This window comes from Salminus brasiliensis, chromosome 13 (genome assembly GCF_030463535.1).
Source record: "Salminus brasiliensis chromosome 13, fSalBra1.hap2, whole genome shotgun sequence".
Classification (NCBI taxonomy): domain Eukaryota; kingdom Metazoa; phylum Chordata; class Actinopteri; order Characiformes; family Bryconidae; genus Salminus; species Salminus brasiliensis.
This window is the reverse complement of record NC_132890.1, coordinates 32,785,466-32,854,063: the sequence shown is the minus strand read 5'-3', so window position 1 is coordinate 32,854,063 and position 68,598 is coordinate 32,785,466. Positions and strand designations below refer to the sequence as shown.

The window sequence follows — 68,598 nt, the reverse complement described above, 5'->3', positions numbered from 1 at the left end:
CTCAATTTCACTCTGCCACTAAATGTGAGCTCTCTCTCAGTGCTTGTATAGTAGAGTCTAGCTTTTAAGTTTTCAGAATCTGTCTTTGATACCATTGCATATCTGTGTGAGAAGGCAAGCATTGTGTGACTACTGTACTACAAAACTCTTACATTGATTTACATTCCTTCACAGCCAGCAAGCTGAAGTCTACAGGGTGATATATCTCTAGGACCAGAATTGAGTAATAGAAATATGCTAAAGGTTTATGACAGTGCAGATTGAACTCTTACTCTGTTACATTTTCTACATCCCATGTGTAAAATCTTTATTTTGTTCACCTATTTGGCCATCATGTCCTTTTTTGTATTCCTCTCTGGCCTCAGTAAGATAATGAAACACTTTGGGGCAAAGATGCACAGTAGAAGGCCGTAACTAGAGGCCAGAATGGCAAAGACCTCCACAGCCACTGTGTACTTCCCTGGAGAGCTGACGTATGCCGGTACGAAGGCGATCCACACAGCACAGAAGATCAGCATGCTGAAAGTGATGAATTTGGCCTCGTTGAAATTGTCTGGAAGCTTCCGGGCAAAGAAGGCCAGCAGAAAGCAGATGGCTGCCAGTAGGCCGATGTAGCCCAGGACCAGGGAGAAACCCACGACTGAGCCCACCGCACAGAGCAGCACCACTCGTGCTCCGAGCTCACCACCTGCAGTTTCTGAGGGTAGAGGTGGTGCCAATGCCAGCCACAGCACACAGATCCCCACCTGCACCAGTGTACAGAAGAAGATACCTGCCCTCTGCTGAACAGGGCCAAAATACCTCATTAAGTTCGATCCAGGCAGAGTCGCTCTGAAGGCAACCAGAACCACCACCGTCTTACTGAGCACACAGGCCAGACACACCACAAAACTGATCCCGAACAGTGTGTGACGCAGCATGCAGGACCAAGGCGCTGGCCGGCCAATGAAAGCCAGTGCACACAGGAAGCAGAGTTTGAGTGACAGCAGCAGCAGGAAGCTCAGCTCTGAGTTATTGGCGCGGACCAGGGGTGTATCTCGATGATGGAAGAAGGCAGTGAGGACCGTTCCAGTAAGAGCCGCCCCAGCAACAGACAGCACAGAGAGGATGATGCCCATATCATCTTGAAAGGACAGGAACTCCACTAGCATTGGGACGCATTCTGTCCGATCAGTGTTGGACCAGAACTGCTCTGGACACTTGGTGCACTCTGTAGAATCTGGAGATACACATGGTAATAAATAATTGCATTAAATTAGTAAAGGACATTGATGTGTCATGCATGTGGCGAGAGTCATGTGTCAAGAAAGGTTGACCTGCAAACATTGCCTTATGTTTTATACATTAACTCTATACATTGAAAATTACAAAAAAAATATGTGCATAGTTCCACACTATGACATGAACACAGGTTAAGGATATGTAGTACAGAACAAACGTCTTAGCATAGAAAAATAAACAGATGTATTTAGGATGGCTATTTAGTACCAGTAGCGTTGCTGATCTCTCCTGCTGCACATGGTATACAGTCAAAGCAGCAGACAGGTTTTCCTTTCTGCACAGCCTTCCTGGTGCCCGGGGGACAGCTCTCACTGCACACAGACACCGGCACCTGTAAAGTAGAAAAAAATCCCTCAATTTCTCTACTTCTTAGGAACATTCTAGAGCCAAGAACAACATATAGCATTTTACAACTCAAAACTAGGCTTTGTCATGTAAACATTGTTAAATAATATTAGGATCAGCCATTGCATTTTTACCTTGTTACCCCGGCCTCCTCCCCAGACCACTTTACTGAGGTCTAAATGAAAGTCTTCCTCAGGTCCTCTTGCTGTGTCAAACTGCCCCACTTTGACAAACTCCATTTTATTTTCAGACCCTATGTGCCAGTTGATGATGTCGTATGAGGCAGTGGGGTCCCCGTTCTGGTCAAAGTGTACTGGCTCACCTACTGGTGTTGTGAACTTTACTGCCTTTAGATATTGCAGTAGCTGGAAAAGAAGGACATTTTAGACAACTGGTATTGTTACACAGTGTTGACTGATTGTCTTTTGATTTGATTTATAGATTTTCTATAAGGTTTGCAGATTAAGAAAAGGGTTTAGTTTTGTATTCTGTTTCTTGTAAAATGCAGTCTTTTATAGCTTTTTCATACCTCTTTGGGTCTTATTGGATTGATATCAGGACACTCTCCATTCTCTAATTGCCCTTGGCCGGGCTGACAGTCCAGCATGTCCTGAATTGCATTGGCAATAGCATATACAGCCTTATAAACATTATACATGATATCGAAATAGACATTTCCTTGTTTTTCTACTTTCTCCAAGCCTGTGCATCGTGGTCGTGGACGTCCAGAATGGGTTTCCTCTTCAAATCTGCAGCCAAACACCTCCTCCCAAACATTTCGTACAAGCTGCTCCTTTAAGTGCTCCACTGGGCTGAGCTGTGTCAGATAGGAGCCCAAACCCTGGATATCGACCCTCTGCAGAGCAAAGCCAAGAGTGCCCACCAAAAAGAGGCCGCTCCACGCAGAATAGTGACTGGAGGTGCTCCAGGCTTCAGTTGCAATCCACTGCTTGTCAGTCACATTCTGTCTCACTGCTTCTCTCAACAAAACCTCTGTATCTGGGCTGATGGCGAAGGTCACCACCACCTGGGCAGTGGAGCTCTGTATTCTTTCCACAATTCGACTAATTGTGCTCTGTGCATAGGATTTTGGAATTACCTCCATGTAATCTATGCAGACACTTGATCCTTCCAGCTCCTGTATCAACAGCTGCACACCACTTTTCCCGTAGGCATCATCTCCATATACAACCCCCACCCAGGACCATTCCATCAAGCGCAGGAGGCGGGCTATGGCTTTAGCCTGGAAAGCATCACTGGGAACAGTGCGCAGGAAAGTAGGGTACCTTGTGCGGTCACTGAGACATGCACAGGAAGCAAAGTAGCTGACCTGCATACAAGGGGCCATAGAAAATCACATTTCTTTAGTCAAAAAACACATATCATAACTTAAACAACAGAACTGAAGTAGACATCAAACTGTAAATCTTACCATGGGGATGCCAAAAACACCTAGTGTATCAGCCAGGACTATTGAAGCAGACGAGCGAGCATCACCAATAATGACAGGCACGGTGGGAGCCTTGGTACACTGTTCTCCAGACACTACCATCTCTCGCCCCGTCACTAGCGACAGTGCAGCACTCAGTGTGCTGCCCTCACTCAGGCAAGTGTCTGCAGCCAGGTAGCCCAGTGTAAAATTGGGTAACAGGGTTGGATCCCGGTTGATTTCCTCCACTGTGAAGATCATTGTCTGAAGCCAGCGGTATGAGCGCAGGTTAACACTGAAACAGAGTCAAACAGATGGTTTTTGAATGTTATTGGCTTTGGAAAGCTGACAATGCTGACCATTTTTAAATTGTTTATGTGAGATTCTGCTTATCAGAAATTTCGATACAATACAAAAATGTAAAGAATCATTACATTTATTGCAAGAAGAGAAGTCTTGCTATACTCACCTTTGACAACGGGCTGCTGGTTCTCTTCGCGTAAATGTATGATTAGCTTCAGGGGCTTTAATGTGAATGGGAAATAGGCCCCCAATAATCACATCTCCTTCTTTGAACAGGCTGTCTGAGATTGACGTGCTCCGCAGAGTACAGGTTAGTTCCAGAGAGTGCACCCAAACTTGCCCCACCAGGAGCCCCAGCGCCCATAACCATGTGTCCACTGCCATCCCCTACCAAGAAAGGAATAGAGAGAGTGAGTGAAATGAAAAGGGATTCAGGGCCGCACATATGCAGGGAGAGAGAAGGGTCCTGTTTAATAGAGGCAAATTTGCCCAGAGCAAAAATCATTTGGGATAATTGGGGCAATTCCAGGTGGACCTAAAATAATTCTCCAGCCTCTTCAGCCTAAAATAATAGCTAAAAAGTATGAAAACATTCTTTTTTTTTGTGATAATGTTATACAAGAGTGAATGGACATAAACAATCGATTACTAGTTTCTACAAAAGCATCTGTCTGTTTAATACCTGCGTGTATATACAGTCATATTCAATAGGTTTGATACCACTGGTTAAATTACATAAGAATGTCTCAGAAGTAGAGGCATAAAAGAATGGGAGAACATTCTGACACTAAGAACTTAAAGGATTTTAGCTGCCATAAAAGGGGAGTGGGAGTGTTTGCATTGTTGTGTATGGGTGGGTACAAGATCCAGATTCTGACAAGAACATGTAATAGCCGAACCTAGATGGTCATTGTTTGTATATCATTGCTGCCTAATGAAAAACATGTATGTCCATTTTTGTCCATTTTTAGTTTTATCCATGGTTTGAACAGCTGCTCTGTACACTGTGTGAATAGTTCTGGGTAAATATACTAATAGAAATTCAAATGTAATTCTAAATTACTTGAAATTAACTCTTATTTTCCATTGACTTCCATTCACAGTTAAGAACATTTTTGGCTTCTCCTGTAAATTCACCATTTTGGAGATTTGGATTGGATGAGAAGTTACAGGGAAGGCAGACACTCCTGCCTTCCTCTGTAAAACAAGTGTATGTGTGCAAACACACACACACACACACACACACACACACACACACACACACACACACACACCAGGGAAGACAGACACTCCTGCCTTCCTCTGGTACACGAGTGTATGAGTGCTACACGCACACACACACACACAGACACACACACTGCACAGACACAGGGAGACAGACTCGGGAGAGACATGAAGGGGAGTGACACACACTCAGCCTTCACCTCGAGACTACACAGACACACACACCACCAGAATCAAAAGATCCAGCACCGGGGCAACTGGATCTGTGTGCCTATATAGCCTACTGCCCAGGTGTAGGGAATTGGGCTCGATTACTGGCTGGGGTGACTCGGGGCCTCCCCCTGGTGGCAGGAGGAGACCTTGCCCTAGAGCCTCCCCTTACATCAGGCTACCTCTGGCGAGCACATGGAGGGCTGTGCGGCCCTCCAAAGAAATGCCACCCCACACCATTACTGACCCACTGCCAAACTGGTCGTGCTGAAGGATGTTGCAGGCAGCAGATCGCTCTCCACGGCATCTCCAGACTCTGTCACGTCTGTCACATGTGCTGTGTGCACCTGCTTTCATCTGTGAAGAGCACAGGGTGCCAGTGGCGAATGTGCCAATCCTGGTGTTCTCTGGCTAATGTCAAGCGTCCTGCACGGTGTTGGGCTGTGAGCACAATCCCCATATGTGGACGTCGGGCCCTTATACCATCCTCATGGAGTCAGTTTCTAACCGTTTGTGCAGACATATGCACATTTGTGGCCTGCTGGAAGTCATTTTGCAGGGCTCTAGCTGTGCTCCTCCTGTTCCTCCTTGCACAAAGGCGGATGTAGCGGTCCTGCTGCTGGTTTGTTGCCCTCCTACGGCCTCCGCCACGTCTCCTGGTGTACTGGCCTGTCTCCTGGTAGTACCTCCAGCCTCTGCTTTGATGTGCCATCCTGGATGAGCTGCACTACCTGAGCCACTTGTGTGGTTTGTAGAGTCCGTCTCATGCTACCACAAGTGTGAAAGCACCACAAACATTCAAAAGTGATCAAAACATCAGCCAGAAAGCATAGGTACTGAGATGTGGTCTGTGGTCCCCACCTGCAGAACCACTCCTTTATTGAGTGTGTCTTGCTATGTGCCAATAATTTCCACCTGTTGTCTATTCCATTTGCACAACAGCATGTGAAATGGATTGTCAATCAGTGTTGCTTCCTAAGTGGATAGTTTGATTTCACAGAAGTTTGATTTACTTGGAGTTATATTGTGTTGTTTAAGTGTTCCCTTTATTTTTTTGAGCAGTGCATATATATATATATATATATATATATATATATATATATATATATATATATATATATATATTCAATGCATCAAGAGGAAACAGTGGTTAAGAGGGAGTTTAGCATCACACTGTTGAGAACAGGACTGAAATGCTTGCATGTGCCTATGATTGGCCCAAAGAATTTGTTGGAGGCTGATTCAATTTCAATATGAGATTACTGGTCACTTGTCACTGTGTTACTTGTGACTGCATGGTAACTCCACAATCCTAAAACTTGATTCTTGATTTTTTCACATTTTAATTTCAAATGAATCACTTTTATATTCTGTAGTCGCTGAATACAATTAGTCTCATATGTTTAATTTGTGTTGTATTTGTTTACTGTCGACAGTTTCCTGACTCAAGACTGGACAGTCATTTCAAGTCCATATTCACACCAGAAAATACATTCAATAGGTATGTTTACTAGTGCCCATAAATAACAATTCTATAAAAACAACTTTAATGTTAGTTGTCTTGTTTCAAGGTATGTTAACTCATGCAATATTTCAATAAAGATATTAAATTAAATCTTAACCACAGAACTGAAAATTATATTGAACTTGATGATTATGTAATGCTGCATCAGTTTCAAAAAGATTAGCTTTTGGCTTCTCATGGAAGTCAACACATGTCCCAGTCTGTCCTGCAGATGGCAGTGCTAGATCTGGCTTTGAATATGCTGCTCACCCTCCTGAGGACTTTCATACTTAAACACACAGCCAACATCACTTATGCATACACTGTTTTTATACAATAATGTGTACAGGAGCACAAATACATTTTTGTAGGTTTTCCTATTCCTGTTCCCAGTGTATTGCTCTCTTATGATATTTACAGAAAGCTAGTTTTAGGATTAAGAGCATCAGTTAGTATGCAGAATTATATGAAACATATGGATTCTCTAAGGACAGCATTATGTATTGGAAGCCTTACTTCTTACATAGTTGCTTGCTTACAGCTTGCACACACTATAACAAAATGTAAAACACAGTATGCAGAGACATCTGCAAATATGCCCTTCATTTTTGTAACAGATGCTGAAAGTCAGTCAGATCTTTTCTAAACTTCATATATGACAAGGGTAGCAAAATGTTAACTGATAGTATTTATTATGGCATCATTACAAAACAGGGTGAATTTTCTGTCCAGAAATATATTTGTAGACACCTTTGTTGTGTATGTTTTAAATCAACCAATATATATAAATATGCAAAGTCATGTGAAAAAAATAGGACACCACATAAAGGTCTTTTTTGTCATGAACATGAACATATTCATACATTGACATATTGCATGTTTTTACATTATTGAAAGACAATATAAGATAATATAACTAAGAGAATTAAACTGAAGAACTGTATTTTAAGAATTTGTAAAATGTATTGAATAGGAATAGAATTTTCTTTTGGCTGAAGCAACCTCAATTACACATTTCCTATAACTGTCTACCAGTCTCGTTCCTGCTCCTCTAGGCCGAATTCTTTCAGCTGTGTTTTGGATGTTTTAGATTTAGTTTTTAAAAATATGGCCTCCCATTTTCCTAAGCACCCTCTGATATAAAGATCTATTTTGGAGATCTTGTCATGCCCTGCTTCACACCTGGTATGGGGTTTAAATATATGTTTAAAATGCAGTGGTTGGTTTGCAGCAAACGTGTGATTTATTTGTTACTGTGTCCAAATAATTCTAATTTGGATCGGGTCTCCTGAACATCAAGCTTGTGCAGTCACTTTCTGATGATAAATGTATGTACTTCAACTGTGGCAAGAGCTAATTGGTAGCTAAAAGGTTTTCTGAGGACGTCCTAAATTATGTTCACCTATTTGGCCATCATGTTCTTTTTTGTATTCCTCTCTGGCCTCAGTAAGATAATGTAACACTTTGGGGCAAAGATGCACAGTAGAAGGCCGTAGCTGGAGGCCAGAATGGCAAAGACCTCCACAGCCACTGTGTACTTCCCTGGAGAGCTGACGTATGCCGGTACGAAGGCGATCCACACAGCACAGAAGATCAGCATGCTGAAAGTGATGAATTTGGCCTCATTGAAATTGTCTGGAAGCTTCCGGGCAAGGAAGGCCAGCAGGAAGCAGACAGCTGCCAGCAGGCCGATGTAGCCCAGGACCAGGGAGAAACCCACGACTGAGCCCACCGCACAGAGCAGTACCACTCGTGCTCCGAGCTCACCACCTGCAGTTTCTGTAGGTAGAGGAGGTGCCAAAACAACCCACAGCACACAGATCCCCACCTGCACCAGAGTACAGAAGAAGATACCTGCCCTCTGCTGAACAGGGCCGAAATACCTCATTAAGTTTGATCCAGGCAGAGTCGCTCTGAAGGCAACCAGAACCACCACCGTCTTACTGAGCACACAGGCCAGACACACCACAAAACTGATCCCGAACAGTGTGTGACGCAGCATGCAGGACCAAGGTGCAGGCTGGCCAATGAAAGCCAGTGCACACAGGAAGCAGAGTTTGAGTGACAGCAGCAGCAGGAAGCTCAGCTCTGAGTTATTGGCGCGGACCAGGGGTGTATCTCGATGATGGAAGAAGGCAGCGAGGACCGTTCCAGTAAGAGCCGCTCCAGCAACAGACAGCACAGAGAGGGTGATGCCCATATCATCTTGAAAGGACAGGAACTCCACTAGCATTGGGACGCATTCTGTCCGATCAGTGTTGGACCAGAACCGCTGTGGGCACTTGATGCACTCTGTGGAATCTAAAGACATAAAAAATTAAAAGAATGAAGAACAATTATCAATTCAGCTGATCAGATGTTTGGATTAAGCTGATTCGCCTGTGTGAGGTGTTGAATGAACTGTTCACAGGGTTGCAATAGTTCTATCTTCAGGGTTGTTAAACAGTACCAGTAGCATTGCTGATCTCCCCTGCTGCACATGGTATACAGTCAAAGCAGCAGACAGGCTTTCCTTTCTGCACAGCCTTCCTGGTGCCCAGGGGACAGCTCTCACTGCACACAGACACTGGCACCTATATAATGATATTAGGGGTAAAAGGGCTGGTTACCCTAAAATATGAGCCATATCATTAACAATAAGATCTTTTATTCTCCTTGTATCTACACACATGCTTTTAACACAGGTCTGTATTGTAACTTTTCAGCACTTTTCACACAGTCGATGCAGTACTTTTATATGCTTTGGTTTCTCTAGAGAGAACGTTTGTAAGCAGTTTTTTTGTTCCTTTAATTACTGATATGTCCTAAGACGCATTACACATGAAAGAGTGAATAATCTTTAGAAGGAAATGTATTAGACAGATTCATCCAATGCATTCTTACCTTGTTACCCCAACCTCCTCCCCAGATCACATTCTGTACATCCAGCTGAAAATCCTGATCTGGTCCACTCGAGGAATTAAAATTACCAACTTTGACAAACTCCACCTTTCCTTCAGATGTTATTTGCCAATTAACAATGTCATATGAGCCAGTTGGATCCCCGTTGTTGTCAAAATAGACAATTTCACCCATTGATGTTGTGAAGTTTACTGCCTTTAGGTAGTGCAGGAGCTGTCAACAACATACAGTTAATTAGTTCACCATACAAATTTAAATTATGCATACAAGTGTATTTATTATTTATATATTTAAACTTATACTTGTATTTTAGTTGGAGAAAAGAGTAATTTATGTATTTGTTCCAGATGAATTTTCTTTGTACCTGTTCAGGTCTTACTGGTTTTATCTCGGGACATTCCCCATTCTTGAATGGTCCTTTGCCCGGCTGACAGTCCAGCATGTCTTGAATAGCATGTGCAACAGCATATACAGCCTTATAAACATTATACATGCCATCAAACTCAGCTGCCTGTATTCTATCATTTTCCAGGTTTGTGCACTGTGGTCTTGGAAGTCCTGACTGGTTGTCCATGACAAATCTGCACCCAAACGCCTCCTCCCAAACCTTCTGTTCCAGCTCTTCTGTTGGGTAGTTCTCTATGCTGAGTTTAGTCAAATAAGAGCTCAGACCTTGGATCTCAAGGCTTCGTATAGCTATTCCAATGACGCCTGATAATGAGATGCCGCTCCATGCAGTGTAGTAGCCTGCGGTGCTCCAGGATGTAGTGGCAATCCACTGCTTGTCTGTGACATTCCTCCTTACCACTTCTCTCAGTAAGACCTCTGTATCTGAACTAATGGCAATGATTACCACCACCTGAGCCTTGGAGCTCTGGATTGTCTCTACAATTTGCCTGATCTTGCTCGGTGTGTGGGATTTGGGGATAACCTCCAAGTAGCTCATACACACACCTGAACCCTCCAATTCATTCATCAAAAGCTGCATGCTACTTTCCCCATAGGCGTCATCTCCGTAGATAACTCCCACCCAGGACCAGCCCATCTGGTGCAGCAGGCGGGCTATGACTTTAGTCTGGAAAGAATTGCTGGGAACAGTGCGCAGGAAAGTGGGGAACCTTTTGCGGTCACTGAGACATGCACAGGAAGCATAGTAGCTAACCTGGGGACATGGAGCACAGAAAAACAAGAGAGCAGAGACCTAAAAATCCCAATTCATCAGTTAGTGCTTAAGCATTTTGATTTGCTGGATTTTACTGCAATTCTAATGAATATTCATTGCTATTATAATATTCATTAATGTAATCATGATGTACTGATAAATGTATTAAAACTTAATTAAAACAGTTGTTGCCATTGTAAAGCTGGATATTGGAACTGCTATTTACCATGGGGATGCCAAAAACCCCCACTGTATCAGCAACCACTACAGAGGCAGAAGAACGGGCATCACCAATAATGACAGGCACATTGGGAGCCTTGGTACACTGTTCTCCAGACACTACCTCCTTTTGCCCTGTTACTAGTGACAGTGCAGCACTCAGCGTGCTGCCCTCACTCAGGCAAGTGTCTGCTGCCAGGTAGCCCAGCGTGAGATTGGGCAACAGGGTTGGGTCGCGGTTGATTTTCTCCAATGTGAAGGTCATGGTCTGAAGCCAGCGGTATGAGCGCAGGTTAACACTGAAACAGGGAGAGAAATAAACTTGTGGTAGTATTTAAAGGAAAGCTTCAGTAAACTCTACAAATATAAATTTGGTAAAACATAAGAGTAAAGGAAATTCAAACACCAGCATGCTTTTATATGTTGGAATCTTTACATCAAGACATCCATGGCATACAAAAAAATCTTTACACTCTGCTTACCTTCGGCAACGACCTTCCTGTCTTTGTGTAAATGTATGGTCAGGTTCAGGGGCTTCTGAGTGAATAGGGAACAGACCCCCAATAATCACATCGCCCTCCTTGTACAGGCTGCCAGAGATAGACCTGCTCTGCAGAGTACAAGGCAGTCCCAGAGAGCAAACCCAGATCGGCCCAGCCAGGAGCTCCAGTACCCACAGCCATGTATTTACTGACATCACCTAACAGGAAAGGGAAAGAGATCGTGAGCAAAGGAAGGATAGAGCAAGGCCACACGTACGCAGATAGAGAAGCAGAGAAGGAGGCTTCTGTTTAGTAGAGGTAAATTCGCCCAGAGCAAATGTAAATTGGGGTAATTGGGGGAAGTCCTGGTGGACCTGGTGGAGTAATTTTCTGGCCCATGAAAAACAACAAGCGGTTATTTAATATGCTCTAACTGCATAAAGGAGAGAGTGGATATTTACAACAGATTAATGCTTATGTAATGTGCAATGTGCTGTTGGGTTAATGTATGAATTGCAATATTAAGAATATTCCACTTAGATATTTGGCTTGTGGACATGCATTACAGTGAAAAACAAGACAGTTAAAATAAGCTTTTTTGTGTCAGGCAGGCCAAGACTAGGGTTTCATTGCAATCATTGTGTCCCCCTGTGATATATATTTATTATACTTTCCCACTGGCATTGTGTAATAAAATAAATCTCATTTAATCCCATGTTTTTCCACTGGTTTGTCAGAGACAATAACTATTTTACGTAATAATTGTAAAAGAATTGCTTATGGTCTGCCAATGAAATTTCCCCAACCCAACTTACTTAAATTGTTATTTGGGTATAAATATTTTTAGCAATGTCTAAGCTTGGAGGTATCTTTTGAATTATTAGTCTATTCTAACTAGCTAAGGCTTTTCTTGAGTAAATAGCAAAGCACTTTCTAAGTCGCTCTGGATAAGAGCGTCTGCTAAATGCCGTAATAGTAAATGTAAATGTAATCGAGAAATGACAAATGACACATGACAATCTCCTAAAACTAATCAGAAGAATTTTTTTACTGATAGTGTACATGTCCATTCAATAGAAAAGACTGATAGGATAGTAAGAAAATAAATAAAACAGTATACTTATTATTTAGAAACACTGACCGTTAAAATAAACTCAACCTGAGACCAGTAAATATTGAGTGTAGATATACCCTTTGAGTATATAACACAGTGGATGCTATAGCACCAGTCTGCCTTTCATGGATGGGTAAAAATGTGAATACTTAAAGTAGAGATCTGCTGAAAGATGTCATTCCATGTGTGTCATTTTTACTGAATTGAAAAGCAATGATCTACAAAAAGCGATCTGTGATATTATTCTTTCTTGTTTGATACACTAAAGGTTAGTTTGAGAGACATGGATGAAGCTGTGCTCTAGACTACACCATAGTCTCAAGAAAATTTTAGTTCAGGACTAGGTTAGTCTGGGAAACTGACCCTACAAGTGCATCACTCTGGAAATCAAAAAGAATAGCTGAGATGCATGTATTTCATAAAATGATGTTTAGGGCCACATAATTTTGATCCATAACCTGATATTCCAACAAGACTGCTTATCAGACCATACTGCTCATTAATGATGAATGCATATCATCCCAACCGCTCCACGGACGATGCCATCACCACCACCCTTCATCTCTCCCTTACCCACCTGGAGAAGGACACCTACGTCAGAATGCTGTTCATAGACTTCAGTTCAGCATTCAACACCATCATCCCACAGAATCTCACCAGGAAGTTAAGCTTGCTGGGCCTCAACACCCCCCTCTGCAACTGGATCCTGAACTTCCTGACGGGGCCCTCTGCTGACTCATGACTGTGTTGCGAAACACAGTTCTAACAGCATCATAAAGTTCACCGATGATACAACTGTGCTGGGTCTTATCAGCAAAGGTGACAAGTCAGCATAAAGAGAGGAGGTGCAGCAGCTGACAGACTGGTGTACAGTCAACAACCTTCACTGGAATGTAGAGAAGACCAAGGAAATGGTTGTTGACTTCAGGAAAACAAGACATGACCACTCTCCGCTCAACATCAATGGCTCCTCTGTGGAGATCATTAAGAGCACCAAGTTCCTTGGTATCCACTTAGCGGAGAATCTCACCTGGTCCCTGAACACCAGCTCTACAGCCAAGAAAGCCCAGGAGCATCTCTACTTCCTCCGGAAGCTAAGAAAGGCCTGTCTCCCTCCACCCATCCTCACCCTCTTCTATTGAGGGACCATAGAGAACATCCTAAGCAGCTGCATCACTGCCTGGTTTGGGACCTGCATGGCCTCTAACCGCAAGACCCTCCAATGCATTGTGAGGACAGCTGAGAGGTTTGGACATTTGCATCCGCAAAGCAACCAGCATTGTGGATGACTCCACCCACCCTTCACACAGACTGTTCTCCCTCCTGCCATCAGGAAGAAGGTAATGCAGCATCCGGTCCAACACGACCAGACTCTGCAATAGCTTCTTCCCCCAAGCCATCAGACTTCTCAACACCAGAGACTGAACTGATGCCCTTCTGTTACATGTCTCTCTCTCTCTCTCTCTCTCTCTCTCTCCAACCATTTACCCCAGATAAAACGGGAAGCATTTTGCAGAAATAACTTTACTACCTCACTGGACTCAATATTTATTGCACACTGCATAATTTGCACACTCCACCTCCAATTATATATTATTCTCTGTCTGTATTGTGTTGTATTGTCTGTCTGAACTTGTATTGTGTTGCACTTGTGTTCTGTAAGCACTGTGTCTATGTTGCACCATGGTCCTGGAGGAACGTTGTTTTGTTTCACTGTGTACTCTGTATGTAGTTGAAATGACAATAAAACCCACTTGACTTGACGTGACTTGACTTGAATTGAGTTGAGGATTGAGGATGTTCAGGAGATGTCATAGACAACATAACCACCATTTTTGAGATGCCTTAGGACTGTGTTGGGACGTATATGGAGAAGACAACCCAGTCACTGTTGATCCCTGTCAGGTCGAAGTAGCAATGCCAATTGTGTTCCTGTAGAATGGCAGCTGATGGAGGAGGTGACCGAAGCCTTGCTGGAATTCCACTCTCTGCCAGTCAGTGTTTTAGAGGCATTAGCAACCACAAATATTATTCTGGTTGTGGGGGCTCAACAGAGCCCTCAGTATAGTCAGATGTTCAGCCCCCTGCCCTCTGGCAAACGCCAGATTCAACAAGTGCTTGATCAAAACATACACGAATAAACAAGTGTGATAATAACTGTAAATAAGTGCAATAATTTCTCTTTATTCTATTTTTTAAATACACACATGGACAAAATTGTTGGTACCAAATGGTTAATGAAAGAAAAACCCACAATGGTTACAGAAATAACTTGAATCTGACAAAAGTAATAATAAAAAAATGCTATGAAAATTAACCAATGAAAGTCAGACATTGCTTTTCAACCATGCTTCAGCAGAATTATTTAAAAAGATAAACTCATGAAACAGGCCTGGACAGAAATGATGGTACCCTTAATATTTTGGCATGTTTCAGCTCATTCCAAAGACACTCAATAGGATTTAGGTCAGGGCTCATAGAAGGCCACTTCAGAATAGTCCAATGTTTTCCTCTTATCCATTCTTGGGTGTTTTTGCTGTGTGTTTTGGGTCATTATCCTGTTACAAAATCCATTACCTGCGACTGAGACCAAGCTTTCTGACACTGGACAGCACATTTCTCTCTAGAATCCCTTGATATTCTTGAGGTTTCATTGTACCCTGCACAGATTCAAGACAACCTGTGCCAGATGCAGCAAAGCAGCCCCAGAACATAACAGAGCCTCCTCCATGTTTCACAGTAGGAACAGTGTTCTTTTCTTGATATGCTTCATTTTTCCGTCTGTGAACATAGAGCTGATGTGCCTTGGCAAAAAGTTTCATTTTTGTCTCATCTGTCCAAAGGACATTCTCCCAGAAGCTTTGGGGCTTGTCAACATGTAGTGCGATCTGACACTGATGTTCTTTGAGCTTGAAGTTCACCTTTAATCTCTTTAGAAGTTTTTCTGGGCTCTTTTGTTACCATTCGTATTATCTCTTTGATTTGTCATCAATTTTTCTACTGCGGCCACGTCCAGGGAGTTTGGCTACAGTCCCAAGGATCTTACATTTCTGAATAATATGTGCAACTGTAGTCACAGGAACATCAAGCTGACAATGGCCATAAAGTTCACTTTGACTTGACCACCATGACCCTTGTTGTGTCCTGGTAGGATCTGGGGTTTTAGAAATGTTGAGGAACTCCAGGTCATGCACAAATGTGGTATGCAACAGCCTCTCTGTGACTGTTCTTACGGGTTTGTGGGATGGTGGCTATTGTTTTATGTAGAAGATGTGGTCATGTGGGCTTCTGTACAGACCATAGCACTGTTTATGTTTTGTTGGCTTTTCTTTTTTATTGTTTTTTTTATAGTTTTGTAATTGTATGATCAATTGATAATTTTACAGGTAAACTAAACTATGTTAAATGAACTCTGATGAGACAATATTCGCAGTTATCATACAGATTAACTAGCATATTTGCTAATATGTCACATGCCTTTCAAGACTATTTGGGCTTCAGAGAGTTCAGAGTGGCTTCAGAGTGGTAGGTCCATGAATCAGAAAGCCCCTATGAAAAAAAAGGGGGGAGACAGGGAGGGTGGAGGGTGTGAAGTTTTTTGTCATGATGATGGAGTGAATGTGGGTTTATATAGGGCTGAGTGGGACGAGATTGGGACATGATCTCCCAAAATTAAGATGTCATAACTCCACTTATTAAATTGCTATGGCAGGTTAGGCAGGCTACAGCAGGCAGGCTACAGCAAGTACACATTAAACCTCTTAAACAATGACCTTACCTAAAAATAAGAAATTAAAACTATATAACATTAGCATGTGAGCTATCCTTACAGACCCCGGCTTTTGATTTTATTTACAGTCATTTTCTCATGTCTCTCTTGTTTTGAAGGTAAAGTTGACTTAAAGAAAAGGTTAGTTTGGTGAGTTTTTTTCTCTCTTCAGCACTGATGATTTGTCCTTAACAATTTATTTCTGTTTTTTGTATTATTAATGTTTTCTATTCCTGTTTAAAGTTAAAGTTTTTAAGCCTAGTTCAAGCCTACATTATACTTTCAATTGAGTATCTCCATTTGAGTACTGGTATGTCCTGCAGATGGCAGTGTAAGACTTAGATTTACCTCTGCTGGCACATTCTCTCTAAAATGCCCAGGCACAGTTCCTGAGACTCAATACACACACATGTATTCACACAATTACAGCCTCACCCATGCATCCCTGTTTTACCAACTAATTTCACTTTAGCACAACAGAAACAATCTACAAAATGTGCTGCTGCTAATTTTTAGACATGAGCAGATCATTACACACTTGAACACAGCCACCACCACCATGGTCTTGACCAGGACGCTTGAGTCACTCAGCACAAATCTAATCTCAGGTGCCTTAGCTAGCTTGTTCACAGCAATGGCTGGCCAATGAACAGTAAAACACATATGAAGTACAGTTGCACAGACTTGTTATAGACACATGAACAAGGCAGGTGCAATTTATCAGGAGTTTTTAGGGAGGATGGGCTTCAGGCATGTTTCTTCTCCTAAAATGTAGTTTTTAATAACTCTTTGAGTGACAGCAGCAGCAGAAAACTACTTCTGTACTACTGCCCTGCAACTGAAATTGACACTGAAATTGATTTCTTTAATTTGAAGACTTGTCATTTTGTGCTTTATAGTCATTTCATACAATTAGTTTTATATGTTAAATATGTGTTGCATTTGTTTACTGACAACGGTTTCCTGACTGGGCAGTCATTTCAAGCCTGTATTCCCACTGGAAAATGTGTTTGGTATGTACGTTTTGCAGAGATTGCGTATAGTCCTATATAAACAAGCTCAAGTAGAATAGGTTTTGTGTTTGTAGATATTTAAGATATGTTAGACATTTAATAAAACATTTGTATAATATTTAAATATTAAAAATAAACCTAACCACAGCATTGAAAATTATTTTAAACTTACTGAAGATGTAATGCCACACAGTTTAGTTTTAGAAAACTTACATGAACTTCTGCCTAATCACTGCATTAATGGGTTGGACTTGAGCGCTCATATCTCAGTGCATGTGTTTCATTCTGTCCTGCAGATGGCAGTGCTAGACTTGGCTTTGGATCGCTGCTGATTGCTGCATGACTCCACCATCCTCAAGACTTCCATACTTAACCATGCAGCTAACTTCACTTATGCATACATTTTATATCATGTATATAAACTGGTTTCTGTTCCCATAATAATCTTTACAGTAGACTATTTTTTAAAGATAAGTAATAATTCCTGCCACAGAATTCTATGGAACATACAGCTTCTCTAAGAACAACATTCTGTGTTGATGTAAAGTTAAGAAATGGCAAGAAAAGACCAAGAGTTGTAAGGAGTACTGTAATACAGAAGACTCGAGTTCATTTATACTACATAAAACATACTATGCATACTGTGACATCTGCAAAACTTGACATCACTTTAAAGCAGATGTTGAATGCATTTGACATGTTCCCCACCTGAATAAGTCAGAGACGAAACTGAAGGTAAGTTATTGAACAGTCTATTGTCTGAAAAACCTACAGGTGTTGACATTTGGTCAGGCTCATATTTTTTAAAGAATTTCCTGAAGCAATAAACTACACAGATATGCATAGTATGTATGTTTATGGGTCCCACAGACTTATTAATGTGACCCATGGAGGCCCCACCTCACAACTGAAATGACCTAAAACGTCTGCTGCTAATGTGTTGATGCCAGATTCCACAGTCAACTGTATTTGCTATGATTGCCCTTGAAATACAACCATTTGTGTGTGGTTTCTGAAGCTTTAACCATAGGCAACAGAGCAAACACTTTTCTGATTGCTGATCCCCAGATTATGCACTGATACCCAATGCATAATCCTCATGTCCTTCATTCCTCTCTATAATTTTCTTCAAGAGTTGGAAATAATAAAATAATAAAATATGAGCAGATAGGGTGAGATGAAAACAAAATATTTATTACATCATTTATTGTGGCATCATTAAAAATATTGTGAATGTTTTCTACAGAAATATATTTGTGTACACCTTGCTTGTGTGTATTTTTTACTGCATGTAGTAAGAATTCATTTTTTATTCTATTATTGTTAGGAAATAGTAAAAGTACTCGATAACACTGTGTCATTTTATCCTTTTCATTGTATCTTAATCATTTCACAAAATGGCTCTAATGCAGGGGTGCCTGTAATCTACCACCCTACAGACTTATGGGTGCATCTCTAACACAAATCTAACATATTTTAAGAGCCAGGTTGATTGGACCTAAACTCTAGGACCAGAACGGAGCTTCCCTGCACTAAAGGAACAAAACTAAACTACATTAAATATTAATGGACCTTTTTCTTGTGCACAGAAAGATTTGTGAGAGTAAGGAACACACACTAGCTGTGTAATGTACCTTAATTTTATATTTTTAAAATTTATATTCATATTTTTGTGTAAAATATTAATTATGTTCACCTATTTGGCCATCATGTTCTTTTTTGTATTCCTCTCTGGCCTCAGTAAGATAATGTAACACTTTGGGGCAAAGATGCACAGTAGAAGGCCATAACTGGAGGCCAGAATGGCAAAGACCTCCACAGCCACTGTGTACCTCCCTGGAGAGCTGACGTATGCCGGTACGAAGGTGATCCACACAGCACAGAAGATCAGCATGCTGAAAGTGATGAATTTGGCCTCATTAAAATTGTCTGGAAGCTTCCGGGCAAAGAAGGCCAGCAGGAAGCAGACGGCTGCCAGTAGACCGATGTAGCCCAGCACCAGAGAGAAGCCCACGATTGAGCCCACCGCACAGAGCAGCACCACTCGTGCTCCGAGCTCACCTCCTGCAGTTTCTGAGGGTAGAGGTGGTGCCAGTGCAAGCCACAGCACACAGATCCCCACCTGCACCAGAGTACAGAAGAAGATACCTGCCCTCTGCTGAACAGGGCCGAAATACCTCATTAAGTTTGATCCAGGCAGAGTCGCTCTGAAGGCAACCAGAACCACCACCGTCTTACTGAGCACACAGGCCAGACACACCACAAAACTGATCCCAAACAGTGTGTGACGTAGCATGCAGGACCAAGGCGCCGGCCGGCCAATGAAAGCCAGTGCACACAGGAAGCAGAGTTTGAGTGACAGCAGCAGCAGGAAGCTGAGCTCTGAGTTATTGGCGCGGACCAGGGGTGTATCTCGATGATGGAAGAAGGCAGCGAGGACCGTTCCAGTAAGAGCCGCCCCAGCAACAGACAGCACAGAAAGGATGATGCCCATATCATCTTGAAAGGACAGGAACTCCACTAGCATTGGGACACATTCTGTCCGATCAGTGTTGGACCAGAACCGCTGTGGACACTTGATGCACTCTGTGGAATCTAAAGACATAGACAAGAATGGGGGTTTGCCTCGTTCCTTAAACAGTGTTGAATGAACTATTCACAGGGTTGTATTAAGGGTAAATGATACCAGGCCAAACACTGGACATTCATTTAATTCTATCTTCAGGGTTGTTAAACAGTACCAGTAGCGTTGCTGATCTCTCCTGCTGCACATGGTATACAGTCAAAGCAGCAGACAGGCTTTCCTTTCTGCACAGCCTTCCTGGTGCCCGGGGGACAGCTCTCACTGCACACAGACACTGGCACCTGTACAACGATAAGAAAAGTCTCCACTTTAATGAACTGCATAGAAATCAAAAAGGGAAAGGGTCAAAAGGGAAGGGAAAGGGGCAAGTTGCCTTAAAATGAAATATTTTATTCATTTTTTATATATAAGAAAAATCAACATCCACAAATATGCTTTTTAAAACAGGTCTGTGGTATACCTTTTCAGCAGTCAGTCAATACTTTTCCAAGAGAGATATGTAAGCACTTATTTTAATCCTTTAGTTACTCATATGTCCTAAGATGCATTACACAAGAAAGAGTGAATACTCTTTAGAAGGAAATGTATTAGACATATTCATCCAATGCATTCTTACCTTGTTACCCCAACCTCCTCCCCAGATCACATTCTGTACATCCAGCTGAAAATCCTGATCTGGTCCTCTCGAGGAATCAAAATTACCAACTTTGACAAACTCCACCTTTCCTTCAGATGTTATTTGCCAATTAACAATGTCATATGAGCCAGTTGGATCCCCGTTGTTGTCAAAATAGACAATTTCACCCATTGATGTTGTGAAGTTTACTGCCTTTAGGTAGTGCAGGAGCTGTCAACAACATACAGTTAATTAGTTCACCATACAAATTTAAATTATGCATACAAGTGTATTTATTATTTATATATTTAAACTTATACTTGTATTTTAGTTGGAGAAAAGAGTAATTTATGTATTTGTTCCAGATGAATTTTCTTTGTACCTGTTCAGGTCTTACTGGTTTTATCTCGGGACATTCCCCATTCTTGAATGGTCCTTTGCCCGGCTGACAGTCCAGCATGTCTTGAATAGCATGTGCAACAGCGTACACAGCCTTATAAACATTATACATGCCATCAAACTCAGCTGCCTGTACTTGAATATTTTCCAGGTTTGTGCACTGTGGTCTTGGAAGTCCTGACTGGCTGTCCATGACAAATCTGCACCCAAACGCCTCCTCCCAAACCTTCTGTTCCAGCTCTTCTGTTGGGTAGTTCTCTATGCTGAGTTTAGTCAAATAAGAGCTCAGACCTTGGATCTCAAGGCTTCGTATAGCTATTCCAATGGTGCCAACTAATGAGATGCCGCTCCATGCTGTGTAGTAGCCTGCGGTGCTCCAGGCCGTAGGGGCAATCCACTGCTTGTCTGTGACATTCCTCCTTACTACTTCTCTTAGCAAGGCCTCAGTATCTGCAGTAATTGCAATGATTACCACCACCTGAGCCTTGGAGCTCTGGATTGTCTCTACAATTTGCCTGATCTTGCTCGGTGTGTGGGATTTGGGGATAACCTCCAAGTAGCTCATACACACACCTGAACCCTCCAATTCATTCATCAAAAGCTGCACGCTACTTTCCCCATAGGCGTCATCTCCGTAGATAACTCCCACCCAGGACCAGCCCATCTGATGCAGCAGGCGGGCTATGACTTTAGCCTGGAAAGAATTGCTGGGAACAGTGCGCAGAAAAGTGGGGAACCTTTTGCGGTCACTGAGACATGCACAGGAAGCATAGTAGCTAACCTGGGGACATGGAGCACAGAAAAACAAGAGAGCAGAGACCTAAAAATCCCAATTCCTCAGCAAGTGCTTATATTATGTTATGCAGTGCTATATTCAATACAGTAATATTTATAGACATCACAATATATTATAATTAAAGAAAATATATATTAGATTATACTGGAAAGTTAATTACAAATAAACTGAAACAGTGTTGCTATTGTAGAGGTGGTAATATTTAACATTTGCCATTTACCATGGGGATCCCAAAAACACCTAGTGTATCAGCTAGCACTATTGAAGCAGATGAGCGAGCATCACCAATAATAACAGGCACAGTGGGAGCTTCGGTGCATTTTTCTCCAGACACTTTCTCCTCTTGACCCGTCACTAGTGACAATGCGGCACTCAGGGTGCTGCCCTCACTCAAGCAAGTGTCTACAGCTAGGTAGCCCAGTGTAAAATTGGGTAACAAGGTTGGGTCTCGGTTGATTTCCTTCACTGTGAAGATCATTGTCTGAAGCCATCGGTATGAAAGCAGCTTAACACTGTAATAGAGACAGAGATATATCGAGTAATATTTATAGCTCTAGTCAACTTAACAAATAAAAAGTTGCAATCTATTCATGAAGGCATCCACAATTAAAGAACATATCTTACAACATTTTTTTCCTAAAAATATTTGAATTATTAAAACAGTTTCCATCTCATTTCTGTGACTTCTGCCCATTTTTGCTCATAAGAAAAGTCCTTTGCCATGAAGCAAGTACCTTAGACAGCGGCCTTCCTGTCTTTGTGTAAATGTTTGGTCAGGTACAGGGGCTTCCCAGTGAACAGGGAACAGACCCCCAATAATCACATCACCCTCCTTGTACAGGCTGCCAGAGATCGTCCTGCTCTGCAGGGTACAGGGCAGTCCCAGGGAATACACCCAGACCGGCCCAGCCAGGAATCCCAGCACCCACAGCCGTGCCTCCACTGACATCACCTGGCAGTAAAGTAAAATAGCTGATGAGTTAAAAGAAGAGGAGAGTAAGGCTGCCCTTATGCAGATAGAGAAAGAGAGAAGGAGGCTTCTGTTTAGTAGAGGTAAATTCGCCCAGAGCAAAAGTAATTTGGGGTAATTGGGGGAAGTCCTGGTGGATCTAGAGTAATTTTCTGCCCCATGAAAAACAACTTAGCAGGGTGTTATTTAATATGCTCTAACTGCATACAGGAGAGAGAGCATATGCTCAACAGACACTTCTAATACATATATGTGTGTGCATGTATTACACAATCTTGGTTTCATGTATGAATTGCAATATTCCACTTAGTTATAAGATATAAGGCATGTATCACAGTGTAAAAACAGGACATTTCAATTACAATTAATCAGGGTATATATACTGTATGTTTTTTGCATACAATACAATGGATGCCATAGGACCAGTTTGCCTATCAGCAAAATTGTGGATACTTTTTTAACTTGACGTAGAGGTCAGCTAAAAGCTGTCCTTGTAAACCTGTTGCCACAAGCCACATCCATAGACACAGGTAACACCACAAAGGCAGCACCAGTCGGTATCAATTTATTGCTCTTCCTCTACTGGCTGCTGCTTACTGCTAGCTTGAGTTCTGCACCACTGTATTATGGCCTGTATACACCTAGAAAACTGAGTATCAATCAAATGAATTAACTAAGTTGATTATACATAACTGTCTACTGAATGTAACCTTGCACCTAACCCTGTCCCTTACTTTAACTTAAACCTTTTAAAATCTGACCCTTAACCAAACTCAGAAGATAAGGTTAGGGTTATGATTAGGTGTAGGGTTTACATTTAATAGACAATAATTAACATTTAATTTAGAGTTCAGTTGCATTTAAGATATATTTAGTTGAACATCTACATAGCATCTATATGCACTATTACAAGTAAATTATTACTGTAAACTGTTGGATGATTTTAAAGATCTGATCTATTGGAAGCTGTTGTTACAGTTTGTATGCATCCCTAAAAGACCTATAGGGACTTAGCTTACTCATTTTTGAAAATACCACCTGACACAGTAACAGGTCACAATAACTTATATTGATTTGCCTTTTGTAGCCTGAACTTAACTCATGGTTACATTACAAAGAAATAGAGTGTGGATTTATGTGGGAAATTGAGTGTTGCTGCCGCCAAAGCATCTTACTACAGGGGGGAATTGGAATCCTCTGCATCTGACCCACGCAAACTATTCACCATCTTCTCCTCTCTCCTCAACCCTCCTACTCCCCCACCTCCCACTACCCTGTCTGCAGATGATTTTGTCTCCTTCTTTGAAGAAAAGGTTGACAAGATCCGCCGATCCTTCCCCCCTGCCTCTACCCCCCTCTCTAGACACTGCCCTCCTCCTCCCTCTTCTCTGACTTGCTTCTCTCCTCTTTCCACAGATGACCTCCTACATCTTCTCACCTCAGTAACAGGTTACATTACAAAGAAATCCTACCACCTGTCCACTAGACCCTATTCCATCCCCTCTGTTCCAAACAATCGCTCCAAACCTCCTCCCCTTCATCTCCTCTATCATAAACAGCTCTTTGTCATCAGGTCAGGTACCATCGGCCTTCAAGTCTGCCAGAGTCGTGCCCATCCTAAAGAAACCAACTCTAGACAGCTTGGACATCGGCAACTACAGACCTATCTCTCTTCTCTCTTTCCTCTCAAAGATTCTCGAACGTTCCGTCTACAACCAACTGTCTCTCTTTCTCACTCTGAACAATCTTCAGGACCCCCACCAGTCTGGCTTCAAAGCTGCACACTCTACTGAAACTGCTCTCATTGCAGTTACAGAGAAGCTCCATGCAGCTAAAGCTGCCAGACTGTCCTCGGTTCTGATCCTTCTTGACCTCTCCGCAGCTTTTGACACAGTGGACCACAAGATCCTTCTGTCTATCCTTGCCGGTCTTGGAATTACCGGCTCTGCATGGCAATGGTTCGCATCATACCTGCAGGGACGCTCATACCAGGTAACGTGGCAGGGCGACACGTCCGCTCCTTGTAGTCTCTCCACTGGCGTTCCACAAGGCTCAGTTCTTGGTCCTCTTCTTTTCTCACTGTACACTCACTCTCTTGGTAAAGTGATATCCTCCCATGGATTCTCTTACCACTGCTACGCCGACGACACTCAACTCATGCTCTCTTTCCCACCGTCTGACACACAGGTTTCTGCCCGTATCTCAGCATGCCTCGCCGACATCTTGTCTTGGATGGCGGCTCACCACCTCAAACTCAACCCCAGCAAGACGGAGCTGCTGTACATCCCGGGAACTGCTGGACCAAGAAACGATCTTGCCATCACCTTCGAGAACTCACTGGTCACTCCCTCTACTGAAGCCCGCAGCCTTGGTGTAGTGATGGATGATCAGTTATCGTTCTCAAGTCATGTTGCAAACGTAACTCGGTCCTGCAGATTTCTTCTGTACAACATCTGGAGAATTCGACCCTTCCTCTCTAGAGAGGCCACCCAGGTGCTTGTTCAGTCTCTCGTCACTTCCAGACTTGACTACTGCAACTCTCTTCTGGCTGGTCTCCCTCTGCGCACCATCAGGCCCCTGCAACTCATCCAGAATGCAGCGGCACGGGTCGTCTTCAATGTCCCAAAATTTAGCCATGTCACTCCACTGCTGCGTTCTCTCTCCACTGGCTTCCTGTAGCTGCCCGCATCAGATTTAAAACCCTGACGCTGGCCTACAAAGCCAAGAACGGACCAGCCCCTCCGTATCTGATGGCAATGGTCAAAAGCCGATCCGCACCAAGAGCCCTTCGAGCTTCAAGTACGGCTCGGCTTGACCCACCATCCCTCAAAATCCGCGGAAGACAAGCGTCCAGGCTTTTTTCTGTCCTGGCACCAAAGTGGTACGAGCTGCCCCTGGATGTCCGAACGGCCGAGTCGCTCGCTGTCTTCAAACGCAGACTGAAGACCCACCTCTTCAGAGAGTACTTGGACGAATAGTTCTATGGTTGCCTTATTGTATTGTGTTTAGTAATGTCTAAGATTAGAGGTATCTTTTGTATTAGTCTATTCTAACTAGCGAAGGTTTTCTTGGGTAAATAGCAAAGCACTTTGTAAGTCGCTCTGGATAAGAGCGTCTGCTAAATGCCGTAAATGTAATGTAATGTAAATGTAAATGTAAATATGGGAAAATTATGCAAAATTAGTTAATAACTTGGCAAAATATTCACTGGTTATAGCAAAATACTGCAACTCTCTAACAATGGTGATACTGTTGTGGCACTGTGAACATTTGGAGAAATTGAAATAAATGAACTAGCAATTCAGAATTGAATTTTAAAAATGGATATAGTGAAATTTCCCCAAACTTGCATGGATGATCTCAAATCAAATCAAATGTATTTGTATAGTGCTTTTTACAACTTTAGTTGTCACTAAATAGCTTTACACAATCAGTAATTAGTAAAAAGACAACAAAAGAAAATCAACAACATAATGTAATTATGCTGGCCTCAGTGGGGAGTCCATACACAAGGGCTGAGCTCTGCCTCTCACCTGAGGATCAGCTCTAAGCACACAGGTGTAGATTGTCACCTTAAGCTCCTTTGTTTGGTGTGAAGTCTTCATAACACTACCTAAGCTTGTACTTGTAATGCTTTTTGGTTTACTTGGTTTTTGACACACTGCTTGTTTTTACTACTGGAGAATAGATTTGCCTTTGATGTACCTGCCTGCCCATGTTATGACCCCTGAGTTTTGCCTTAGCCCTAATAAAGTCCTTTTGTGCATGCAGCCTGCCTCAACCACTTCATCACAGAAGACTCAGCCATTGAACATTGCAGCAAGAGACATACTTCCCATGACCTGTATACCCTCGCTTTTTACATGGGGACCCTGAGCAGTGGGGAGTGTTTAGAGGTTAGTGCTTGAGCTATCTGGCCCACTTTTATGAGTCATTCGAGTCAGAGGAAGGCAAAGTAGTTTTCGTGGTTCTACTTCTTCAAGGGCCTACCTTGGACTGGGTTCAAATATATGGCCACCATAGCAAGGGACACAGGGAATAGGGAGTCCACAGCCCCAATGCAGGCAGCCCCATCCACATAAGAAGACATGAAGACCAGTGAGCAAGCCAAAGGCAAAAAAAAAAAAAACTCTGTCTGAGCTGGAGGAAGAAACCTTGTGAGGAACCAAGACTCACAAAGGGTGACCCATTCATCCTCCTCTAGTCTGAACTATTTATAAATTATTAATTAAAGTCACCGAACCACCAAGACTGTTGTACTGCTCAGGTCTGCAACATATTCTTAATCATAATATAATAATCATGGTGTAGTATAGCTTAATATAGTCATTGCAGTTATGGTAAGAGTAATGAGGTTAATGATGGGTTATGGTGGTAATATTAGTAGTGGCAGATAGTTAAGAGTCTTAACATAAGTTAAGGCTTTAACATGTGCCTTGGCAACATTTTTGTCTCATCTGTTCATAGGACATTCTCCCAAAAGCTTTGGGGCTTGTCAACATGCTTCTAAAAACATTTGTAAAAGAATCAGTCGCTCTCAAGAGCTCAGTGAATTCCAGCGTGGTACAGTGATAGGATGCCACCTGTGCAACAAGTCCAGTCATGAAATGTCCTTGCTACTAATTATTCCACAGTCAATTGTCAGTGATATTATACCAAAGTTGAAGGGATTGGGAACGACAGCAACTCAGCCACTAACTGGTAGGCAATGTAAAATGACAGAGCGGGGTCAAAGGATGCTGAAGCTCATTGTGGCAACTTTCTGCCTCTTTAAGTCTCTACAGATCTTCAAACTTCATGTGGCCAAAGAACAGTGTGTAGAGAACTTAATGTGTCGGATGCAGTGGTGTAAAGCATGCCACCACTGGACTGTGGAGATGTGTTCTCTGGAGCGATGAATCACGCCTCTTTGTCTGCTAATTCGATAAAAAAGTCTGGGTTTGGCAGTTGCTAGGAGAACAGAAAGAATTATATTATCTTATTATGGATTCCTGGGACATACCTGCCCACTTATTTTCTGACCTCTGCCTGTCCTGATGTTGAGTTTTGCCTTAGTCTAAACAAAATCTCTTTGCACATGCAGCCTTCCTCAACCAGTGTGTTACAATACCCCTTTCAATGATGATGGAACTGTTGTTGCATTATGGGAAAATGTCAAATATTCATGAATTACAAAGGAATTATATAGTGCACTATAGTGAACTTGCACTGATAATAGTGAATGACTATCTGCTTCCAATAATCATCAAACTGTTGTGGCATTATAAATAAATTATGAGAAATTAAAATAATTAAATACCACTTATTATGGGTAGTATGGGACAGTATGGGTTTTTAATGGATTTTCAGGTATACAGTGAAATTTTAACAAATTCTCACTGATTATAGCTGAATACTGCCTCTCTTTAATAATCATCAAACTGTCGTGGCATTATGGGACAATAAGGAGAAATTTTAAGAGCGCTTTAGTATGGATATAAAAATAGACTAACTATACAACATTATCATCAAGTGAGCTGTCCTCAAAGACCTGTGCTTTTTAAAGTCTTTTTCTCATCTATCTTTTTATTTTCTGTTTTTGGAATTTTACGCTAAAGTTGAAAATGGTTAAGGCGCAAAACCAAAGACGAATTAAATGGTTGAGATGAGCTTTTTTAGATTTTTCTCTTAAGCACTGATGATTTGTCCTTAATAATTTCTTTCTTATTAGTGTGAGTGTTATTTATGTTCTGTATTTGATCTCAAATCATTTCTGTACATACTATAACATGTTCTGTATGTACTTTCAAATGTAGTTTTTTTATTTTGTGGAAAGGGAGGACTTTAACACACAGTTTTCCTAAAAGGGATTAGGTCTAGATCTAGCCTACGTTTTACTTTCAATCAGGTCTCCATTCTTAATTTAGTGCAGTCTGAAACTAAGCCAAACCTGCGTGGCCCTAAAATAATGAATTTAGGGTATGTGAGTTCTGGGGTGTCCTGTAGATGGCAGTGTTAGACTTTAAAATGATAACAGCTCTTTAGAATCCGTGACACAAATGTCCTTACGCAATTGCAACCTTTTTCATCTATATATATTTAAACCTGCTACTTTTACTTTACTAACCTGAAAAAAAAAAACATAACATGCTACAGCTTATTTGCAACACATTTAAAGAGATCTCATCTGTCTACATTTGACTTTGTAAATCCTTGACCAAATAAAAAAAGGAATAAATCTTTATTCTGTTCTCAGAAGAATTATTTAATAGACACCATGAAAAAATTAAGTTGCTTGCTGTATTTCCTTCTTTGTATGCACATTAAACTACCCCAAATTTAGATGATTATAATAATAATAATATCAAAATAATTATAAAAATAATTTGGAACATACATGATTATATAATGCAGATATTCTTGTCTTAATATGTGTTTTAGAGGAGCAGTGATTTCCCTTTATTTTTTATTTCAAATGTAAATTTTTTCATGTCTCACAGAAGATAAGCTAAACTTTTAGTCAAGACAGCAAGAAAGTCAGGTACGCAGGGAAAATCTGCAAGTTTAAACAACTAATATTTGTTCCATTATATATTTGTGTGAAATGTTAAATATTTAAATAGTTCATTTCAGAATGCGGTAAAAGTGGTTATAAAAGTCATAATCAATATGATGGATGTTGCAAATACATAATGTTACAAGTAACAAACATTCATCATCTTTTCATCTGTAGTTCTATAGTTAACCATGCACAGTGTTTTCCCTGTTCTCTTGTTGTTACCTCAACTCATCTACTTGTCGATGACAAGCATCATAAAATAAATACCAACAATTCATTTGAAAAAAAATAAAAAAAATAAAATAAATCTAGTTTATGCGTTCTTGTCCTTATATGACATTAATTCTCTTCACAAAGTGTAAATGTCTTCTTAGATTAAGTGATTTTTTTGTCTTTTTTTACTAATTACTGATTGTGTAAAGCTGCTTTGTGACAACACCCATTAACAAAGTGATATACAAATACATTTGATTTGATTTGATAAATAGCTTATAACATAGAATTCCATGAGAGTTAGGTTTATAAATAATGGTGCTTGCAACTCTCACAGATAAACTGTATTAATTATTCTTAAAAAAAAAAAGTTTACAATATGTTAATCATCAAAATGGGCAAATATTTATAATAATATATAGTTTGAAAACCATATTTTATTTTTAAGTTGTTTAAAGAAAATGAGAATATTTACAAAATGTCTGAGACAAAGAGATTTCTTTGCACAAGGTGTTCAATTACTTTCTAAAAAATACCCCACAGTTATTTTTTTTGTGTTGTTCGGCCCATGATGGCCTTTTTGGTGTTCCTCTCAGGGTGCAAGAGGATAATGTAGCACTTCGGGGCAAATATGGCCATCAGCAGACCAAAACTAGAGGCCAAAATAGCAAAGACCTCTACAGCCACTGAATATTTTCCAGGAGAGCTGATGTAAGCAGGCACAAAAGTGATCCACACAGCACAGAAGATCAGCATGCTGAATGTGATGAATTTGGCCTCATTGAAGTTATCTGGAAGGTTTCTCGCCAAGAAAGCCAGTAGAAAACTCACAGCAGCCAACAGACCAATATAGCCTAAGAGAGTCGCGAACCAGAGCACTGACCCCACAGCACACTCAAACACTATCTTGGAACTAACATAGCGAGTGTTTTTATGGGGTGCAGGAGATGCCGTAGCTAGCCAGACTGTGCATATAGCCACTTGGAGGGCTGTGAGGACCAGCACTGTGCCTCTCTGTTGTGCCACTCCAAACCACTTTATGGCACTTTGGCCTTCTGGCCGAGAGGACTTGAATACAGCCACCACCACCATGGTCTTGACCAGGATGCTGGATACGCTCAGCACAAAGCTGATGCCAAATGCCACGTGTCTCAGCTGGCATGTCCACAGCTGCGGCTGGCCAATGAACAGTAGCACGCACATGAAGCACAGTTTGAGAGACAGAAGCAGCAGAAAACTCAGCTCTGAGTTGTTGGCTCGAACAACAGGGGTATGACGGTGACGTGCAAACACAGCCAAAACCCCAGCACAGAAGCAGGAGCCAAATAGGGAGGCTGTGGTCAGGGAGATGCCAAGCGGCTCCTCGTAGGACAGGAACTCCACCTCTTTAGGGACACAGTGATCCTTCTCAGGGCTAGACCAGAACTCTTCAAGGCATGCTGTACACTCAATGGAATCTGAGAGAAAAAGGCAGAGGTAAATTGACATGCGAAGGCATACAGACATCAAGAGAAAGGATGGACCAAAATTTTCTTTGCCCAGGAAAGGACAATGGTTTCACCTGATGCATTGCTGATCTCTCCATCTGCACAGGGCAGACAGTCAAAGCAGCAAATGGGTAGGCCTTTTCTTACGGCCCTTCTAGTGCCTGGGGGGCAGCTTTCACTGCACACAGACCTGGGTGCCTAAGGAGAGGAAAAAATGCTTATGTGCTATGTGCGAGCAGGGGTGCTACCAGGGATTTGAGCCCCATGAAAAGATATTACACTGGGCTCCACTTTCTATAAAATACTAAATAATACATTTTTAGGGCCCCTGTCAGTCACAGGCCTTTAGAATGACTTTAAAGTGCACCCTTATGGCTCACCTGTGTGTAAGTATACCAATATAACTAAGGACTACATTTTGAAGAAGATTCCTAATGGTAATTAACACGCTTATGAGCCTGCCCTGGGCACAGTAGCATGCTGTATTAGAGTATGTGCTCTACACCTACATTTGGGATGTATTTGTATGCTAGAAAGTGATTTACTTTCTTTGTTTCGAAGTTCCAGAACAGTGCATCCTCATCTAGTGTGAGGACATGATCTGCCTGGGCAGCCTCATCCACCACGCCGACTGTGTGAACCCTGATTGACCCATCTGGGTTTGGCTGCCAGTTCATGACATCATAGATTGCCAGGGCATTGCCATTGTTGTCAAAGGATACATGATCCCCGAAACCAGTAGTAAAGTTCACTCTCTGGAGGTAATAGACAACCTGTACAAGAAAACAGTCAGGTAAGATGGGCAGAAGGCACAGATGTGTAACGGACCTGCTTTTTTTGTTTCATTTAAGGTCTCATTTAAGCTATACATAACTGTTTCTCCTCACTGGAGCATCCAAAACGATTTGTGTATGTATGTACCTGTGAGTCTCACCTGCCAGGGCTGAAGTGTGTGTATGCTGGCACAGCTTTGGCCGTTGAAAGGCCCTTTGCCTTCTTCACACTGTGTCAGATCATGCAGAGCATGCGCCAGGGCATAAACGGCCTTATACACATTATAGGAAGCCCTCAACTCAGACATGTCGGTGTATGCTGTGTCTGTGCTGCCCAGATCTTCTTCTCCTGTGCATACTTTTCTCTCCCCTTCTCCATCACCCTGCATGCCACGAGAACTAAACGTACACCCGAACATCTCCTCCCAGAAATTCCGCACCATATTGTTTTTTGGATCTCTGTCAGGGCGAAGATGAAGCAGGAACTCTCGGAGTCCACGGATCTCCCCACGGCGAATGGCGATACCAAGCGTGCCCCCAAGGAAGGGCAGCAGTCGTGAGGTAAGGAAGACAGGTGAGGTGGCCCAGGCCTCGCTTGCAATCCACTGCTTGCCTGTCACATTCCTCAAAGCCACTTCATCCATAAGTGGCAGCAGGTAGGCCTCAGTGGAGATTACCACCACCACCTTGGCAGTGGAGTCTCTAATCACACTGACAATGCGCTCTATGTCCCTGCGGTTGTTGTCCCTTGGCAACATTTCTGAGTAGGCCACACAGCCACTGAACTGGCCCTGTACGTCCTGGTGGAAGGCATGGGCAGCGTGGATACCATAGTCATCATCGCTGTACACCAGGCCCACCCAGGTCCAGCCAAATTGTTTCAGGATCTGAACAATGGCACGCACTTGGAAGTCATCGCTGGGGATGGTCCTAAAGAAGGAGGGGAACTGATGCCTGTTGCTGAGACAGGAGCAAGTGGCAAAGTAGCTCACCTGATGAACGGGCAGAGAGAAGAAAAGTGATGAATGAATGAACCTGAGAAACATTCGATTAGAGAGGATGTGAAAAAGAAATGATGAATGTGAGAGAACATGACAATAGGGGAGAAATAAACTAGTACTAATCATCAGAATAATCTCTTCTTACAAAAGGCCACGTTGTAAGATTAGCATTTCCTACACATGGAAAGCAAATCAAACTTCCCCTGCATATGTACCATGGGAACTCGAAACAGCCCAAGCACACTAGAGATGGCAATAGAGTGAGTGGATCCCGGGTCCCCCACTATCCCAATCACTGGGGGAGAGCCAGTGCAGTCCAGGTTGTAAATGGATTCATCTGTCCCACTGAGCAGGGCCGTGGCTGCCCGGAATGCAACCGCCAGCTTTACACAGTTATCATACAGGTGGTAGCCTAGAGTGATATTAGGCAGTAGGTTGGGATTTCTATTGATCTCATCAATGGCAAAAGCCATAGTCTGTGCCTGCTGGAAACTTGCCATGTCAAACCTGAAGCAGTACAAGAGAGAGAAAGACAGACTGCATTAGCAAAATTACAAGTGAGTGTGCATTCATTGCTTTACACAGTTCAGTGGACTGTTTAATGCTTTCTTTAATGTAAAGCAAATATGCTATATTGTCAATGTCACACAAAACCCTTATATCTCCAAAATCACAATTTTACAGGAGAAGAAAAAGATCTTCAATGAAAGTCAGTGGAAAAAGATTTGATTCCAAGTAATTTTAGACGATTTCCATTGGTCCATTTAGGATAAAATTTTGACACAATGTAAAGGACCACTGCCAGATTTAAAGTCAAAATGTGAACAGCAGAAAATGTTTTTGCTTGACAGTGATTTTATATATATATATATATATATATATATATATATATATATATATATATATATATATATATACATATATATATATATACACACATGACATTTGTTGTATTGCAGTGGATGTAAATGCAGAATGGTGGACTCTCAGTGACTATTGTACTATTGTACAATTTTACACAGTTATATAAGTTACATCAGTTTTGCATATCACAGATATCATAACAACTGAAAATCACATCAACATGTTTGCAGTTATAATAGTAAACAAACCAACTGTCTGTTCTCAGTAGCACCCCTCTATCAATCTCAGTGGCCACTCACTGTTCACAGTAGGGCTGTTCTGGTTCCCTGGTGAAGCTAAGCTCTGGGAACACAGTGAGAAAGTGGACCTCAAACAAGCCCCCCAGAATCAGGTCTCCATCCTGATGCATCCCGTTTAGCCTGAAGTGCCCCTGTAGTTCACAGGAGCCTGAGCCTGATGCTTTGCCTGGGGTAGGGGATGTAGAGAGGGACAGGGAGGCTGAAGAACTCCAGACCATGTATATATATAGGTATGAGATGAGACACATCTCTCTCTCTCCCTTCTGCCTCTCTTACACACCCTGTCTTCTTTCCCGGTTTGTGGTAAACATGGGAGTGAAAGCTATATACAGCAGGTGGGGTCATGTGGGCCTCTGTGGAGATGATGGCATCGGTTCGATTTGTTTTTATGCTATCTCGTGTCATTTGTGGCACTTACTTATTTACTTATGTGCTAACTTACTTGTTTACTTATGTGCTAATATGTTGGTATATTTTCATTGCATATTCTATTTATTTTAGTATAGTGTCCTGAATTATTTAATTAATTATTCTTATAATTGTAACTGGCAAAAAAAACAAATAAACAAATAAACAAATAAGTAAATAAGTAAACAATTTTATTTCATTAAGTTTTCTTTTGAGACTATGATGTATTTGTATTACAGTGGGATCCACACCAGGTCTTGCTTTTCTGCCCGTTTCTCAATCTCTCTATCTATATCTCACCCAGTCTGTCCTCTGGTGGACAATAGTAAATATATGCTAAAGGGAAAGCATCTGTAATCAGCAATTATTCATATTTATATACTTATTTATTTATTTACAGGGGACAATATTCATCAACATTTCAGTTTCCACCTCAATGTAGGTAATAAGCTCATTTTCATGTGTAGTCACTGGGCAGGTTATTACTATTGTTATTATAGTAATTATTATTATTAATAGTAGGTTATTATTATTGTAAAGGCCTAATGTCATCAGCTCAACAATCACTACAACAACAACAACAACAACAAAACATAATTGATTAACAATATCCCTACTTTTAATTAGTTGCATGTTTTATCTAAAATACATTTGTATAAAGTAATATTAAAAAATATATATTAAATGGCACTAGATAAGAGGTGAATATTCAACTAAAAAAACTGTACTACTGAACTACAAGAAGGCCATTGAAAAGCCAGTACTTGTTCTGTGTCCTGCAGATGGCAGTGTTAGACCTGGCTTTGCAAAGTCTAATTCAGAGACTTGAATGTTTGCCCTAATGTTCTCTACTCAAAATATAATATTTCTTCTGAAATGTATGTACACTTCTACACACCTAAATATACATACATGTATACACTACCTTCAATAAGTTTAAGTCATCATTTAAAAGTATGGAATCACCTTTTCCAATAAAACAAAACAAACAAACTGTTAAAGAGACTCCAGTAACATCATTTTGTTAAGATGGTGCTTCTCCACATGTCCACAACTAATTTTCTGGAAGCTTATGAAGAATTTGTGTGTATCCAGAATAATAAACAGAGCTGCAGATGATGATTGATAAAGCTTATGTACGAAATAAGTTATTATAAAAATAACATCCATAATATTGTGTATTTGAAAAGCTTTACTATATAATTATAGTATATAATTTATTATTTACTAACTTCTTAGTTTTTCAATATAAATAAACCATCATGAAATACCTTCTGTTTTACAGTATCTCAGTATTACACTCTTTAAGCTACTTAAAAAAAATTATTGTTCAAATGAGTCCAAGCTTTTGAATAATTTGATTTAAGTTTACATAAGAATCATAGTTTTGTTTTATTATTTGTATTTTTATTTGCTTAATTTAATTGTTCAGATGTTTATTTGTATTGTTATTGATGTGCATTGTAAGACCTTTTTCTTTGGGCCTAAACTGATCAAATATGCAAACATAGATTCTAATGTATATTCCCGGGATGTTCAGTGTTCAACTCACTGCAGGTTCCCTTTTCTCCTCTAGGCCTTCTTTTGCTCTTATTGGCTTCTCTCAACATCAATCAACTGTGTCACAAGATGATAAATCATGAGTCTTTTATAAAGAGCCGTTCAGTTTTCCGTATGCAGGGTCATGAGCGTTCATGATCTTAGTCTCTTTGACACCTTAAAAGATGCCAGTCTGTGAACTGGTTCTGCTGGCCTTCTTTTTGTTGCTCTTGCCCTCGGTTGAGTCTGTTAGTGCATGTCAGAGACTAGGGGAATTTCTACCTCAGGTGCTGGAGGTAGATGGTGATGTTATTCTTGGAGGGCTTTTTCCTTTGCACTACATAGCTTCTGAACCTGATCATGTTTTTACTGCCCAGGCACAGAGTACGAGGTGTATGGGGTGAGTGAGACTGCATGCATTGACACTGAACAAGCTTCAGAAGCCTGCATCTAATAGACAGCATGTCTTCAGTATGAAAGGGCTGGAAGTTACACTTTCTGGTTGAAGGACAGCACCTGCTTTTGTCTATTGCCTAGGTTGAACACATGGCTGTACTTTCTGTGAATCAATTAAACCCTTAGTTTTTCTGTTGTGATATTCTGTGATAGTCCACGTTGACTTGATGTCCTGATGTCCTTGATGAATTATCAACTTATACTTTAGTCCAGGCTTTCTCTTCTAGAACTCTCTCTCTCCCCAGGTTTGACCTGAGGGCCTTCCGCTGGGTCCAGACAATGGTTTTTGCCATTGAGGAGATAAACAGGAACCCTACCCTTTTGCCTGGGATTACGCTTGGGTATCGGATTCTGGACAGCTGTGATCATGTCCACACCAGTCTCCAGAGTGTACTCTCTCTAGTCAATGGTTCCTCTGTCTTTCAAACAGAGCAGTCCGCAGCAAGCGGCTCTCATTGCCTTTCCAGAGCTCCAGTTCCTGCTGTCATAGGACTGGCTTCATCTACACCAACTCGAGCAGTAGCCCACATTTTAGGACCCTTTGAGATCCCACTGGTGAGCTTGAAATAGTCGTTAATATGGTTGTTAAAAAAGGTGGATAACAGTAAATAGAGTAAAACGGTTAAAAAAAGCTTAAATGACCTAACATATAAATGTTCAATGTTTACTGAGGTCCTGTGAGTTACAGCGCAGGTATTCTGCCTCTTCCATAGTTAATCTTTTGCTGGTAGTGAGTACAACTGTTGAAGTCACAGCAGGTTTGGACAATGTATTATTTTGCCTTGCAAAAGACTAAGACTTTTACAGTCTAAGAATGTTTTTTTACTCTAGATGTGGAATTTTTTTGTTGCAAAAGTTGCAAAAGTTGCAAAAAAGCATTCATATTGATGTGTTTGTGTGATCAACACTTTCCAATTTTATTTGTTAATATATTCACAAAAAAAGGTTAAATAATGGATATTGATCAAGTGGTGACTTCATTTCAAATCACCCTCTCCTTCTCAATGCTGACCCATACATTCTTTTATTAGATTCCATGGGTATTTAAGTTTATAATATACTGGAATATTCAATATCATTGGTTGCAGAGGTCAAATATCTCTACTGTGTGATTAAAAAAATGTTCAGTTTATATCAATTTGTGGCAAAAGAGGGAATAGAAAAGGGTAGAAAAGCAGTTTTATTATAGGACACTTTTATTGACATTATTATTACATTTTAAAAGCCACTTCAGAAATTTGCTTTTCTGCAGGGCCTTTAAATGCCAGACAATATACTGTTTTTGTGCCCATACATATACTGTATAGATCTTTTTCTGGTTTTCCAAATTGTCCATTACATAGAATACATAAGGACTCAGTGTAACTGAATTATGTTTTTCTCTTACATCTTATCAGGTGCTGCTGTAATGCAATGCTACAAATCATAGAGTATTATTCCTAATGTTAACCATTTTATTTTACTACCAGTACCATTTTATGTATATGGATCTCAGGCCTTTTTACAGAAAAAAACAAGGCACTTGTTAAGCTAAACTTGCTCTTCCTTTGCTCTTTCACTCCTTCTCTGCTCTTAGATCAGCTACTTTGCAACCTGCACATGTTTGACCGATAAGCGGGTCTACCCCTCTTTCTTGAGGACTGTTCCTAGTGACATTTTCCAGGTGCGAGCTCTTGTGCAGCTGATGGCCCATTTTGACTGGCGCTGGGTGGGCACATTGGGCACAGATGAAGACTATAGCCGCTATGGTATCCAGGCCTTCACTGAGCAGCTGGAGGAATGGGGTGGTTGCGTGGCTTTCCACCACACCATCCCCAAGGTACCTACCGTAGCGCAGATCAGGTCCATCGCTGATTCCCTGGAAGCCTCCACAGCTCGGGTTGTTGTGGTGTTTGCCACAGAGGGCCAGTTGCTGGAGCTGCTTTCTGAGGTGGCACACAGGAACCTGACAGGCTGGCAGTGGGTGGCAAGTGAGGCCTGGGTGACTGCTGGAATGCTCACAGCACCAGAGCTCCAGCATGTGCTGGCCGGGACACTTGGGTTTTCCTTTAGGGGTGCCAACATCTCTGGGCTGGCTGAATTCCTCCTGACGGTGCGACCCTCACCTGGCCCCGGGTCTGCTTTCACTAATCAGTTCTGGGAAGAACAATTTGGCTGCAGGCTGACGTATGGAGACAGTGAGGTTTTGGATAGGCCGTTCTGCACAGGCCTGGAGAGTCTGAAGCAGGTTGACAGCAGCTACACGAATGCTTCTCCAGTGCGGGTTTCCTATAATGTTTATAAGGCAGTATATGCCATTGCTCATGCTCTGCACAGCCTTTTACAGTGCACACCTGTGAACTCAGATCAGAGAGGCTGTAACAATAGATCTGAGTTTACACCTGGCCAGGTAAAAGGACTTCTGCTGAGATCAATTTTGTATGTTATGAATAAACATTACATCATTAATTTGTTTATGTTATTGTATTTACAATACAAAATATATTTGTATATTGTATATATGATTCAACATTCAGACTCACACAATTTGAACTCTGTTAGTTGCTTGACCATCTAAAGAGAGTGAACTTCACCAACCAATATGAAGAAAAAGTGTATTTTGACCATAATGGTGAGCCAGTTCCCCTGTATGACATGATCAACTGGCAGAGAGATGGCAGAGGTGGGATCCGGTTCCAGAGAGTAGGTGGATATGATGGCTCAGCCCCTCGTGGGCAGCAGCTCAAAATGGATAGTAATTCAATAGAGTGGACAGGAAGGCAGAACCAAGTGAGTTTGTTTGGTGTGGCACACAGTAGGTTCAGTGCAATTTAGTATGAACACTTTTTGCTAAGCTGTATTTCGTACAAGCTTGTGTTAATTGGTGATGAATAATGATTTCCCACATAACTGCTGTGTATTTATCTCTTTAGGTGCCTGTGTCTCTGTGCACGTCCCCATGCCCCCCTGGTACAAGGAAGGCCACAAGGCCAGGTCAGCCTGTCTGCTGTTTTGACTGTCTGCCTTGTGCTGAAGGGGAGTACAGCAACACATCAGGTAGACAGGAATCAATACTGTTCATAATTCTGAAGGAAGAGTGTTAAATCTTCAGGGAGAACATTTTACCCATATGACATGTTTTTGTGTTTCATTTATCTTAAGAAAAAATTTATAACTTTTTGTCATTTTTTCTTATTTAAATTATTTTTATATATTTGTTATTTGTACTTGTATTTTGAAGTTCTCTCAAATTGTCAATGTCAACATTTATAAAAGAAAGATCATCCAGCAATGTATGTTTATGATTTCTCAGGAGCCACAGAGTGCATCAGATGCCCTATGTACTATTGGTCCAATGCTGAACGGGTGTCATGTGTGGCTGGCATAGAGGAGTTTCTTTCCTTTCAGGAGATCATGGGCATCGTCCTTGTTACTCTGTCCCTCCTCGGAGTTGCAGCAGCTACTGCCGTCTCAGTAATCTTCTTCCTCTTTCGGACCACGCCTATAGTCAAAGCCAACAACTCAGAGTTGAGTTTCCTGCTCTTGCTGTCGCTCAAGCTCTGTTTCCTGTGTTCACTGGTGTTCATGGGTCGGCCTTCACTGTGGTCCTGCCAGGCCCGGCAGGCAGCTTTCGGCATCAGCTTCGTCCTCTGTATCTCCTGTATCCTGGTCAAGACTATTGTAGTACTGCTGGCCTTTCGCTCCACCATGCCTGGGTCTACCTCCCTCAAGCGCTTTGGGCCTCCTCAGCAGAGAGCCTTCATTGTGGGTTGCACTGCAGGCCAGGCAATCCTCTGTATGGGCTGGCTGGCCCTAGCGCCTCCTTATCCCTACAAGAACACCTCCTACCAGGGTGGGAAGATTGTGCTGGAGTGTAAGGATGTCTGGCCTTTGGGCTTCTACATGGTTCTGGGTTATATTGGTCTCCTTTCTTGTGTTTGCTTTGTATTGGCCTTTTTGGGGCGGAAGCTGCCAGGTACATTCAATGAGGCCAAATTTATCACTTTCAGTATGCTGATATTTTTTGCTGTCTGGATCTCTTTTATACCGGCATACAACAGCACACCGGGAAAGTACACAGTAGCAGTGGAGATATTTGCCATCCTAGCTTCGGCTTTTGGACTGCTGTTCTGTATTTTTGCTCCAAAATGTTACATTATTTTGCTGAGACCTGAACTCAACACCAAAAAAGGAATGACTGGGAAAACAGTGAAATGAACTTTAAGACTCAAGAATTGTTCCTACTTCATAGATGGGTATAACTACAGAACATCTGCAGGCAGAAGCTCTATTTCTATTATTTTACTGAATTGGTTTTACTATAAATATTAATAGTGATGACCTTTATGTAATATCTGTATGCAATAAAGTTTATTTTGTAAACAATAATGTTGGACTCTCAGCCTGAATATTTGCTTAATGTTTCATTTTTCTGGTTTGATAATCAATAACATTAAATAAATCATATTTAAAAAAGTTTTTATTCACCATATTGCCATGTTTTATATATAAACAAGACAAAATATTACAGCAACATTTCATAAAATTATGTATGCACATGCAGTTGACATGTACTTAATATGAGAAAAGATTTCTAGGTGCACAAACATTTTCATACATAGTTTTATGGTGAAACATAAATAGTTTTGTAGAGTAGAAGTGAGTAGAAGGCAAGGGGAAACTACAATAACTAAAAGGCAAATTACTTGCTTTTCATTTTAATAATGAAAGATTGAATAACATTTTTTACATTTTGTCAAAACATATTTTACTAATTCTTTTCACATAAATATTTAGCAATAAAATGTTGTCAGTAATGCTGGAAATGAAGGTGAAAACATTTGACAAAGTTTGACAAAACATATTTTCAGCATTACAATACAAAAACATACTTTGCACAATCTAATATGAGTATATAAGCATTGTCATTTCTTGCCATATTTTAAGACAATCCATCTTAAAGCTATTAAATAATTTGTGTGTGGTTCTCACAGAGCCTTTATTGGTTCTTTACCCATAAGGTGTTTCTTTGTATTCTTCTCTGGTCGAAAAACAATTATGAAACATTTTGGAGCAAAAATGCAAATAATCAAACCAAAACTTGAGGCCAGAATAGCAAATATTTCCACAGCTACAGTGAACTTTCCAGGAGAGCTGACATAAGCTGGGATGAAGGTGATCCAGACTGCACAGAATATGAGCATGCTGAATGTGATGAATTTGGCTTCATTAAAGTTATCAGGAAGTTTCCGGGCAAAGAAGGCCAAAACAAAACACAAAAGAGCCAAAAATCCTATATAACCCAAAACAGCCCAGAAACCTATCACTGAACCTAAACGGCATTCAAGGATAATTCTTTCCTTGTAGTGCTTAAAATTTTTGAATGGGAATGGGGGGGATATTGTTAACCAAAGCACACAGATGAGGACCTGAACAAGAGTGAAAGCAAGAACACTGAGTCTCTGCTGTGGAGGCCCAAACCATTTCATGACATTACTGCCTGGAAGTGTCGCCCTGAAGGCCATTAACACCACTATTGTTTTCCCCAGAACACAGGAGATGCAGAGGACGAAGGTAATGCCAAAAGCTGTGTGGCGCAGCATACAGGACCAATCAGAGGGCTGACCGATGAAAGTAAGTGAACAGAGGAAACACAGAGTCAGTGAGAAGAGCAGCAGGAAGCTCAGCTCTGAGTTGTTGGCTCGGACGATGGGGGAAGTTCTGTGTTTGTAGAAGATAGCAGCCACAGATACAGCCACAAAGGCCCCAGTGAGGGAAAAAGCTGTTAGGATGATGCTCAGAGTGTCGTCCCAAGACAGGAACTCCACAGGCTTGGGGAGGCAGCTGTCTCGCCTTTCATTGGGCCAGAACTCAGGAGGGCAATGCACACAATCTAAAGAATCTGAGATATTACAAAATAATGTTAGAACCACATAATTACATGACAGAAAACAGGATTTACAGGATCATAGGCTTGGTGAGTAAGGGCAAGGTGAGTAACTAAATGACATCAGTAACATAAGAACTGGTTTCTACATTTTAAACATATACATATAAAGTGAGAGCAGAAAAGTGGCTTCTCCAGTGATGTATTTTATCATGCATTCACAATGTTGTATTGTATAGATACAAAATTATATAAGATTGAGATTACACAACCTGTCATATTGCTGATCTCTCCTTCTGCACATGGTATACAGTCATAGCAGCAGATGGGCTTTCCTTTCTGTACAGCCTTTCTTGTACCCAGGGGACAGCTCTTGCTGCACACAGACACCGGCACCTGTTGGAAAAACATTGAAGAAATCCATTGTAATATTTGTCAATTAAATTAGTGCAGTGATTAACAGTAACTGCTTTGTGCTTTGTATTGAGTGACTATTTTTTATGATGCACCTCAGACTGTCCTCCCATCCAAGTGATAGTTTTGCTCATACTGAACTCTTGACCTTTCGGTTTGGACGAGTCGTAGTGGCCCACTGTCATAAAATCCAAAGCACCGTCTTTCTTAAACTGCCAGTTTATGAGCTCATAAGCAGCCACTGGATCTCCTCTGGAATCAAAAGTTACCTGAAAACCGTTCATCATAGTGAAGTTCACTCTCTTGAGCTGGTCGAGTATCTGCAGTAGCACAAATAATTTCCTTTTAAGGCCATGCTGAATGACCACGCTGAAAGACTTGCTAAACCATGTCTAGACTATCAAATCAGTTCTGGATTTTTTCTATTGTATAAACTGAACTGGTATTAAATGAAGCAGTTTTATACCTGCAGTGGTGAAAGTTTAATGGTTCGGTCGCATTGTGTTTCATTACAGATGACACAGTGGATGGCATGCGCTATAGCATACGTGGCTTTGTACACCATGTTACTGATGCGCAGCTGCGACGTGTCTGTGTACGGGTTCTGCAGAGCACGAATATCTTCTCTGCCATCACATTCCCGCGCGCCCGCAGTGGAGCCAGTCTGACCTTTTAGGGTACAGCTGAACGAGCGCTCCCAAAACTCCGTTAACCAGGGCGATTTCAGAGCTTGGGCTGGAGTTAGGTCTAGAAGAAACTCACGAAAACCTGGAATCTCTGACCGGGGGACACCAAAACCCACTGCCCCAGCGCACATGTTAAAGCGCAGAAATTCTGGATCGGTAATCCAAGTTTCACTGCCTATCCACTGAAGAGGAGGCGGTGGGTTTCGTACCAGTTCCTCCAGGAGGATTCTCATGTCTCCCGAAGCAAGAAACGCTACTATTACCCGAGCTGTTGATCTGCGGATGACATTAGCCACTCTCTCCAGTTTGCTGCGCGGTTGTGTCCTGTAGTAGGCCTCCGAGTACTCCACGCAGATCCCCTCCTCTTGCGCAGCCTTTAGAAACGTAGCCATTCCATTATTCCCATAGTCTGAGTCACTGCGCACTGCCCCAATCCACGTCCAGCCAAAGTATTTCACCATTCTTGCTAGGGCAGCCGCTTGGTGGTGGTCACTAGGTATGGTCCTGAAGAAGGCAGGATACTGACGCTTATCACTGAGACACGCGCAGGTTGCGTAAGGACTCACCTGTTATTCAGTCAGTAAACAAAAGAGAAAGAACCGTGAGAATCGTAGTATTTAACAGTTTTGGGATATGAATATAGATATAGATGGAAACCATGTAGTAGCCTAATATTCACCTGTGGAATTCCAAAAAGACCAAGTATTCTGGCCATACTAATTGACGGGGTGGAACCAGACTCCCCAACCAGAGCTGGTACAGCCGCAGCACCATGTATTGAACAGGAATCAGAGTCATTGAACATTGGCTCAATGCCATTAGCAAACTGAAATGCAACTTTGATGGCCATCGGCACGGCAGCGCACGAGTCGTGTATCTGGTATCCTAACGTGATTCCTGGCAGGAGATCTGTACTGTTGTTAATCTCGTGGATGGCGAACTCCATGGCTCGGGCTAAGCGCAGTTCTCTAAGGACCATACTGTTAAGAGACAATTACAAATGTAAGAAAAAAAATCTGTAAAAACAGAAGTTTTCGGGTGTCATTAATACAATATATATTATTTCTGAAAAATAATCATGCAAACAATCAAATAGACAAGCAAACAAAGAACATGGTTATATAATTCCTCAATAGTTCACTCCCATCCACACAGACAGACCTCCCAGAACACTGTAGCTGCAGTGGCTGTTTGGTGTAGGTGTTCTGCTCTAATCTCAAATAGCTATGAATAGAGAAAATTCCTCCAATCACAAAATCCCCATTCATAGAAAGACCAGGTGATTGAGGCTCAGACAGCAGCCTGCAGTTCACCAGGTTAGTTTTACATGCTGCTGGGCTGATCCCAGTCATGCACAGCATTGATACAACTATCATCAGACTTGAAGTGAGCTGCATGGCGTGATCACTTGATCTTTGAAGGCCAGTATGACTGTGCTGTGCTTTAAATATCCTCCCTGCTATCATGTCCTGAAAGTGGGTGTGGATGTGTATTGGGAACTAGAGGTTTGGTTTGGTTGTGTATTTTTGTTAATCACAACGGTCACAAGTGTTTCCTCTACAGCTTTTCTTTATCCTTACATGTCCTCTTTTATTCTAAGACATATCAGAACATGAATCAGTATTTTTTGTGTGTTTTAAAAACAATATTTATAACTCAAAACTTATTTGTGACATAGATCTACATACACTGTACAAATAGTAGAATTGCTTTTATAATTGTTCGGTCATGTGAAAAAAGTACATAAACACAGAAAGAATGTATTAAATATTTTAATAAAAGATAGAAGATTAAAAAGATTAAAATACAATGAACATTGAAATGTAATACAAACATCAAATTATGTAGATGTAATATGATAAAATAGTAATTGATAATATAATATTGGAATGACAATGAATATACAAATCAATAAATTCACTATGATAAAAAATGAAAATAGAAGAATGCAATGTAAGGGATGGGAATATAAAATGCATCATACAAAATGTGTGAAGAGCAACATAAGGCTGTGCAGTAATTAGGAGATAAATATAATAATTCTGTTTATCTTCCCAGGATCTCCAGGTGTAGAGTAGGTCCACCGGGGTCTGGGGGTCAACCCAGTCTCAGCCTTCTCACTGCATTATAATGTGTAACAAAACAAGTAATTGCATTCCAAAGTTTCTACCTTTGTTTAGCCCAGATTACTATCTAGTTTGATCTGAAAGCAAGAATGTCAGAGGTGTGTATCATAGCCTGCTCGGTCATTAAACAGGCTTAGACAAAAAAGAAAAATGAAAATAATGTGACCAAAGGTTAAATCAAAGTGTGTCCCCTAATTAGCATCACAGGTGTCTACAATCTTGTAATCAGTCAGTGGGCCTATATATAGGGCTACAGGTAGTCACTGGGCTGTTTGGTGACATGTGTACCACACTCAACATGGACCAGAGGAAGCGAAGGAAAGAGTTGTCTCAGGAGATTAGAAAGAAAATTATAGACAAGCATGTTAAAGGTAAAGGTTATAAGACCATCTCCAAGCAGGTTGATGTTCCTGTGACTACAGTTGCACATATTATTAAAATAAAAAAAGATCTTTGGGACTGTAGCCAACCTCCTGGATGTGGCCACAGGAGGAAAATTGATGACAAATCAAAGAGATAATGCAAGCCCAGAAAAACTTAGATTAAAGATTAAAGGTAATATCTACACAGGTAGAAAAATTAAGCATATCAAGAAAAGAACACTGTCCCTACTGTGAAACATGGAGGAGGCTCTGTTATGTTCTGGGGCTGCTTTGCTGCAAAGTTTGTCTTGAATCTGTGCAGGGTACAATAAAATCTCAAGCTTATCAAGACGTGACCTGGCCAATAAGAAAGCAAGGTGTATTTTAACTTCCTTATCTTCTGAACACAGGTATGCCACGGATCAATATGCCTTCTCAGAAGCATTGCTTAAGATGTGGATGTTGTGGAGTACCTCTGCATGGTCCATGTCCGGAGGAGTACCTAGGTAAGGCTAAGAGAGGTGAGTACTGAAGTTCATCTTCCCAGGATCTCCAGGTGTAAAGTAGGTCCACCGGGGTCTGGGGATCTTCCCAGTCTCTATGTCTTTCCCACAGTTCCAGTACAATCAGCTTGGCTCGTGTGGTGCATGGGAGAATAACTCCTACACATTTACATGTTCCTCATGGTCAGCACATCATAGGCAACATGTCTGTGCTTGAAGCCTAATTGGTCTGTTTCACAGTGCCAGCTGAGACCAAGGGGCTGCCTTGTTTTGAGTAAGCCACAGTTCAAATTCACCTGACCTGACTTGTGGAGGTCTGTTTGCAGCCTGTGAAGGAGACATTGTGCTTCTTGGATTGTATGCAGATTTTCACATCTTTCTTCTATGAGGCTGGGAAACAGGCATGCCTTTGGACTGTGAAGGATGCACAGTAAGGACTACAGGTCATCCTAAAAGGTAGGACTTGTCATTCGTTAATGTCTGGTCCCTCATCAATCCTGATGTTCCACCAAATGAATCTCAGGAGTGGTCTATTCCTGAATAAAAGTTGATGGAACATCACTCCGATGTTGCCACTCATCGCAACTCGTTGTTCTCTAAAGTAAAGAACACCTATGAGGGAGGTGCTCAGGATTGGGCCTGGCAGTAAGGTCTTACTGAGGGAAAGGCCTTTGAATGTGAAGAAACAATTGAATACAATGCAACCCTTTTCATTATTGGTCACCATATGGTAAGGAACATAAAAAGTTGTATATATTTCTGTAGCCAATAGTTTCCTTATGGCACCGGTATGCTCCAGCTTTTCTATTTATATGCAGAAATACATTCACAGCGGACCCACAGAGCCGTATGAACATACAGTAATTACATCCAACCAGATAATTTCAATAGTGCAGTTTACACACAACAACCACAACAGTGTTGTGAGCAAACTTGACAAAGTAGAAAAAGTTAGAAGTGGCCATGCAGTCATAGGTTTACAGTGAGTACAGCAGGTGGCTCAAGACACAACTCTGGGGGGCTCCAGTGCTAAGGGTGAGGGTGGGTGAAACATGTTTGCCTACTGCTTGTTGTTTGTCCACCAGGAAGTTGGGGATCCAGTGATTCAAGGATGGTTAAGGTAGAAGATCTTGCAAATGTGGTTGTGAGCTTTTAGGGGTAATTTGGAGGTCTGCACCATTAGCACTGGTAGAACTGTTAGCACTGTTAGTGCTGTTAGTACTGTTAGCATTGCTAGCACTATTAGCACTGTTGAGTGTAGCTATGAAGAGAATGTAGAAGGTGTTCAGCTTGTTCATCAGAGACGTGTCTACAATTATCAATCTAAAGGGTGGGCTTTTAGTAGTCTGAAGTCATCTGCAGCCCCTGTCAATGTAATTTCTTCCCATTGCATCACTTCACATTCCTCAGTGCCTTATGCAATCTGTATGTTGGCTAGAGAAGTTTAACCTATTGTCAGGCTTTGGGCTATAGGGGTATAAAGCCACCATCATTGACCTGTGGAGCAGTTGAACTGTGTTCTCTGGAGTGATGGTGCTCTATCCAGTATTTTTGGGATGAGTTAGGGAGTCGGGACGAGATGGGGTGTCAATCAATCAACATCCTGCCCTTACTTACTTGTTGCTGAATGCAATCAAATCCTTAACATAATGCTCTATAACCTAGTAGGTTATCATTCTCTGGACAGTGGAGGCAGTCACTCCTAAAAGTAGGACAACTATTTTTAATACTCTTGAATTTGTAAGAAACCATGAATGAGCAGGTGTCACAATACCTTTGTCCATATAGTGTATTGTGTTTAACATACATGTGGGCTCATTAGTGAACATATCTTTAAAGTGTTCTCTAGAAAAATGTTCCACAGCATTTTACCTGCAGCACTGTGGAACATTAAGAGGGTCTTGGGCAAGCTTGAGATGGGCTGCAATGTTCTATTTGGACAGCAGAGGTTTCCCTTGGGTCTTTCCATGAACACTCTTGTTCAGTGTTTTTCTAACAGCAAACACATGAACAAAAGTTGTTGCAATTTGTAGAGTGCTCTGTCCTACAAAAGATATCGAGTTTTCTGATGGCACACTCAAAGAGCAAAACACAGTCTTCATTAATTCAGTGTTGCAGTTGCAGGTTTCGGGGTAGCACTGAAAAGAGACTTCTACCTGTTATCCAACACCACAGCCAGGGGTCAGTAAAGCTCTAACCAAGTAATTAAATTAAAGATATGTCATTCCATGTGGGATTGTGGGAAATATGGGATTAATGTGTTCTTATAAAACAAAGGAAAATGAGAAAAATATTATTTGTGGTTTGTGTAATTTATAGTTTTTGTCATTGTTAAGTGTTTGTCACAGTTTCTGTGTTGTTTGGCACTTGATTGGTTATAAGTAAGTGAAAGGATTTGCAAATATTACTGGATTCATATACATTTACACATTGGACCTTAAAAAAGAGTTTATTTCAAAAATCAATTTGGAATAAATTATGAATAAGCAATTAATCAGCAGGTGTTAAACCTCAAAGGTTTACATTTAGATGGTTTAGGTGGCTTTAGATGGTTCTTTTTTCATAAGGTGTTTCTTGGTGTTCTTCTCTGGTCGAAAAACAATTATGAAACATTTTGGAGCAAAAATGCAAATAATCAAACCAAAGCTTGAGGCCAGGATAGCAAATATCTCTACAGCTACAGTGAACTTTCCAGGAGAGCTGACATAAGCTGGGATGAAGGTGATCCAGACTGCACAGAATATGAGCATGCTGAATGTGATGAATTTAGCTTCATTGAAGTTATCAGGAAGCTTCCGAGCCAGAAAAGCTAAAACAAAGCACAAAAAGGCTAAAAATCCTATGTAACCAAGCACAACCCAGAAACCCACCGCTGACCCCAAACGACACTCCAGGATTATTCTTTCCTTGTAGTGTTTAAAATTCTTGAAAGGGAATGGAGGGGATATTGTTAACCAGAGAATACAAATGAGGACCTGAACAAGAGTGAAAGCAAGAACACTGAGTCTCTGCTGTGGAGGCCCAAACCATTTCATGACATTACTGCCTGGAAGTGTCGCCCTGAAGGCCATTAACACCACTATTGTTTTCCCCAGAACACAGGAGATGCAGAGGACGAAGGTAATGCCAAAAGCTGTGTGGCGGAGCATACAGGACCAATCAGAGGGCTGACCAATGAAAGTAAGTGAACAGAGGAAACACAGAGCCAGTGAGAAGAGCAGCAGAAAGCTCAGCTCAGAGTTATTTGCTCGGACGATGGGAGATGTTCGGTGTTTGTAGAAGATAGCAGCCACAGATACAGCCACAAAGGCCCCAGTGATGGAAAATGCTGTTAGGATGATGCTCAGAGTGTCGTCCCAAGACAGGAACTCCACAGGCTTGGGAAGACAGCTGTCCTGCCTTTCGTTAGGCCAGAGTTCAGGAGGGCAGAGCACACAATCCAAAGAGTCTAAGATTTTACAAAATAATATTAGAACCACATAATTAGGATATAAGGCCATCTGTTATGTTAGAACTGGTTGCTACACTAGGATGTGTAAATGAAGAGCAATTTGTGGCACCTCCAGTGAGGCATTCTACTGTACATAATGCATAGACATATTTATTGTGTAGATTAGGAGTTAGTGGTGGTTACTGTACTGTGATACACAACCTGTCTTGTTACTGATCTCTCCTTCTGCACATGGTATACAGTCATAACAGCAGATGGGCTTTCCTTTCTGTACAGCCTTTCTGGTGCCCGGGGGACAGCTCTCAGTGCACACAGACACCGGCACCTATTGGAAAAACATTGGAGAAAACCTTAATAAAACATTTTTTGAGCTGAATCGGGTGCTGGAAACAGAAAAAAAAACTGTAGAGTACTGAGTAACTATGTGCTGTACTTTACCTCAGTCTGACCCCCCACCCATCTCATAGATCTGTTCAAACTGAACTCCTGGCCTCTCTGTTTGGATGAGTCATAGAGGCCCACTGTCACAAAGTCCAAAGCGCCGTCTTTCTTAAACTGCCAGTTTATGAGCTCGTAAGCAGCCACTGGATCTCCTTTGGAATCGAAGTTTACCTGAAAACCGTTCTTCATAGTAAAGTTCACACTCTTCAGCTGGTCAAATATCTACAGTAGAACAGATAATGGCACTGTAGTACAGATAAGAAAGGCCACAACTGGAGTTTAAATAAATTCAAACTTTAACATTAGTGAACAAAACAGCAAAGTCCAGCATGGTTACCAGTAAAACCAGCATTATGTTTTGTTTTCAATGCTGATATGTTGTTAATTCAGGCCCAGGCCGGCAAAAAAATATCCATGCTGGTCTAGGCTGTTTTAGTTTCAGATGTATTAGAAATGAAGCACTTAATACCTGCCATGGGGCGAATTTGGTGGTCTTGTCGCATTGTGTATCATTGCAAATAATACCGTGGATGGCATGCGCTATAGCATACGTGGCTTTATACACCATGTTACTGATGCGCAGCTGCGACGTGTCTGTGTACGGGTTCTGCAGAGCACGGATATCCTCTCTGCCATCACATTCCCGCGCGCCCTCAGTGGAGCCAGTCTGCCCTTTAAGGCTGCAGCTGAACGAGCGCTCCCAAAACTCCGTTAACCAGGGCGATTTCAGAGCTTGGGCTGGAGTTAGGTCTAGAAGAAACTCACGAAGACCTGGAATCTCTGACCGGGGGACACCAAAACCCACTGCCCCAGCGCACATGTTAAAGCGCAGAAATTCTGGATCGGTGATCCAACTTTCACCGCCTATCCACTGAAGAGGAGGCGGTGGGTTTCGCACCAGTTCTTCCAGGAGGATTCTCAGGTCTCCTGAAGAAATAAACGCTACTATTACCCGAGCTGTTGATCTGCGGATGACATTAGCCACTCTCTCCAGTTTGCTGCGCGGTTGTGTCCTGTAGTAGGCCTCCGAGTACTCCACGCAGATCCCCTCCTCTTGCGCAGCCTTTAGAAACGACGCCATTCCATTATTTCCATAGTCTGAGTCGCTGCGCACTGCCCCAATCCACGTCCAGCCAAAGTATTTCACCATTCTTGCTAGTGCGGCTGCTTGGTGGTGGTCACTAGGTATGGTCCTGAAGAAGGCAGGATACTGACGCTTATCACTGAGACACGCGCAGGTTGCGTAAGGACTCACCTGTTATTCAGTCAGTAAACAAGAGAGAAAGAACCGTGAGAATCGTAGTATTTAACAGTTTTGGGATATGAATATAGATATAGATGGAAACCATGTAGTAGCCTAATATTCACCTGTGGAATTCCAAAAAGACCCAGTATTCTGGCCATACTAATTGACGGAGTGGAACCAGACTCCCCAACCAGAGCTGGTACAGCCGCAGCACCCTGTATTGAACAGGAATCAGAGTCATTGAACATTGGCTCAATGCCATTAGCAAACTGAAATGCAACTTTGATGGCCATCGGCACGGCAGCGCACGAGTCGTGTATCTGGTAGCCTAAAGCAATTCCTGGCAGGAAATCTGTTCTGTTGTTGATCTCGTGGATGGCGAACTCCATGGCTCGGGCTAAGCGCAGTTCTCTTGGGACAATACTGTTTAGAAATTAGAAGAATATAAAAATCTGTAAAAACAGATCATTAATGTCATTATACAATGTACATTATGACTGAACAAAAGTTCTGCAAACAATCAAATAGACAAGCAAACAAAGAACATGGTTATATAATTCCTCATTAGTTCACTCCCATCCACACAGACAGACCTCCCAGAACATTGTAGCTGCAGTGGCTGTTTGGTGTAGGTGTTCTGCTCTGATCTTAAATAGCTATGAATGGAGAAAATTCCTCCAATCACAAAATCTCCTTTCATAGAAAGACCAGGTGATCGAGGCTCAGCCAGCAACCTGCAGCTGACTGTGTTAGTTTTACATGCTGCTGGGCTGATCCCAGTCATGCACAGCATTGATACAACTATCATCAGACTTGAAGTGAGCTGCATGGCGTGATCACTTGATCTTTGAAGGCCAGTATGACTGTGCTGTGCTTTAAATATCCTCCCTGCTATCATGTCCTGAAAGTGGGTGTGGGTGTGAATTGGGAACAAGAGGCTTGATTTGGTTGTGTATTGGTGTTAATCATAACGGCCACAATATTTTTAGTCTTTGCTCTACAGCTATCCTTTATCCTTATATGTTCTCTGATATGTACTATTTCAGTTCTAACGCAGCACATCTAATAATTGTTTAGCTAACATGCAGAAGCAAAAATTTATTTTCTGCTGATCACTTATGCTTCATCATCATAAAAGAAAAAACAAAGTGTTTAAAAACACTCAAATTTTATTTGTGGCATACAGACACCATACAAATAGTATGAATGCTTTTATATCTGTTCAGTCATGTGAAACAAAAACTGAAGCTAGAATTAGTTTAGAAAACGAATTAGTTTAGAAAAACAATTCTGGGCAAAGGGAGACCAGCCAGAAGGGAGTTGCAGTAATCAAGTCTTGAACTGACAAGAGACTTCATATTCTTTCCATAAGAAGATCTTGAGTTAGTAGTGAAATGTAACAGTTGTAAATATGCTCAGGCTGTATTTTTATTTTTAGTCCATGACTGATTTAGTGTTTCAGTGTTGTTTGGCACTGGTTGTTTTGATACTGAAATGTAATTATGTATATGTAACACAAAACAAAAATATTGTCATATAAATGAGATCTAAATGTCATATATGTCATATAAAATGTGATATATTGGGTGTTATTTTCTATATTGTCATCAGTTAAGTGCTATGTGTGAAAGAATTTGCAAATCTTACTGGCTTTATATACATTTACATATTAGACCATAATACACAGAGTTTATTTCAAAGATACATTGGGAATATAATATAAACACAACCAAAACTCAGCAGGTGCTAAACCTCCTTAATATTTTTACAATTTCTTTGAGGTTTTCACAGAGCTTTAGATGGTTCTTTATTCATAAGATGTTTCTTGGTATTCTTTTCCGGCTGAAAAACAATTATGAAACATTTTGGAGCAAAAATGCAAATAATCAAACCAAAGCTTGAGGCCAGGATAGCAAATATCTCTACAGCTACAGTGAACTTTCCAGGAGAGCTGACATAAGCTGGGATGAAGGTGATCCAGACAGCACAGAATATGAGCATGCTAAATGTGATGAATTTGGCTTCATTGAAGTTATCAGGAAGCTTCCGAGCCAGAAAAGCTAAAACGAAACACAAAAAAGCTAAAAATCCTATGTAACCAAGCACAACCCAGAAACCCACCGCTGACCCCAAACGACACTCCAGGATTATTCTTTCCTTGTAGTGCTTAACATTTCTGAAGGGGAACGGAGGGGATATTGTTAACCAGAGAATACAAATGAGAACCTGAATAAAAGTGAAAGCAAGAACACTGAGTCTCTGCTGTAGGGGCCCAAACCATTTCATGACATTACTGCCTGGAAGTGTCGCCCTGAAGGCCATTAACACCACTATTGTTTTGCCCAGAACACAGGAGATGCAGAGGACAAAGGTGATCCCAAAAGCTGTGTGGCGCAGCATACAGGACCAATCAGAGGGCTGACCAATGAAAGTAAGAGAACAGAGGAAACACAGAGCCAGTGAGAAGAGCAGCAGAAAGCTCAGCTCTGAGTTGTTTGCTCGGACGATAGGAGACGTTCTGTGTTTGTAGAAGATAGCAGCCACAGACACAGCCACAAAGGCCCCAGTGATGGAAAATGCTGTTAGGATAATGCTCAGAGTGTCGTCCCAAGACAGGAACTCCACAGGCTTGGGGAGGCATCTGTCTTGCCTTTCGTTTGGCCAGAGCTCAGAAGGGCAATTCACACAATCTAAAGAATCTGAGATAATATAAAATAATATTAGAACCACATAATTAGGATATAAGGCCATATGTAATGTAAGAACTGTTTGCCACATTATGATGTATGTATGTATTCTGTGGCATTTCCAGTGATGGGTTCTGCTGTACATAATGCACACACATTTTTTTTATTAAACTAACTGAGAGACAGTGGTTGTAAAATCTTCATTCAGAATTATGTACTGTGATACACAACCTGTCTTGTTACTGATTTCTCCTTCTGCACATGGTATGCAGTCAAAGCAGCAGATGGGCTTTCCTTTCTGTACAGCCTTTCTGGTGCCTGGGGGGCAGCTCTCACTGCACACAGACACCGGCACCTAAAAAAAAAACATTTGAAAAAAATTAATAAGACACTTTTTGAAGTGAATCTGGGTGGTGAGGGTTTTGTGAGTAACTGTGTTATACTTTACCTCGGTCTGTCCCCCCACCCATCGTATTGGTCTGTTCATACTGAACTCCTGGCCTCTCTGTTTGGATGAGTCATAGAGGCCCACTGTCACAAAATCCAAAGCACCATCTTTCTTAATCTGCCAGTTTATGAGCTCATAAGCAGCCACTGGATCTCCTTTGGAATCGAAGTTTACCCGAAAACCGTTCTTCATAGTGAAGTTCACACTCTTGAGCTGGTCGAGTATCTGCAGTAGCACATAATTAATTTCAGGATAAGGCACACAGTACAGGTATAGACCACAGCGTGTGTTTAAATAAATGGCTTCAAGCACTACATCAAATTAGTAAACATCAATCTAAATGTATATGAATTACGATATACTACACATTACATAAAGATGTCCATTTTATAGGACAAACATCCAGCAAGGTAACAAGTAAAACCAACATTATGTAACAATTCCATGCTGGTCTAGGCTGTTTTAGTTTCAGATGTATTAGAAATGAAGCACTTAATACCTGCCATGGGGCGAATTTGGTGGTCTTGTCGCATTGTGTATCATTGCAAATAATACCGTGGATGGCATGCGCTATAGCATACGTGGCTTTATACACCATGTTACTGATGCGCAGCTGCGACGTGTCTGTGTACGGGTTCTGCAGAGCACGAATATCCTCTCTGCCATCACATTCCCGCGCGCCCTCAGTGGAGCCAGTCTGCCCTTTTAGTCTACAGCTGAACGAGCGCTCCCAAAACTCCGTTAACCAGGGCGATTTCAGTGCTTGGGCTGGAGTTAGGTCTAGAAGAAACTCACGAAAACCTAGAATCTCGGACCGGGGGACCCCAAAACCCACTGCCCCAGCGCACATGTTAAAGCTCAGAAATTCTGGATCGGTGATCCAACTTTCACTGCCTATCCACTGAAGAGGAGGCGGCGGGTTTCGTGCCAGTTCCTCCAGGAGGATTCTCAGGTCTCCTGGAGAAATAAACGCTACTATTACCCGAGCTGTTGATCTGCGGATGACATTAGCCACTCTCTCCAGTTTGCTGCGCGGTTGTGTCCTGTAGTAGGCCTCCGAGTACTCCACGCAGATCCCCTCCTCTTGCGCAGCCTTTAGAAACGACGCCATTCCATTATTCCCATAGTCTGAGTCGCTGCGCACTGCCCCAATCCACGTCCAGCCAAAGTATTTCACCATTCTTGCTAGGGCGGCTGCTTGGTGGTGGTCACTAGGTATGGTCCTGAAGAAGGCAGGATACTGACGCTTATCACTCAGACACGCGCAGGTTGCAAAAGGACTCACCTGTTATTCAGTCAGTAAACAAGAGAGAAAGAACCGTTAGAATCGTAGTATTTAACAGTTTTGGGATATGAATATAGATATAGATGGAAACCATGTAGCAGCCTAATATTCACCTGTGGAATTCCAAAAAGACCCAGTAATATGGCCATACTAATTGACGGGGTGGAACCAGACTCCCCAACCAGAGCTGGTACAGCCGCAGCCTCATATTTTGAACAGGAATCAGAGTCACTGAACATTGGCTCAATGCCATTAGCAAACTGAAATGCAACTTTGATGGCCATCGGCACGGCAGAGCATGAGTCGTGTATCTGGTATCCTAACGTGATTCCTGGCAGGAGATCTGTTCTGTTGTTGATCTCGTGGATGGCGAACTCCATGGCTCGGGCTAAGCGCAGTTTTCTGGGGACAATACTGTTTAGAAACAATTAGAAATTAGAAAAATCTATAAAAACAGAAGTCCATTTGTCATTAATAAAATACGTATTATGACTGAAAAATAATCATGCAAACAATCAAACAGACAAGCAAACAAAGAACACTGTTATATAATTCCTCATTAGTTCACTCCCATCCACACTGACCGACCTCCCAGAACACTGTAGCTGCAGTGGCTGTTTGGTGTAGCTGTTCTCCTCTAACCTCAAATTGCTATAAACTGAGAAAATGCCTCCAATCAAAAAATCTCCATTCATAGAAAGACTAGGTGATTGAGGCTCAGACAGCAGCCTGCAGTTCACCAGGTTAGTTTTACATGCTGCTGGGCTGATCCCAGTCATCCACAGCATTAATAAAAGTATCATCAGACTTGAAGTGAGCTGCATATTGTGCTCAGTGACTGTCTGCACTTTGAAGGCCAGTATGACTGTGCAGTACTTTAAATATCATGTCCTGAAAGTGGGTGTGGATGTTTGTATTGGGAAGAAGAGGTTTGGTTTGGTTGTGTATTCATGTTAATCACAATCACCACCTTATAAGTCTTTCCTCTACAGCTATTCTTTATCCTGACATGTTTTCTTTATTCCTGGGACATATCAGAACATGAATCAGTTTTTCTACACATTTTATTTGCAAATTGATTTGGAGCACATCCTAGTTATTATGCAGCATATCTAAACATTTTTTTAGGAAACGTGAGCATGCAAATATTTGTTCCCTTCTCATCATTAATGATATGTAATCATAAAAAAGGACAACAATGTTTAAAAAACAAAATTAATAACGTTTATTTACAACATGTATGTACACTGTACTAATAATAGAAATGCTTTTTAATTGTTCAGTCCTTTGACAAAAAACAACAAAATAATTTATTAAATATTACAATCAAAAACAAGAATAAAATACAATATATATATATATATATATATCTTAATATATACCAGTTTTCTGGATGAACTGTATATTTACCACCGATTTCTGAAACCAATATCTTGATACCATGACATTTAAATGGGATGGGCTGTTGATTTTAGGTGGGTGGTGTCAGTTTTTATTTTGTAAGTTTAAAATGACTTTTATTTGATATAATTGTGATGCCAACAATGTAGGAAAAGGGAAAAGACAGACTATTGGTGTTAATCATTTCTTTAGAGTATTAGAGCTGAGAACCAAGTATTATCATTTTCATCTGTGAACTGAAAATGTCATGCATAGGCTTTTGCAGATGATTCTGCAGTTTTAGCAAAAAACTGTCATTTGCACTCTTTATGCACAATGTTCATTTGTAACTCAAAAAAACCTTCCAATACATTTATAAAATGATCATACTTCAGGTTTTAAGGTTGATTTGTCCTCCTTTGGATTGTCGGTCCAAGCACTGGATGCCCACTGGCGGATGTCAAAACCTCCCAGAGCTATGTGTGTTCTCAGCCTGTCAAACACAATTGGCTTTTTGGACTTTAGGCAGATTCTGAGGCATATGGAGACTCTCATGTGTTCCTTTTCTGAGGCTAGGGACAAAAGGTAGAACTTAGAAAATTTGTTGAGGTCTATTGCCTAATTTTTCCTCTTGTTCCGCCAAATGAATCTCAGGAGTGGCCTATCCTTGGTTAGAACTTGACAAAACATCCTACTGATGTAAACCATTTATCACAACAGTGTGTTCTCTAAAGTGGAGGAGAATTCATAATAGAGAGGTGCTTACTGAGGCAAAAGCCTTGCATCTGACTCTTCCATTATTATTATACACAAGTTGACAAAATTGTTGGTACCCCCAGTTAACGAAAAACAAAAAAAACAAAAAACACAATGGTCACAGAAATAACTTGAATCTGACAAAAGTAATAATAAATAAATAGGTCAGGGCTGATAGAAGGCCACTTCAGAATAGTCCAATGTTTTCCTCTTAGCCATTCATGAGTGTTTTTATCTGTGTGTTTTGGGTCATTATCCTGTTGCAAGACCCATGACCTGTGACTGGGCAGCATGTTTCTCTCTAGAATCCCTTGATAGTCTTGAGATTTCATTGTACCCTGCACAGATTCAAGACAACCTGTGCCAGATGCAGCAAAGCAGCCCCAGAAAATAACAGAGCCTCCTCCATGTTTCACAGTAGGAACAGTGTTCTTTTCTTGCTATGTTTTTCTGTCTGTGAACATAGACCTGATGTGCCTTGGCATAAAGTTCCATTTTTGTCTCATCTGCCCATAGGACATTCTCCCAGAAGCTTTAGGGCTTGTCAACATGCAAAATGGTACAATTTATGTATTCTTATAAAACAAATATAATAGCACTATCATGCGTAGAAGGGAAATGAAAACACATAGATTTTGTGGTTTGTGGATTTGTTTAATTTCTGTTTGTAGTTATTCCAGGTAACAGGTATCACACCTTCCATTAGCAGACCTTGAGTTAGTGAAATATACCAGTTGTAAATGGGCCTAGGCTGTGTTTTTGTTTTTATTCCATTAATCATTTAGTGTTTCAGTGTTATTTGGCACTGGTTGTATTGATTTTTAACTGATATGTAATGATGTACATGTAACACAAAATAAAATATAAAGTAGAAATCCCATGCAATCCCCTAACATCTCATGTGGATAACATCAACTTTGAGGAAACAAACTATACCTGAATAGAAATGGCAGAAAATTTCTATTTTTATATCTTTGTATATCATACAATATGTGAAATATTGGGAGTTTTATATTCAGTTATCAGTAAAGTGCGAAAGTGTGTGAAAGAATTTGCAAACCTTACTGGATTTATATATATATATATATATATATATATATATATATATATATATATATATATATATATATATATATATATTTACACATTAGACAATAATACACAGAGTTTATTTCAAAGATGCATTGGGAATATAATGTAAACAAAACCATAAATCAGCAGGTGCTAAACCTCCATGCAACCATTTGTGTGAGGTTGTCACAGAGCCTTAGAGGGTTCTTTACCCATAAGATGTTTCTTGGTATTTTTCTCTGGACGAAAAACAATTATGAAACACTTTGGAGCAAAAATGCAAATAATCAAACCAAAACTTGAGGCCAGGATAGCAAATATCTCTACAGCTACAGTGAACTTTCCAGGAGAGCTGACATAAGCTGGGATAAAGGTGATCCAGACAGCACAGAATATGAGCATGCTGAATGTGATGAATTTTGCTTCATTGAAGTTATCAGGAAGCTTCCGAGCCAGAAAAGCTAAAACAAAACACAAAAAAGCTAAAAATCCTATGTAACCAAGCACAACCCAGAAACCCACCGCTGACCCTAAACGACACTCCAGGATTATTCTTTCCTTGTAGTGCTTAACATTTCTGAATGGGAATGGAGGGGATATTGTTAACCAGAGAATACAAATGAGAACCTGAATGAGAGTGAAAACTAAAACACTGAGTCTCTGCTGTGGAGGCCCAAACCATTTCATGACATTACTGCCTGGAAGTGTCGCCCTGAAGGCCATTAACACCACTATTGTTTTCCCCAGAACACAGGAGATGCAGAGGACGAAGGTAATGCCAAAAGCTGTGTGGCGCAGCATACAGGACCAATCAGAGGGCTGACCAATGAAAGTAAGTGAACAGAGGAAACACAGAGCCAATGAGAAGAGCAGCAGAAAGCTCAGCTCAGAGTTATTTGCTCGGACGATGGGTGAAGTTCTGTGTTTGTAGAAGACAGCAGCCACAGATACAGCCACAAAGGCCCCAGTGATGGAAAATGCTGTTAGGATGATGCTCAGAGTGTCGTCCCAAGACAGGAACTCCACAGGCTTGGGGAGGCAGCTGTCTCGCCTTTCGTTAGGCCAGAGCTCAGGAGGGCAATTCACACAATCCAAAGAATCTGAGACATTACAAAATAATATTAGAACCACATAATTATGATATAAGGCCATCTGTAATATTGGAACTAAATGCTACATTAGAATTAATTTATAAATAAACAAAGAGCAGTTTGAAAGGACTGTGATACACAACCTGTCTTGTTACTGATCTCTCCCTCTGAACATGGTATACAGTCATAGCAGCAGATGGGCTTTCCTTTCTGTACAGCCTTTCTGGTGCCTGGGGGGCAGCTCTCAGTGCACACAGACATTGGCACCTGAAAAAACAAAAATAATAAAGAAAACCTTAATAAAACACGTTTTTAGCCTAATCATGTTGGAGGAAACAGGAAAACCCTGTTTTTCTGTAAGTGACCATGTGCTGTAATTTACCTCAGTCTGCCCCTTTACCCAACTGATAGGTCTGTTTATAATGAACTCCTGGCCTCTCGGTTTGGATGAGTCATAGAGGCCCACTGTCACAAAGTCCAAAGCGCCGTCTTTCTTAAACTGCCAGTTTATAAAATCATAAGCAGCCACTGGGTCTCCTTTGGAATCAAAGTTTACCTGAAAACCGTTCTTCATAGTGAAGTTCACTCTCTTCAGCTGGTCAAATATCTGAGGTAGCAAACAAGCACACAATTTCATGATAAGGCACACAGTACAGCTATAGGCCACAATTTGTGTGTAAATTCAACATCTAAATGTATATGTATTATTATTTATTACACTCAAGATATACATGCTAAATTCACCTTCTATAAAATAGCAAAATCCAGCAAAGTTACCAGGTAAAAGCAACATTATGTTTTGTTTTGAATATAATAATATTAGCATATGTTGTTAATCCAGGCGGACAAAAAACAATTCCATGCTGGTCTAGTCCTTTTTTATTTCAGGTGTATTAGAAATGAAGCTCTTAATACCTGCCATGGGGCGAATATGATGGTCTTGTCGCATTGTGTATCATTACAAATGACACCATGGATGGCATGCGCTATAGCATACGTGGCTTTGTACACCATGTTAGTGATGCGCAGCTGCGACGTGTCTGTGTACGGGTTCTGCAGAGCACGGATATCCTCGCTGCCATCACATTCCCGCGCGCCCTCAGTGGAGCCAGTCTGCCCTTTAAGGCTGCAGCTGAACGAGCGCTCCCAAAACTCCGTTAACCAGGGCGATTTCAGAGCTTGGGCTGGAGTTAGGTCTAGAAGAAACTCACGAAGACCTGGAATCTCTGACCGGGGGATCCCAAAACCCACTGCCCCAGCGCACATGTTAAAGCGCAGAAATTCTGGATCGATGATCCAAGTTTCACTGCCTATCCACTGAAGAGGAGGCGGTGGGTTTCGCGCCAGTTCCTCCAGGAGTATTCTCAGGTCTCCTGGAGAAATAAACGCTACTATTACCCGAGCTGTTGATCTGCGGATGACATTAGCCACTCTCTCCAGTTTGCTGCGCGGATAAGTCCTGTGGTAGGCCTCCGAGTACTCCACGCAGACCCCCTCCTCTTGCGCAGCCTTTAGAAACGAAGCCATTCCATTATTCCCATAGTCTGAGTCACTGCGCACTGCCCCAATCCACGTCCAGCCAAAGTATTTCACCATTCTTGCCAGGGCAGCCGCTTGGTGGTCGTCATTAGGTATGGTCCTGAAGAACGCAGGGAACTGACGCTTGTCACTCAGACACGCGCAGGTTGCGTGAGGACTCACCTGTTTTTTCAATCAACAGTGTATTTAACAGTTTTGGGATATGAATATAAATACAGATGAAAACCATGTAGTAGCCTAATATTCACCTGTGGAATTCTAAAAAGACCAAGTATTATGGCCATACTTATTGACGGGGTGGAACCAGACTCCCCAACCAGAGCTGGTACAGCCGCAGCCTCATATTTTAAACAGGAATCAGAGTCATTGAACATTGGCTCAATGCCATTAGCAAACTGAAATGCAACTTTGATAGCCATCGGCACGGCAGCGCACGAGTCGTGTAACTGGTATCCTAACGTGATTCCTGGCAGGAGATCTGTTCTGTTGTTGATCTCGTGGATGGCGAACTCCATGGCACGCACTAAGCGCAGTTTTCTGGAGTCAATACTGTTTAGAAACAATTAGAAAAAAATCTGTAAAAACAGACGTTTTCAGGTGTCATTAATACAATACATATTCTGACTGAAAAATAATCATGCAAACAATCAAATAGAAAAGCAAACAAAGAACATGGTTATATAATTCCTCAATAGTTCACTCCCATCCACACTGACCGACCTCCCAGAACACTGTAGCTGCAGTGGCTGTTTGGTGTAGGTGTTCTGCTCTAATCTCAAAAAGCTATGAATAGAGAAAATTCCTCCAATAACAAAATCCCCATTCATAGAAAGACCAGGTGATTGAGGCTCAGACAGCAGCCTGCAGCTGACTGTGTTAGTTTTACATGTTGCTGGGCTGATCCCAGTCATGCACAGCATTGATACAACTATCATCAGACTTGAAGTGAGCTGCATGGCGTGATCAGTGGCTCCCAGTACTTTGAAGGCCAGTATGACTGTGCTGTACTTTAAATATCCTCCCTGCTATCATGTCCTGAAAGTGGGTGTGGATGTGTATTGGGCCCACTGTGGGTGTGAATTGGGATCAAGAGGTTTGGTTTGGTTGTGTATTCATGTTAATCACAAGGGCAACCATACTATATATTTTTTAGCAATCATAAACAAGAAAATATTTGTTTCCCGCTTATCATTTAGGATTTGAAATCAGATTATAATAAAATAAAAATGAAATATATTCAAATGTTAGCTTTTTTTCCATTTAAATGAGTTTTGACAACCAGGTAAAACTACAATATGTATTAAACTGTTTTCAGCACTCTTATACTTAGTGCACTTACAGGGTTCTGCACATAGCAGTATTTTATATTGATTTATAATGATTAATATTGCAAATCAGTTTCACCAGGTAAAAATAGTTCATTCATTTAGTCCTGTAGGTGGGAATGCTGGGTTTTAGTAGAAAGAACATCATTGTCAGAGTTTTTCCCCAAAACATTTCCCCAGTTTTCAGCATGAACTGTACCTTTACCTCCAGTTTCTAAAATCACTAAATATCCGGAGGACATCACAATAAAATGGGAGTGGAGTGGCTTTTGATTTCAGGTGTGTGATTTCGTAAGTTTAAAATGACTTTTATTTGATATGATTATGATGCCAATTTAGTAGGGAAAAGGCCATTAGTGTTAATCATTTTTTTAGGGTAGTAGACCTGAAAAACAAATATAATCACATTTATCATCTGTAAAATGAATAAGAAACATGTGAACTCAGTATTTTAATTATGATAGTTTTTTTCTGTGGAAAAGAGCAGAGATTAAAATGTTGAGTAAAATCTTGCAGATGATTCTGCAGTTCTAGCATTAACTTTTTGTTAAAGTCTTTTTGTTTACCAGAGATGCGCCCACAGTCATCAGTCTGAAGGGTGGATTTTCAAAGCCTTTTATTATATATATATATATATATATATATATATATATATATATATATATATATTATCTACAGCCTTTAGATTCTAAAGCCACTCTGCAGGAATAGTAATGTCTTGGTGTGGCGCTACTTCATCTTCCTCACTGCCCTATGCCCTATGGGTTTATCTTCGTCCATGTTCCCACTGATGAGCCTCGCATTGTAGGCAGGGGTGCAAGAGATCAGAGTATTTAGTTCAGAGCGTTTAGTGTTTTTATAACAGCAGACACATATACAAATGTAGCACTGAAAACAGACTTATACCTGTTTTTCCACAAACACCACAGCCAGGGGTCAGTAAAGCCCTAACCAGGTCATTAAGATGAGGTAAAACATATGGGATTAATGTGTTCTTATAAAACAAATATGATAGCAATATCATGTGACAGAAGGGAAATGAAAACACACAGATTTTGTGGTAAATTTGTCAGTTTTTTGTCAGTACTCAGAGTGAACATATATCATACACCTTCCATAAGCAGACCTTGAGTTAATGAAATGTACCAGTTGTGAATGGGCCTAGGCTGCATTTTTGTTTTTTTCCCCCCATTAATTATTTAGTGTTTCAGTGTTGTTTGGCAATGGTTGTATTGATTTTAAACAGATATGCAATGATGTACACAAAAGATAAAAAAACTGATCCCTCATTAGCATGTCTAACATCTAATGTGGATAACATGAATTGTGAGGAAACAAACTATACATAAATAGAAATGGCACAAGCAATTTTTTACGGTTTCTATTTTGATATCTTTGAATATCATATAATATGTGAAATATTGAGGGTAATTTTCTATTCAGTTATCAGTAAAGTGCTACATGTGAAAGAATTTGCAAGTCTTACTGAATTTATATATATGTATTTACACGTCAGATCATAATACACAGAGTTTATTTCAAAGATGCATTGGGAATCTAATGTAAACAAAACATAAATCAGCAGGTGCTAAACCTCCATGCTACTTTTACAATTTGTGTGAGGTTGTCACAGAGCTTTAGATGGTTCTTTATTCATAAGATGTTTCTTGGTATTCTTTTCTGGCCGAAAAACAATTATGAAACACTTTGGGGCAAAAATGCAAATAATCAAACCAAAACTTGAGGCCAGGATAGCAAATATCTCTACAGCTACAGTGAACTTTCCAGGAGAGCTGACATAAGCTGGGATGAAGGTGATCCAGACAGCACAGAATATGAGCATGCTGAATGTGATGAATTTTGCTTCATTGAAGTTATCAGGAAGCTTCCGAGCCAGAAAAGCTAAAACAAAACACAAAAAAGCTAAAAATCCTATGTAACCAAGCACAACCCAGAAACCCACCGCTGACCCCAAACGACACTCCAGGATTATTCTTTCCTTGTAGAGCTTAAAATTTCTGAAGGGGAATGGAGGGGATATTGTTAACCAGAGAATACAAATGAGAACCTGAATGAGAGTGAAAGCAAGAACACTGAGTCTCTGCTGTGGAGGCCCAAACCATTTCATGACATTACTGCCTGGAAGTGTCGCCCTGAAGGCCATTAACACCACTATTGTTTTCCCCAGAACACAGGAGATGCAGAGGACGAAGGTAATGCCAAAAGCAGTGTGGCGCAACATACAGGACCACTCAGAGGGCTGACCAATGAAAGTAAGTGAACAGAGGAAGCACAGAGTCAGTGAGAAGAGCAGCAGAAAGCTCAGCTCTGAGTTGTTGGCTCGGACGATGGGAGACGTTCTGTGTTTGTAGAAGACAGCAGCCACAGATACAGCCACAAAGGCCCCAGTGATGGAAAAGGCTGTGAGGATGATGCTCAGAGTGTCGTCCCAAGACAGGAACTCCACAGGCTTGGGGAGGCAGCTGTCTCGCCTTTCATTGGGCCAGAGCTCAGAGGGACAATTCACACAATCTAAAGAGTCTGAGACATTACAAAATAATATTAGAACCACATAATTAGGATATAAGGCCATCTGTAATGTTTGAATTGGTTCCTACATTTGGATATATCTCTCTTTAAACCAAGAGTATTTTATGGCATCTCCAGTGATTATGCTGTACATTATGCACACACATTTTTTAAATACATAGATCGAGAGCCAGGGGGTGGAGAATTATTTTTTTTATAATTATGTAATGTGATACAGAACCTGTCTTGTTACTGATCTCTCCTTCTGCACATGGTATACAGTCATAGCAGCAGATGGGCTTTCCTTTTTGTACAGCCTTTCTGGTGCCTGGGGGACAGCTCTCACTGCACACAGACACCGGCACCTAGATAAGAATATTGGAGAAAACCTTAATAAAACTCTTTTTGGACTGAAAAAGTGGTGGTTGGGGTTTTGTGAGTAACTGTATTATACTTTACCTCGGTCTGTCCCCCCACCCATCGTATTGGTCTGTTCATACTGAACTCCTGGCCTCTCTGTTTGGATGAGTCATAAAGGCCCACTGTCACAAAGTCCAAAGCGCCATCTTTCTTAAACTGCCAGTTTATGAGCTCATAAGCAGCCACTGGATCTCCTTTGGAATCAAACGTTACCTGAAAACCGGTCTTCAAAGTGAAGTTTACACTCTTGAGCTGGTCGAGTATCTGCAGTAGCACATAATTTCATGATAAGGCACACAATACAGCTATAGGCCACAACTTGCATTTAAATTAATTGCTAAAAGCACTACTTCAACATTAGTGAACAGAGAAATTTTTTGTATTATTATATACTCCACACAGCATACACATGTTAATTTTCTTCTATAAAACAGCAAAGTCCAATGTCTAGGCTGTTTTAGTTTCAGATGTATTAGAAAGTAAGCACTTAATACCTGCCATGGGGCGAATTTGGTGGTCTTGTCGCATTGTGTATCATTGCAAATAATACCGTGGATGGCATGCGCTATAGCATACGTGGCTTTGTACACCATGTTAGTGATGCGCAGCTGCGACGTGTCTGTGTACGGGTTCTGCAGCGCACGGATATCCTCTCTGCCATCACATTCCCGCGCGCCCTCAGTGGAGCCAGTCTGCCCTTTTAGTCTACAGCTGAACGAGCGCTCCCAAAACTCCGTTAACCAGGGCGATTTCAGAGCTTGGGCTGGAGTTAGGTCAAGAAGAAACTCACGAAGACCTGGAATCTCTGACCGGGGGACCCCAAAACCCACTGCCCCAGCGCACATGTTAAAGCGCAGAAATTCTGGATCGGTGATCCAAGTTTCACTGCCTATCCACTGAAGAGGAGGCGGTGGGTTTCGTGCCAGTTCCTCCAGGAGGATTCTCATGTCTCCCGAAGCAAGAAACGCTACTATTACCCGAGCTGTTGATCTGCGGATGACATTAGCCACTCTCTCCAGTTTGCTGCGCGGTTGTGTCCTGTAGTAGGCCTCCGAGTACTCCACGCAGATCCCCTCCTCTTGCGCAGCCTTTAGAAACGACGCCATTCCATTATTCCCATAGTCTGAGTCACTGCGCACTGCCCCAATCCACGTCCAGCCAAAGTATTTCACCATTCTTGCTAGGGCAGCCGCTTGGTGGTGGTCACTAGGTATGGTCCTGAAGAAGGCAGGGAACTGACGCTTATCACTTAGACACGCGCAGGTTGCGTAATGACTCACCTGTCAAAAAGGGAGAAAGGGCTTTTAAGCGTGGTATTACGAGCTTATTTTGTGAGATATTAAATTGACATATTTTCTGTTATATAAACAAACAGATATATACCATATTGTAGCCTAATATTTACCTGTGGAATAGCAAACAGACCCAGTATTCTGGCCATACTAATTGATGGGGTGGACCCAGACTCCGCTACGAGAGCTGGTACAGCCGCAGCTCCATATTTTGAACAGGAATCAGAATCATTGAACACTGCCTCCACACCATTCGCTAACTGAAATGTAACTTTGATGGCCATCGGCACGGCAGCGCACGAGTCATGTATCTCGTAGCCTAAAGTGATTCCCGGCAGGAGATCTGTTCTGTTGTTAATCTCGTGGATGGCGAACTCCATGGCACGGACAAAGCGCACTTCTCTGAAGTCCATACTTCGAAGAGACCATGAGAAACAGAAACATGTAAAACATTCTAACAAAATCCAAATGTCTTATCTTAGAAGTTTTCAGGTGTTATTAATACAAGAGATATTATGACTACAAAAGCGTTATGGAAACAATCGATCAGACAAACAAAAAACATGGTTTTCTAATTCTCATTAGTTGTAGACATATCTCCATCCACACACACACACACAGACAGACCTCCCAGAACACTGTAGCTGCAGTGGCGGTGTGGTGTAGGTATTCTGCTCTAATCTCAAATAATTATGAATGGAAAAAACTCCTCCAATAACAAAATCCCCATTCATAGAAAGACCAGGTGATTGAGGCTCAGCCAACAGCCTGCAGCTGACCGGGTTAGCTTTACATGCTGCTGGGCAGATTCCAGTCGTCCACAGCATTGACACAAGTGTCAGCAGACTTAAAGTAAGCTGCATGGCGTGCTCAGGGGCTTCCAGCACTTTGAAGGCCAGTATGACTGTCTCACTGTGCTTTAAATATTTACCCTGGCATTATGTCCTGAAAGTGGGTGTGGATGTGTATTGGGCCCAGTGTGGGTGTGTTTTGGGCACAGGAGGTTTGGCTTGGTTGTATATTCACGTTAATCACAATGCCCATAATAATTTTCTTTGTCTTTGCAGCAATGTGTCATAATGTGTTGATTTAGGCTACAGTAACTGTAGGCCTCATAATTCCTAGGACACGAATCAGCATTTATACACATTTTGTTTTCTGTTGATTAAAAGCACACTCTAATTTCAGTTCTGATTCACAGTTCTGATCTTTATTTATTTTTTATTAAATATGTGTTTTCTGTCCACAATTTAAGATTTGTATGTATGCCAAAAACTTTCTAAATAAAGCTTATGTAAGCTTATATTATCATATGGAAAGTTGGATCCAAGTTCAACAGGTCTCACAGCAAGTATATGCCTACTGTGCCTGGTCTTTTGCAACTGTGTAGGTGGATGTTTGTTTTCCTACTGTTTTCCTAACCCTCTCTTTCCTAAATGCTCTAGCTCAACATTTGTTTTAATTTCAGGGCCTAATGAATTCAAAGAACAATTACGAATAATGATTATTCACTCTCCCCTCTTTCAACAGGCACCTGCATGCATAGTGGTTTCAGCTTTGGCTCCTAAGCTCGTGGGGGATTAGTATACCAAGCAGATCAGATGTCCTCGCAATTAGGTTAGTGTCTGATCTGCCTGTTCTTCTCAGTCAGTGGAGGTTGAAAAGGTTAGTCCAAGTAGGGTTAAGATCATGACATGGCCTCTCCAATACACCAATATTCATTTTCAACCAAGCTTTAGTTCATTGACCTGTATGCTTTGATTTTGTTTTGTTGTGTAACT

General features: G+C 41.3%; 10 protein-coding genes across 10 annotated transcripts; 1 reads left to right on the top strand and 9 right to left on the bottom strand.

Moving 5' to 3' along the window:
* Positions 1-320: 320 nt before the first annotated feature.
* Positions 321-3,742, bottom strand: LOC140575126 (extracellular calcium-sensing receptor-like). Its single transcript, XM_072695295.1, has 6 exons — positions 3,525-3,742; positions 3,059-3,350; positions 2,156-2,956; positions 1,761-1,991; positions 1,489-1,612; positions 321-1,219 (listed from the first exon to the last, which is right to left on the bottom strand). Exons 1-6 carry the CDS (start codon positions 3,740-3,742, stop codon positions 321-323), a joined length of 2,565 nt encoding a protein of 854 aa, XP_072551396.1.
* Positions 3,743-7,698: 3,956 nt separating this feature from the next.
* Positions 7,699-11,275, bottom strand: LOC140575037 (extracellular calcium-sensing receptor-like). Its single transcript, XM_072695168.1, has 6 exons — positions 11,061-11,275; positions 10,586-10,877; positions 9,562-10,359; positions 9,180-9,410; positions 8,746-8,869; positions 7,699-8,597 (listed from the first exon to the last, which is right to left on the bottom strand). The coding sequence occupies exons 1-6, from the start codon at positions 11,273-11,275 to the stop codon at positions 7,699-7,701; spliced, it is 2,559 nt and encodes an 852-aa protein (XP_072551269.1).
* A 7,377-nt stretch (positions 11,276-18,652) lies between these two features.
* LOC140575023 (extracellular calcium-sensing receptor-like) lies at positions 18,653-22,300 on the bottom strand. Its single transcript, XM_072695143.1, has 6 exons — positions 22,086-22,300; positions 21,572-21,863; positions 20,539-21,336; positions 20,157-20,387; positions 19,698-19,821; positions 18,653-19,551 (listed from the first exon to the last, which is right to left on the bottom strand). Exons 1-6 carry the CDS (start codon positions 22,298-22,300, stop codon positions 18,653-18,655), a joined length of 2,559 nt encoding a protein of 852 aa, XP_072551244.1.
* Positions 22,301-29,615: 7,315 nt separating this feature from the next.
* On the bottom strand, positions 29,616-33,744 carry LOC140574750 (extracellular calcium-sensing receptor-like). The gene is made up of 6 exons (XM_072694693.1): positions 33,497-33,744; positions 32,549-32,840; positions 31,494-32,324; positions 31,105-31,332; positions 30,634-30,757; positions 29,616-30,529 (listed from the first exon to the last, which is right to left on the bottom strand). The coding sequence occupies exons 1-6, from the start codon at positions 33,742-33,744 to the stop codon at positions 29,616-29,618; spliced, it is 2,637 nt and encodes an 878-aa protein (XP_072550794.1).
* A 1,884-nt stretch (positions 33,745-35,628) lies between these two features.
* On the top strand, positions 35,629-40,096 carry olfcu1 (olfactory receptor C family, u1). The gene is made up of 6 exons (XM_072694694.1): positions 35,629-35,843; positions 36,145-36,454; positions 37,476-38,288; positions 38,441-38,668; positions 38,812-38,935; positions 39,192-40,096. The coding sequence occupies exons 1-6, from the start codon at positions 35,629-35,631 to the stop codon at positions 40,094-40,096; spliced, it is 2,595 nt and encodes an 864-aa protein (XP_072550795.1).
* Positions 40,097-40,866: 770 nt separating this feature from the next.
* Positions 40,867-44,262, bottom strand: LOC140574775 (extracellular calcium-sensing receptor-like). The gene is made up of 6 exons (XM_072694739.1): positions 44,027-44,262; positions 43,545-43,845; positions 42,646-43,431; positions 42,275-42,499; positions 42,038-42,161; positions 40,867-41,780 (listed from the first exon to the last, which is right to left on the bottom strand). The coding sequence occupies exons 1-6, from the start codon at positions 44,260-44,262 to the stop codon at positions 40,867-40,869; spliced, it is 2,586 nt and encodes an 861-aa protein (XP_072550840.1).
* A 4,128-nt stretch (positions 44,263-48,390) lies between these two features.
* LOC140575513 (extracellular calcium-sensing receptor-like) lies at positions 48,391-51,823 on the bottom strand. The gene is made up of 6 exons (XM_072695863.1): positions 51,588-51,823; positions 51,117-51,417; positions 50,218-51,003; positions 49,746-49,970; positions 49,509-49,632; positions 48,391-49,304 (listed from the first exon to the last, which is right to left on the bottom strand). Exons 1-6 carry the CDS (start codon positions 51,821-51,823, stop codon positions 48,391-48,393), a joined length of 2,586 nt encoding a protein of 861 aa, XP_072551964.1.
* Positions 51,824-52,779: 956 nt separating this feature from the next.
* LOC140575140 (extracellular calcium-sensing receptor-like) lies at positions 52,780-56,238 on the bottom strand. Its single transcript, XM_072695319.1, has 6 exons — positions 56,003-56,238; positions 55,528-55,828; positions 54,629-55,414; positions 54,130-54,354; positions 53,913-54,036; positions 52,780-53,693 (listed from the first exon to the last, which is right to left on the bottom strand). The coding sequence occupies exons 1-6, from the start codon at positions 56,236-56,238 to the stop codon at positions 52,780-52,782; spliced, it is 2,586 nt and encodes an 861-aa protein (XP_072551420.1).
* Positions 56,239-58,807: 2,569 nt separating this feature from the next.
* On the bottom strand, positions 58,808-62,207 carry LOC140574972 (extracellular calcium-sensing receptor-like). The gene is made up of 6 exons (XM_072695073.1): positions 61,972-62,207; positions 61,500-61,800; positions 60,628-61,413; positions 60,095-60,319; positions 59,856-59,979; positions 58,808-59,721 (listed from the first exon to the last, which is right to left on the bottom strand). Exons 1-6 carry the CDS (start codon positions 62,205-62,207, stop codon positions 58,808-58,810), a joined length of 2,586 nt encoding a protein of 861 aa, XP_072551174.1.
* A 1,996-nt stretch (positions 62,208-64,203) lies between these two features.
* Positions 64,204-67,680, bottom strand: LOC140574818 (extracellular calcium-sensing receptor-like). Its single transcript, XM_072694825.1, has 6 exons — positions 67,445-67,680; positions 66,931-67,231; positions 66,020-66,805; positions 65,565-65,789; positions 65,347-65,470; positions 64,204-65,117 (listed from the first exon to the last, which is right to left on the bottom strand). Exons 1-6 carry the CDS (start codon positions 67,678-67,680, stop codon positions 64,204-64,206), a joined length of 2,586 nt encoding a protein of 861 aa, XP_072550926.1.
* Positions 67,681-68,598: the final 918 nt, after the last annotated feature.

Bases quoted from the DNA above. Each gene is read 5' to 3' on its own strand.
- LOC140574818 (XM_072694825.1), bottom strand. From the start codon at position 67,680: ATGCAGCTTACTTTAAGTCTGCTGACACTTGTGTCAATGCTGTGGACG. The intron at 65,790-66,019 runs GTATTAAGTGCT...GTGCTACTGCAG, and splicing joins CCAAATTCGCCCCATGGCAG to ATACTCGACCAGCTCAAGAG. The intron at 65,118-65,346 runs GTTCTGTATCAC...GTAATGTCTCAG, and splicing joins AGAGATCAGTAACAAGACAG to ACTCTTTAGATTGTGTGAAT.
- LOC140574775 (XM_072694739.1), bottom strand. From the start codon at position 44,262: ATGCAGCTCACTTCAAGTCTGATGATAGTTGTATCAATGCTGTGCATG. The intron at 42,500-42,645 runs GTATAAAACTGC...GTGCTACTGCAG, and splicing joins TTAAACTTTCACCACTGCAG to ATACTCGACCAGCTCAAGAG. The intron at 41,781-42,037 runs GTTGTGTAATCT...GTAATATCTCAG, and splicing joins AGAGATCAGCAATATGACAG to ATTCTTTAGATTGTGTGCAT.
- LOC140575140 (XM_072695319.1), bottom strand. From the start codon at position 56,238: ATGCAGCTCACTTCAAGTCTGATGATACTTTTATTAATGCTGTGGATG. The intron at 55,415-55,527 runs GTGAATATTAGG...ACTGAATAACAG, and splicing joins GTCTTTTTGGAATTCCACAG to GTGAGTCCTTTTGCAACCTG. The intron at 53,694-53,912 runs GTTGTGTATCAC...ATATTATCTCAG, and splicing joins AGAAATCAGTAACAAGACAG to ATTCTTTAGATTGTGTGAAT.
- LOC140575513 (XM_072695863.1), bottom strand. From the start codon at position 51,823: ATGCAGCTCACTTCAAGTCTGATGATAGTTGTATCAATGCTGTGCATG. The intron at 51,418-51,587 runs GTCTGTCTGTGT...ATTTCTAAACAG, and splicing joins CAGCTACAATGTTCTGGGAG to TATTGTCCCAAGAGAACTGC. The intron at 49,633-49,745 runs GTAAAGTACAGC...TTTTTCCAATAG, and splicing joins GGGTGGGGGGTCAGACTGAG to GTGCCGGTGTCTGTGTGCAC.
- LOC140575023 (XM_072695143.1), bottom strand. From the start codon at position 22,300: ATGTCAGTGGAGGCACGGCTGTGGGTGCTGGGATTCCTGGCTGGGCCG. The intron at 21,337-21,571 runs GTAAATGGCAAA...CCATGTCCCCAG, and splicing joins GTGTTTTTGGGATCCCCATG to GTTAGCTACTATGCTTCCTG. The intron at 20,388-20,538 runs GTACAAAGAAAA...TGTTGTTGACAG, and splicing joins AACCAGTAAGACCTGAACAG to CTCCTGCACTACCTAAAGGC.
- olfcu1 (XM_072694694.1), top strand. From the start codon at position 35,629: ATGCCAGTCTGTGAACTGGTTCTGCTGGCCTTCTTTTTGTTGCTCTTG. The intron at 35,844-36,144 runs GTGAGTGAGACT...CTCTCTCCCCAG, and splicing joins CAGAGTACGAGGTGTATGGG to GTTTGACCTGAGGGCCTTCC. The intron at 36,455-37,475 runs GTGAGCTTGAAA...CTCTGCTCTTAG, and splicing joins GACCCTTTGAGATCCCACTG to ATCAGCTACTTTGCAACCTG.
- LOC140574972 (XM_072695073.1), bottom strand. From the start codon at position 62,207: ATGCAGCTCACTTCAAGTCTGATGATAGTTGTATCAATGCTGTGCATG. The intron at 61,801-61,971 runs GTCGGTCAGTGT...GTTTCTAAACAG, and splicing joins CAGCTACAGTGTTCTGGGAG to TATTGACTCCAGAAAACTGC. The intron at 59,722-59,855 runs GTTGTGTATCAC...GTAATGTCTCAG, and splicing joins AGAGATCAGTAACAAGACAG to ATTCTTTGGATTGTGTGAAT.
- LOC140575037 (XM_072695168.1), bottom strand. From the start codon at position 11,275: ATGTCAGTAAATACATGGCTGTGGGTACTGGAGCTCCTGGCTGGGCCG. The intron at 10,360-10,585 runs GTAAATAGCAGT...CCATGTCCCCAG, and splicing joins GGGTTTTTGGCATCCCCATG to GTTAGCTACTATGCTTCCTG. The intron at 9,411-9,561 runs GTACAAAGAAAA...TGTTGTTGACAG, and splicing joins AACCAGTAAGACCTGAACAG to CTCCTGCACTACCTAAAGGC.
- LOC140575126 (XM_072695295.1), bottom strand. From the start codon at position 3,742: ATGGCAGTGGACACATGGTTATGGGCGCTGGGGCTCCTGGTGGGGCAA. The intron at 1,613-1,760 runs GTAAAAATGCAA...TCTACTTTACAG, and splicing joins GAGGAGGCCGGGGTAACAAG to GTGCCGGTGTCTGTGTGCAG. The intron at 1,220-1,488 runs GTACTAAATAGC...GTGTATCTCCAG, and splicing joins AGAGATCAGCAACGCTACTG to ATTCTACAGAGTGCACCAAG.
- LOC140574750 (XM_072694693.1), bottom strand. From the start codon at position 33,744: ATGTGTCTCATCTCATACCTATATATATACATGGTCTGGAGTTCTTCA. The intron at 31,333-31,493 runs GTGAGACTCACA...TTTCTTGTACAG, and splicing joins ACACACTTCAGCCCTGGCAG to GTTGTCTATTACCTCCAGAG. The intron at 30,758-31,104 runs GTAAATCACTTT...TCCTCTCCTTAG, and splicing joins GGAACTTCGAAACAAAGAAA to GCACCCAGGTCTGTGTGCAG.